Source organism: Anolis carolinensis, chromosome 3, assembly GCF_035594765.1.
Source record: "Anolis carolinensis isolate JA03-04 chromosome 3, rAnoCar3.1.pri, whole genome shotgun sequence".
Lineage (NCBI taxonomy): Eukaryota > Metazoa > Chordata > Lepidosauria > Squamata > Dactyloidae > Anolis > Anolis carolinensis.
Genome location: NC_085843.1, coordinates 12,309,848 through 12,381,936, shown reverse-complemented (window position 1 = coordinate 12,381,936; position 72,089 = coordinate 12,309,848).

The following is a 72,089-nucleotide window of genomic DNA, read 5'->3' as shown; positions in this document are numbered from 1 at the left end:
GAACAGCTTTGAAAGTCCCTGATGACCTGGCTCATCCCACAAATAGAACTGAAGATATGAATGTCTTTGGGGTTCACAAATGAAAAGAAATACCTCTCTTCTCAATAATAACGTGTGCAGATTCTACGTTAAGTAAGTACCTAGAGGCGTAAAAAGTTGAAATGGCCTAAATTGATTTGGTGGTAATAACATAGTCAGTGAAATAGCCGTCGGGTGGATTAACCCGTCATCCTTGGAAGTGAATGAAATAAAACAGCTCAGCACAAGGCAATTTCCTTGTGAGAGAAGGTCAGTGTCTTCTGTTCTGTAGGCAGTACATCCGGAAATCAGGTTTCACCGAAATAGAAAGCGGTCTGTCAATTCAGTGATGTGTTTCAACGCGCATTGGAAGGGCTCTTGATTCTGTTAACCAGCTCCCTCTTTCTATTCATGGTACTTTAGGCAGATGGTTCTCAGGCATGTTTTTCTTTCCTATTATGTATTCTATTGAATTTTTCTCTTGCCACAAATACAGCTGTCATTCACAAACTGCTTGCAATACATTGCGCTCCCCCACACCCCAGATTCCTCTTCACGAGACAGAAAATGCATTTTTAATACTATGTGTACATTCAATGTGAAACAATAGCGATTCTTAAGCCATAATAGAATGACATGGATCTTGCCATATATGCAGGTAGAAGTCACACAATGTTTTTTTTGCCACATGGAATTCATGTGTATTCCCCCTAGGGATGGGAAAAAGAAATATTTGCTGTTATTTATTTTCAGATAAGAAAGTTTCCCAGCACACCAGAACCTCAATTCGAAAGAATAATGATTCATGTTTTCTGTGCTAAAAATTCACATCTTGTAGATCAAAACCCACATGTATTTCTGTGCTGCACAGTACCCCAACACTCTGTATATAGGGAGCGAAAACTGTGGTAAAAATATATAATTGAATACTAGTTGGGATCTTCCATGTTACTTTGTTCCTGGAGAGTGAAAGAAATTGATAGGAAGTAAATCAGTTCAAATGAAAAAGTGATATTGAGGTTGTAAAATACCACAGATTGCCCAAATGACTAATTATTGTGTCTTAGAGAAAATCAAGCCTGAATACTCCCTTTAGAAGCTGAAATAACTAACCTGGGGCTATCATACTTTGGCCATGTCATAAGACAGCATGACTGCATGGAACTCCGTTACCTTCCCATCAGAGCGGTACCTATTGATCTACTCACATTTGCATGTTTTCGAACTGCTAGGTTGGCAGGAGTTGGGGCTAACAGCAGGCGCTCATTCCACTCCCGGGATTTGTACCTGGCACCTTTCGGTCCGCAAGTTCAGCAGCTCAGAGCTTTAACACACTGTGCCACCAGGGGGCCCTAAGTAGAGAAATTAGGTACTGCTAATTTAGCAGGGGAGGTATTTTACGACACCATAAAGAACAAGACCAGAGATGCGATGACCAAAAGGAAGGCGGAAGAATGATGGCTCTTCATCATAGAGAATGAAGCAACAGCACCCGCTTGGACTGAATTTCAACTCAACCTCCAAGGCATCAAAACTGGACGTTGAGACAACATACCTCCTTTTTGTCTGTTCTGTTCTGTCCTGTCTGTCCAAATGGCATTGAATGTTTGCCTTGCATGTGTATTGTGACCCACCCTGAGTCTCCTTGGGGAGACAGAGCAGAATATAAATAAAGTGTTTTTGTTGTTGAGGAAAGGAAGAGGCAGCATTTTGTTCTTCCCAGTCAGCTTATGCAAAAGCAGAGTGCTGCACCCTCACCCAGCTTGTGTGTTCCCCATTAATAACTTCTGCCATTCTAAGCATACACTGATTTTACTTGCCCACATGTGTCCTAGTTTTCATCTCTGAAATGTTGAAAGCTGTGTCCAGCCTACGTCCATGATCCTGCAAGCAAACCCTCCCTCCTGATTCTTCACTGAATGTACAAAGTGTGGTTCATCTCCTTTAGTTTAGTTTCACAAAATTCCCGTCTCCAAGGCATGTTCTGACATTGCCGCAAGTTGATGTGAAGTCTTATTTGTTATGGCAGGTGTCACCATCTGGGGTAGGTGGGAGACCAGCATTAGAGCTATTTGTCTCCTTTCTCATGCCTTATTACGGTTTGGTGAATTTACACTGGATTGATTCAAGGGTGATAAGCATGCAGAACAGCTGGGGAGGGAGCTGAGAGGTGAAAGATGTCAATGTAGGGCAACCGGAAAGAGTGAATCAGAAAGGCATAGGTGCCTCCAATTTTCCTATCAAGACTGGCTTTCCACAAAAATTAAACCCACAAATATGGAGGGCTGACTGCACTGTAAGAAAATGGAGAGTGGAAATGTAATTGTACGAGTCCCTGTTTCCCTGGAATTAACAATCCAACTTTAACTTCAGTTAAAAACAGTTGCCAAGTTTTTTTTCTCTTTTTCTTTAATGGTGAAATTTATTCATGGGAAATAAACATTTATCATCAGTGCTTTTGTGTTCCCCGATCAGCCTGTTTATGAATCGCTTCTACCAGGATTAGATGTTGATTAGATATAATGGCCACTAATGATCCTATCTACTAAATTAAAGCAGATGTTAGGGGATTTTGTATTTAAAAATACTTCATGTGGCAAATCTCTGGAGGGATTTCTGATGGGAAGGCATTGCCATCTGTATTTCTGGTGGTAATAAATTAACCATGACCTGAAAAGGTTAGGGCAACCTGGACAATCTTTAATTTCAAACAGGAGGGAGCCGAACCTTCTTAGTCAAAGACCTGTGACTCCAAATGGGTTGGGGAAAGGTAAAACAATCCCCTTTTTCTTTGTGGGTTTATTTTATCATAGTCAGCATCACAGGAGTCATGGCAAGGTGAGCTTTTTCCCAAAATGGGTAGGCAACCATGGGAACTTAGAAGGACACATTAACCCATTGAAAGACATTGAAGAGCTGCATTCCTGACTCCTGACAAAAAATTGCCATGAATGGCCCCAAAAACTTTATGTGACTTTGGGACATTTTCACCATATTAATGTGCCCCCAGTCCTTTTTGGTCCAGGAGAGGCCTTTTTAGCAAAAGGAAGTGACCATTACAAATGTGTGATGTTACGAGTCAGACGCCAGCCAATATAAACAACTCAGTTTATTGCAAAAACAACACAAAGGAGCCTAAGAAGCAACCAAAAGAGGCTCAAAACACTTTCTCTTCAGTGTGAGATAATAATGTCCAAAAAGAACTCAAAAGACCCAAACCCGGGATATAATCTGTATTATCCTGGGAAATAATCCGGATTAAAAACAAACTAAGCCGAAACGGCTGGAAACTCGCTCCACCTACTCGATGGAGCTAAACAAACACAAGAAAGCTACCAGCAACCACCCACAGTGACCAGCGGCCACGCTATGCCCCAAAATGTTGTTAAAGCAAAACCACGTTGTAAAGGAGAAGTCACAGCTGCCACGTCCAGTCCGCGTCGTTAGGAAGAAGTCACAGGCATCGAGTTCCAGTCCACGTCATTAGGGGAAAATCACAGACATCGAGTTCCAATTCAAGCTGTTAAGGTGAAGTCATAGGTACCGAGTTCCAGTCCAAGTTGTCAGGGAGAAGTAACGAATGTCGAGTTCCAGTTCACGGTCAACCCAAAGAGCCAAAGCGACGGAGACAAGCTGGCAGCTAATGCATAAAACCAACACAGGACAATCCAGCGCAAACCCACACAATGCCAGCCCCCGTTGCCACTTAAAAACCCGGGTTGACACTTACGTTGCAAAGCAGTCTTCCAAACACATCTTCTGAAACAGAGATCCTGAAAAGCGCCCAACAAAACACCTTGCCGATTGCAAAGTTACATTAGCAACAAACTTACTTTTATCTACAAGTCCTCCTCCGAACTTGAGCCAGCCAACAGCTGCTGCCCTTCTATGATCTCTCCAGCCAGTCCACCTTCTATCCAAACCCATAACTCCCCAGGATACATCTGTATCTTCTCTGTGCCATCCCTCAAATGTACCACTGCTTGTGGGTTCCTCAAGAATCTCCCGGATCTCCTGAACCCTAGTCCAATCCATCTCCTCACTCCTAGAGTCTGACATCCCATCCTCCTGACTCCCAGCCACACAATCCCCTTCAAAACCCTCAAAGGTATCATCATCAGTGGGTTCCATAAGAATTTCCCGGATTCTCTTCCTTTGTTGCTCCTCATTGGAGTCTTGCTCACAAGTAGTTTTCCTGCCTCTTCTAATACAACTAGTAGTATCTCTACTTGAAGACTCCATCACAACATGTGAAAGCAGAGCAGACTTCTCTTGGTTCCTCAGAACCGTGAAAGATGGTCCCAAGTGGCCAACATTAGGGAGGAAACAACATATTTTGGAACAACACAGAAAATATAGCACTAGTCTAATCTCTACATCTGGAAGATGCACTTTTTAGGCAGTCCTCAGCTAACAGACACATCCTTACAAGTTCTGGAGGAAAAGATGGCCCTCTATAAAGTAGGTTTTGCAGGAAAGGATGATCTGTCTTGGGTCATTGGGACTGTCCCTCTTTCAAAGTATTCATCACTCTTTAGTGTCACCTCTTGTTTTATTGTAATACAAGCAGTCAGGATGATTGAAGTAAAATCTGTATGGCCTTGTAATATAATGCTTTGTAAACTCTGATATTTCCCTGTGCCATTCAATATCTATTGGGCAAGTCAATATCAAGCCAAGGCACGTCAGTCATGCATGTTATTCTTCAACTATAAACACCGTAAAATAGCGCATAAAAGCAATTTACTAAGGGTAAATGTGAATATTATCAATTTTCATTTCTGAAAGACTATTCGCAGCTCAACTATTCGTTCACATTGGCGATCATAAAGGTCATTTAGTCCCATAGCCAATGCTCTATGATTTTTTTTTCTTGCCATACATGGGAGATTTTAAGATGTTCTTGTATTTCCACCCATCACAAGATACAGATGTATAAAACTGGAATTCACCCTTCCGTGAAGATCAGTAATGTTGTGCAGGCTTCCTTGTAAAGTAAACTGCCCATCAATAGCTGATATCAACAATGCATATCTGGAATCTTGGCCTCAACACCACTGAAGTTGCCCAACCATCATTATTGCCACCTGTTTTCATACTGCACCGATTGTCATAATGGATAGCCAGTTTTATTGGACTATTTTGGGCCATTGCAGGTGTCTCCCATGCTACAGTTAACATCATCTTACATATTTCAGACGATGACTGCAATTCTGCATCGAGAGATGCAGTTATAAGGTACATCAATGACTGTCTCTCATCCAAGCCACCCAAACTCATTTCTTGGTCAGGGTATATTATTATGATATGTTTCTGTGATTGCCTGCAAGAGGCTGAAGTTCTCTGAAGGCTGATGTCATTGTTTAGCATCCAGCTTTGGAAAAACGTCTGCACAATTGCCTGTTGCTCTACAGTTCTTCACTAACCACAAATTGCTCTACAGTAGGAAGCATCAGCGCACTACAGTATCCATGGGGGATATGTTCCTGAACTTACCATGGAAATAGGAAAACATGGATAAGATTGAAAGCTATTGAGACCCACAATTTCCACCAAAAAGTCACTTTGTAGAAAATTTCTAGAGGGCATACTTTGTTCCATGTGGGTCGATGAAACTATTGGTATTGGTCTCACTAGTACAGGGCTTATACTGTACTTATTGCTCCTGTTTGTTTCAGAGATGAGATTGGAACTAGATGCCTGCTTTAGGAATTTTGGATAGCATCTTCTTTTTAATGGGTCAAAATAACTCACCGGCACACCCTGTTATCACTAGAAGAGGAAGAAAGCATTAATGCCCAAACCATAATCAATAAGAAGTCTGTTTGACAGGAAGGCTCTGTTCCCTTGGAAGCTCTATGATTTACACACCTTAAGCCCTGGTAAATATTTATGCCATTGATTTTTGTTCCCAATGAGCATCTTATAGATATGCTTATCAAGAGCTTTCATCAACAGCTTCTTTTTCAGTGCAGAGAGCTGGGCCTTGACCAAAATGCATAAAGGCTGCAGCATTATTGCTAATTAAATGCAGTGGGGGGGGGGGGGGGGAACAAAAAAACATTGACCAGGAACACCCAACATGCCATAAGAGGGCTGGGTATTTTTCAGTTCCGTCTGATGCAAAATCTATCAGAAGGAGATAGATAAGACAAGAAGACATATAGTATGCATGAAGGCATGCACAGCATAGGGACAGTGGAAGGGGATGCTCAATTTCCATCTGCATTGCAGTAGTGCACTGTGGGCAAATTGCAGCCAGAGGGTCATGGATAGATCTCAAGGCTGTTTCTTTAGCATCTGACATTCCAAAATTCCTCCAGGCTATCTGTCTTTTTGACAAAAGTAGCTACATGTGGAAGGAAAACAAGGCATTGCTCCCCCAAGAAAAACTCCACTTCTCCATGAAATTTCCCCCCAACCTACAAATTTTAAGTGCCAGAGGAGGTAAGATATTGAAAGCCATTCACACCTGGAACTCTTCGACTTGCTATATTCATATTCCCTTGATCACTATGCCTATTCCTGTTCACTGGGTTCCTCAACCAAACTGTGAAGTTATGGAAATGTTAGAAAGTTGGACACTGAAATATTTTTTTAAATTTATTTTATTTATTTACAACATTTATACCCCACCCTTCTCACCCGAGGGGACTCAGGGCGGCTTACAAAAATTGGCAAAATTAAATGCCCAAAATGCAATCATAAAAACAAAACAATATAAACAGATCTATTAATAACATTGTTAAAACACATTATAAAAACCTTAAGATGTTGACAAGCTGGAAAGCGTCCAGAGGAGGGCGACTAAAATGATCAAAGGTCTGGAGAACACGCCCTATGAGGAGCGGCTTAAAGAACTAGGCATGTTTAGCCTGCAAAAGAGAAGGCTGAGAGGAGACATGATCGCCATGTACAAATACGTGAAGGGAAGTCACAGGGAGGAGGGAGCAAGCTTGTTTTCTGCTGCCCTGCAGACAAGGATGCGGAACAATGGCTTCAAACTACAGGAAAGGAGATTCCACCTGAACATCAGGAAGAACTTCCTCACTGTGAGGGCTGTTCGGCAGTGGAACTCTCTCCCCCGGACTGTGGTGGAGGCTCCTCCTTTGGAGGCTTTTAAGCAGAGGCTGGATGGCCATCTGTCGGGGGTGCTTTGAATGCGATTTCCTGCTTCTTGGCAGGGGGTTGGACTGGATGGCCCATGAGGTCTCTTCCAACTCTACTATTCTATGATTCTATGATTCTATAAAAACGTATATTTTCCGGGGGAGTAGTAGTTAAACTGTTAAGATATGGAACTTGCTGACCGGAAGGTCAATGGTTCGAATTTGGGGGGTGGGGTGAGCTCCCCCTGTTAGTCCCAGCTTCTGCCAACCTAGCAATTCGAAAACATGCAAATGTGAGTAGATCAATAGATACTGCTCTGGCGGGAAGGTAACGGAGTTCCATGCCGGCCACATGAACTGGAGATGTCTATGGACAACGCCGGCTCTTCATCTTAGACATGTAGATGTGCATCAACCTGCAGAGTCGGACACGACTGGACTTCATGTCAGGGGAAAACCTTTACCTTTACTAGTAGTTTATTAATTTTAATACCATAGGCCATTTGCATATAGAATGAATTAGTACTATATAAAAGCACTACATGAAATATGGATCTTACATTTTTTTAAAAAAAATTCAATACAATTAAATATAAAACAACAATACTATAATTGGATTAGAAAAGATTTGATTAGATAAGAGCATCCCCAGAGCAATCAACTGTAAAATCAGCTATAAGTCTTGTCTGAATTATCATTGTTCCCAGGGCAAAAATAAAAAAAACCCTATAGCATCAGTATCCAACAGGAAATAGAATAGGGTTTTCAGTTCAGAATTTAATGTGTAGCAAAGCAAATAATGGAGCAAATAACTGGGAGTGCATTTTTTATTCCAGGGGGGCAATATTATCAGTTTGTGTGACCATTGCTGCTTCAAGAGTAGCAATTCACCCTTTAGATAGATCGTAGGGCACTTCTGCACCATTTAGCATTTAAAAGCTAACCCAGTTTTTCCAAACCTAGAAGTGAATTTCACCTATGTTTCTTGCAAAATAACATCTTTGATGATTCATGCAGCCCCTGAGTTGACCTCTGGACCCAAGGCAGTTCTCCATTGTTGATGAAGTGGGTGAAAATGCCCCATTCCCATTCATACTCTTTAGCTCGTTGACCTTGGAAAGTTACCTGTAAGAAACATTAATGTAATGGCATGGTAAGACCTCTGGAACTGAGAAGTGGGACTGGATAAAACTTCTAGGCCAAACTTTTCTATTGCAGTCTGCATTGTGTAACATTGCTCATTAGCTAACTAGCAGAGGCACTAAAGAATTATGAAGATAGAATCATAGAATAGTAGAGTTGGAAGAGACCTCATGGGCCATCCAGTCCAACCCCCTGCGAAGAAGCAGGAAATCACATTCAAAACACCCCCAAAAGATGGCCATCCAGCCTCTGCTTAAAAGCCTCCAAAGGGCACAGGAAGCAAAACAAACATCACAGGGGTTTTAACGCTTCCCTATATTATTCAAAGTGTGTATATATGAGTTACACTTAAAATGTGCCTGTTCTGATTTATATACAAATTCAACATAAGAACAAACCTACAGAACCTATCATGTTTGTAACTTGGGGACAGCCTGTATAACGTCCCCTAGTTCGATGTAAGGCTTCAATAGGATGGTGCCATGCTAGTTAAAGGGGTTTCTTTGCCTGGAAAGGAACTTTTAAACAATGCAGCAAATAACTTTGCTCCAATGGAGTCACTTTCAGACTCTTCTTCTGATTGTGTTCTGTGTATCCTCTTTGAGTGGGTCTCCTCTTTAATGCCAGTTCTTTTTGCTTCATTTAAATGCCTCCCGAGAACCACACTCCAGACTTGCCAATTTCATTTGAATATCTTGTGATTGATTAGGCATCACAAGGATAATGAGAAACTCCATCATATTATTAAATTAGTGAGAGGGCCACCAGATGGTGGGAATGTATATGGAAATATTGGGTGTAATGAAGGGTTATTACTGGATGGGTGAGTGCCTCTCACTCACAACATCTCTTCCAGATTGGTTTTCCTTTCCTATTTTCTTAAACTTTCCGCATTTTCCTTGCTCTTTCAGTTGCTTGGGACTCTGACTTATGTCCATTGTTTCTCAAGGGCCTTTATCATGGGGTTCTTCTTTCCTTCTATTTGATTCCCCAAATTGGAAGGGATTTCTTTCTCTCTCTTTTTGGGAGCAGGACGGAGGGATCTCTGTTTCCCCAGCTACAACCTATTGCTGATGCTGAAAATTGCTTTTATACAATGGATAGTAATTTGACCTCTGTTTTAACAGAGTAAATGAGTGCCCAGTGATTTCTGAGATAGCCTTTCTAAGATAGTCAGTTCCACTGTTGGACAGCCACGCCTCTTTTTCCCTAATATGTCTTCCTGTCATTTCAGTGGAAACTCCTGTCTTGAAATTTGTTCAAATCACAACTCTGTAACACCAAGCCTAAAGGTGGATCTACAAATCAAATCCACGAGATGGGGTGAGCTCTCGCTGTCAGCCCTAGCTCTTGCCAACCTAGCAGTTCAAAAACATATGAATATTAGTAGATAAATAGGCACATCTTTGTTGGGGAGGAGCCCCGGTGTCAGGACCCAGGCTGCAGAGCACCAATAACCATACGCAGAGACCAGAATCTATCTAATATCTTTATTAAAGGATTATATAAAGTCAATAAAAACAAGTGAAGAATATAGTTCAGAAGTAGACCTTTCAGGAAAGGTCAAATATAGTCCAGGAAAACAATGTCCAATATGTGATATTAGAGTCCAAAGTTGTAATCCAATAACCGAAACACACACTTTGCCAAGCAAAGTGTGGGGAAATGACAGGGTCCTTTAGTCCAATGGAGCTTGGCAAACAATGCTGGAAGCAACTAGATTCTTGGCAAACAAGGCTTGATACGTGGCAGCAAGAGGCAAGAAACAAGAACAAGGTCCGTGGCGAGGTCCGTGGAAACAAGGAAAGCTTGATGCTAGAACAAGGTCCGAGAAACAAGGCTTGGAACTTGGTCCTGGAGGCAAGGGACTGGAGTAGCGTAGTCCACACACGATCTCACTCCACAAGGTGACGAATTGACTCCGCAAGGATTTCTTTGCGGCCAAACACCTATATAGGATCTTGTTTTCCCGCCAAGGAACACTTTCCCTGGGGAACAAGAAACAAAACCCATACTGTGTCCAGATGCATGACTCCTTAAGATTTCCCAAGGGAAACAGGCTTAATCAGTTAATTGTCTGGCAGCAATCCTGGCGCTTCTGCGAGTCGCCTCCCTAGCGCCTCTATCTCGATTATAATAATCCCGGCGAGAAAATGGGGGAGATTTCTGCTCAAGGCTTGTTTGGCTGACTTCTTGTGGGCAAACATCTTGCAGGTGCAAGGGCTCCAATTCTGGCTGAAACGGTGGGAAACCCAAGTTTTCCTCTTCATCTGCCACAATAGTACTGGGAACGGGACTACATGGCCCATGAGTCATCACACCCGGTGGCGAAGTGTATGAAAGCATTGAGCTGCTGAACTTGCAGACTGAAAGGTCCCAGGTTCAAATCCCGGGAGCGGAGTGAGCGCCCACTGTTGCTCCAACTTCTGCCAACCTAGCAGTTCGAAAACATGCCAATGTGAGTAGATCAATAGGTACCGCTCTGGCGGGAAGGTAATGGCGCTCCATGCAGTCATGCTGGCCAAATGACCTTGGAGGTATCTATGGACAACGCCGGCTCTTCGGCCTAGAAATGGAAATGAGCACCAACCCCCAGAGTCAGACACGACTGGAATTAACATCAGGGGAAAACCTTTACCTTACCTTTTACCTTGTTGGGGAAGGCAACGCTCCAAGCAGTCATACCAGTACAATCAAGTACTCAATTTCTTCCTAATCTTCAGTTTGGATTGCTACAAAAATGCATGACAGCTTGTATGACAGATTGTGCACCAAGTACTAAGTAACAACACAGACTCCTCATCTTGAAAATGAAGAAGAACAACTCTTCAGAGATAAGCACCATCTCCAAAGCCAGAAATGAAAGGAGAAGCCTTTGCCTTGTCTGTGTTGTGTGTCTCATTGTATGTGATTATAACTAAGGCACTAAATTTTTGCCTCTGTCTGCTCCATATATACTGTAATCCACTCTGATTCCCTTCAGGGAGAAGGGTGGAATATAAATAAAGTGTTGTTGTTGTTGTTGTTGTTGTTGTTGTTGTTGTTGTTGTCGTCGAACTGCCTTAATTCTACAGTATAGATGTGCCCTAAGTTACACATTTTTCAAGACAAGGCACTTGGTCTAAGATTCCTCCACCTCATTTTGAAAATTGGAGATCTTTGTCCAGAGTCTAGATTTGGGAACCTAGTGGCAGTACACACAAAAATGTCATTTTTCTCCGACCTGGAAAGGAAGGACGCTCTGGGATTGAGCATTATGATGTGGAAAAGTGTTTCAGTACCATAGATAGCACCTGTAGTTGCTACCATAATGCAGTGAAAACTGTAGAGAAAATTTGAAGAATATCATCCAGTTTGGGCAGCATTGTATAATTGGTGGAAGCGGTAATCCATTAAAAGTTAATCCCAGGACCCTCCATGGATATTGGAATCCATGCATGATCACGTCTCATTATATACAGTGGTAAAATGGTGTCCCTTATATACAATCTAGCTTTGCTTTGACAAAATGAAGATTTGCTTTGAGTATTTTAAATATATATATTATCAAGTCATGGATGGTTTAATTGGTGGCTGAAGAATTCATGGATATCACAAACTGCCTGTATCTTAAACAATTCCTTGTAGCGTTCCAAGAAAAACAAGCAACCCAATGTCCTGTCAGTGGTAGGATTTATGTAAAAATAACATTTATCAGACACTTCCCTGACAAAATAAGCTCTTTGATCAATACCGTGAATGTCATATCTGCATTGCTTAAACTTCACCAGATTGCTTTGTGTACAAGTAGTCTTTCTTCCCTTAATAGAAATGTATTTTAATCAGTTTTTGTTAGTTGTATTCCCCACCCCTTATCCTTTGTGTTCACGTTTCTCTTTTATTTATGGTTTACTTTTCTCCTGTGGTGTTCATTTTGTTGTTGTTATTCTTTGCTATTTTTTTTGCTTTTGTTTGACAGTGGCCTAGAGAGATTAATCTATTGTTGATTTATTCATGGCTAAAGACATGTTACTCCGGGGAGCTACACATCAGAAAGAAAAAGTGACCTCAGATAAAATAAGCAAAATTCACTAGCAAAGTTTCCCTTTGAACATGAAAAAACATCACAGGTGAGTTAATGTTTTTGGGTAGATTCTGACTTGGCACTACTCCACATCTTCATGATCTTAAGGCATGATAACCAGCCAGATTGGAAATGCATGTAGTTTTCTTCTCCCTGAGTCTTCACTTTGTTCAGAACTTATTTTATTACAGCCAATATTATTAATGAGCCAGTCTGGTGTGACTGTTTGAGTCTTGGATTGATACAGTTTGACTTATCTACGGGTTCACTTATTCACTTAGCACTTATGTTACAAGTTACACTGTCCTCTCCATCATTTATCCCATTGAAAACAATACAGGTTGCTATTATCCACATAGTTACACAAAGTTTGGAAATATATTCCCACAGATAAGTGGGTTTTACTAAATTGATTCAATGGGATAGTCCTGTTGGGACTAAGCAGTGGGATTCCACCTGTCAGGTTGCACATTCTTGGATGGTGCTTAACTATTTATCAATGCCTTCAATATATCATTTTTTCCACTAGGATTCCAGAAACACACCCTATGCATTTCCCCATAACACCATGGGACAATCAAGAGGCACAGTCAATTGTTAGCAAGAGGATATGTAGCACAAATACTATATAACTCTGTCAGAGTAGATTTACGCTACACAGACAAGCAATATAGAATGCAAGCTGACAGCCTTGCTCATGCACCCACCAAAACTGACCCCCACCAATAATCAACAAAATCTTTAGCTGATGAATTATTCTTTAGCTATAAGCAAAGTTGATGTAATTATAATGAAACTGTAAACCACACTAATTACAGCTACCAAAGCTGGTGGTGACAGGATTATTTCAAACAGTTCTCAATCTGCTTCATCATGTTGCTATTATGTTGTTTGTTACCATAATCATAACATCTATTTTTGCATTGATTGTATTGGCTAAATGTAGCTGATTGGACATGGATCAGCAATGATAATTAATTTACTAAATTTATAATTCCAGAATAGACAAAAGGATCAATGGAATAAAGTGCTAGCATCCCAGGACACAATGATTCACAATGTCAACTTCTTACAGCAATTTAGCATATTCTGTTTTGTATGCTTATGTTTTGAGGATGAGACTGGAAGACAATTAGCAAAATGATAAAACTGGAAAATAAACAGCAGGCATTAAGAGAAGTTAAATTCTGAGAAGCCATAAGATTTCAACATTCATTTCCTTGTCTTCCCCACTTTCAACTCTTCTAAACATTTAAGTCAATGTGATGGGACCAATGCTCCTTCTCATGACAGCTGTCTGTGAGTATATCTATATTACTACTACTGCTACTATTACTATTATTGATATTGCTATAGTATGTTTAACTAAGCACAGTCCGTTGCCCACAATTGTAGTTTTAACTTTTTGCAGATTGATTAATACAGTCTCTCTAGGAAACTTGTATCTCAAGTTAATGACACTGTGGTAAATTTCTGCCAGACATTGACCATGGGGTTGTACTGCAAGACCTAGAAATTTCAAGAAAAAGGTCTTCTTGTAAGTAAAAAAAAAGTCAAGTTTTAAAATCCACTTTTCCCAGTGCCTCCAGCTCCAGGAAATGTGGAAGGCTGACTATAGTGTTGCTTGGTTGTTCCTCCATCCTATCTTAATGACTGCATCTGATGCAAGTGACAGAGATATGCTGTCCTGTCAATCAGGATGCAGAAGAATGATATTTACACCTGTCTCCTGTCACCAATCTCTGGTGTGGAATTGGGACAGCATCTGATTGCTGGAGGAGTGAAGACATCTGACTGCTGCATCCTGACCAACAGGAGAACAGACTTCAATCACTTGCAGCATCTACTGACTGCTAGGTTAGGACTGAAGGGGAAAGTTGATGAATCAGGCCCATGTCACTCTCCTATTGTCATGGTGGATGGTCCCTCTCTTTCTCTCTGGTTATGTGAGTACTTTTGCTGAGGGCTAAAAAGTCTCTTAGAGCCTTATGGTCATTTGCCATGGCAATGGGCCATCTGGCAGTGGCAATAGGGACAGCCAAGGTGACAGTCCAGCTGAACATGTAAATGCACCCTTAGTTACATATGTGTAACCTGACCCTATCAACCCATCTAAAAAGCCAGCAGGTGAAGGAGCTGCCTATTGGGGTGCAAGGAACATGACATTTCTAGCCCTCTACCACCAGCAGTGAGTGTGCAACAAGGAACTGAAATGAGATTCTGCTTCTTCTGCTTCTTCTGATTGTCACAGTCTCGATTGATGGAGGGCAGAGACATTATCCCCTTTGTGTCCCTATCAGCAGCTACAAAGAATTTTCTTCACTCTATATGGCTGCTGGGCCTGGCTATTAACATGGGCTTGGGGGATTTATGTAGTCATATAGGAAGACTGCTTAATCATGCTGAATATGGAGCATTTACACATGCACAAATTTAGATTATGAATCCAAGAAGATGGGCAGGGGATATAGCACAAACAAAAGACAGCCGATGGACATGTCGACTAACAAACTGGATACCAAGAGACCACAAGCGGCCTTTGGGCAGACCTCATACTCAATGGGACAAACCAATGGTTAAGCTATTTGGCCAGAAATGGAAAAGAAAAGCACAGGATTGTATATTTTGGCAAATGATAGATTTGCATGAAGCCGAAAGGAGTGGATCAATGACAAATCAGATAGGATAGTTGCAATAAAGAATGCCAGCCAATGATTTTTTTTTTTGCATTAAGCACTGCAGTAAGAGGTGATAACCTATTAAAAAGTAAAATGGTTTTTTGACATATTCCAGGGGATGTCCAAAAAGGGTGATCCAAAGGAATTGGGTGGGGGTCAGGACTTGACTGACAGCCCTTCAGCGCCACATGTCTTTCAAGAACTGCATTTACATATGGTTGTTTTCCTTCAAGGACTTTCTGACGTATAGCAACTGTAAGGTGAATTTATAATGGAATTTTCTTGGCAAAATCTGTTCAGTGAGGGTTTGCCCTGGTCTTCCTCTGAAGTTGAGAGAATGTGACTAGCCCAAGGTCACCAAATGGGTTCCCACATGGATTTGAATCCCATTTTCCAGAGTTGTAGTCCAACACTCACTTCGGTGTATCATACTGGCTTTCATATAAACACATAACACCCCAATTTAGGGCAATTTAATTTTGGGGGAATAAATTCTTTAGTGGGGGGACCTTTGATGTTTTCCCAGGCATTTGGATTGGTGAGAAGAGACACTGATGAATTGTCCTGAATGCTCTGAGTCTGGATCAATAGTCTTCTAGGTTAAATTCAAATGGCAGTAGAAGAGATATAAACCAAAAAGGGTCCCAAATGTCACCCTGAGAATAAAACTAAGCCCCCTGTGCAAGATTCAGTTCAAAATGTGGAATTAATTGGCTCATTCTGTTTGCCAAACCTCTGTAGCCTTAAGAAAACATTTTCAGTTTTGGACAGCAACTTTTTTTTAGTCAATACAGCAGTTCATCAGCATGGATGAGGAGAAAACTCTTTGTACATATGTTTTTAAAGTTTGTACAGCAGACTTGCTAGGAAAGGTATTTAATTTGTCAGTACACCTAATTAATGGGCAAAGCAGTTTCTGGACATCATGACAGTGCATTAATTTAACATGTCTCTGCCTTTGATGTATAATGCATATGCGCGAAGGCATTTGCACACAAAATCTGCAGAGATATTGGAGACTAAAATGCTACAGGGCCATGTTTCTAAACCTCTGCAAAGAACATTTAATCTTTTTCCTTTCTTAAAATAAGCACAGGGAGTCCAAATATATATGATGAGGGATGGACATGTCAGTCTATTTTTGATCTGGATTTTTTTTTTGCATGCATTTGCTTCTAAATGTCATTTTTATACTCAGCCAGGTATTTGACCATAGTCAGCTCTTCACATTCACTGGCCAGTAATTTTCTGTGGCCACGGACACAGTGACAAACAGTGGAAAAGGTAAGAGTGACCATTGAGTGGGCTCACCTGAGTTCAGCCTTACTGGATGGTCATGATTTGGAAGTGAAGAGGTGAAAACACCTCTACCGAATCTGATGCCAGCATAGGTGCCCATGTAGATGGTCCCTAGGATATGGAGTCATGAATTCAAGCTACAGAAAAAGAGATTCCACCTAAACATTAGAAAGCTGTTTGACAGTGGAATATGCTGCTCCAGAGTATGGTGGAGTCTTCTTCTTTGGAGGTTTTTAAACAAAGGTTGGATGGAGTGCTTGGATTGTGTATTCTTGCATGGCAGAGTAGGTTTGGACTGGTCTCTTCCATCTCTGGAATTCTGAACCTTCTGTGTAATGATTTCAACCATCCTGAAAGGAAGAACATAAGAGTTTCTGTTGAGAATCTGCGAGCTGTTAGGCTCAAAATGACCCTCTTTTGTGAGGTAGATTCCCAAGAATATAGCAGAGTGCAGAAGCACACATCCAAAACAGCAGGAAACTTACGTGAGGTGAGTTTAGGGAAAGCCTTTCTTCTTTAGGATGGCAAAGGATTGCAAAGTCAGCTTAAAAGTTCAAAAGGTATTTATTGAGGTAAAAAGAAATCCATTGTAGATAGGAAAAGAGTTTGGAGCTAACTAGTTCTCTAAGCTAGCTTCTAAGGCAGGTAAAAGGTAAAAATAACAAAGATTTCTAGATAGCTACATTTTGGCTAAGAGATGGACAAAATGCATCCTACTTGCTAGGAAGACAAAAGGAGGAAGAATATAGAAGGAATGGTGACCAACCACGTGGTCTGTGCCTTCTCTTTTGGGGCCATAAAAATTCCAATCTACATAGAGGATGCAACCTCATCCCTGCAGAGATCACATTGCTAAAACAACAAAGCAAGGGGGTAGATGTGACAGGATAGAAAAGAGAAAAAAAGCAAAGCCTGTTTGGACATGCATGGGATTATAGAGAGGTGCCCCTCAGTCTATCTATCCTCTACCTATCTAATAAATGATTCTTGTGTAGTCCAGGATGACTCCCAACAGTTTCAAATCAAAGTGTGAAAAAAGTATTTTCCTAAAAATAAAAGACCTGACTTTTCTTAATGATTCTAATAAAAATGCCTGGACACTGCAATAGATTATTCTCGAGGTACAACCCATTAAATATTTGAAAAATACTTTGCTCTATGTTCAAGTAAGCATTTTACACCTTCTTTTTTCCCTCCTTCTTAGACTACATTGGCTTCAAGCCAGCTTTGCTTATCGTTCCTCTATTTATTCATGGGAAGCAACCTTGAAATTGATCAAAGGCCAATCAGTTATTAAAAATGGTGCAAAAATTGCTTGATGTGAGAGGAGATATGATTTACATTCAAGGTACTTGAATTATACATGCATTCGATTGATTAGATCCAGTTCTCCAGGGATCATATCAAGAGCTAAACAGTGTTTGAGGGATCTTCAACATAGAAAGCTGTAAATCTACTTACGGTAATTTTTTTAAATAAATAAATAAATAGCTCTCCTTCTCCAATACAGTTTAGGCAATGTTCCAATTCTGTACTATTCTGGGCCTGCTTTGAAATATGGAATGTAGTTTTTTTTTTTTAAAAAAAGTATTATTTTTTGTTATGTCATACAGACAAGCTTGTGCTAACTGAAACAGAATCGGAGTCACAATCAGGAGAAAATGTCAAAGATGATTTAGGTCATTGTTTTCTTTTCTTTCCAGCACTGTTGGATAATTTAGCAAATATGTTAATTGGTGTTCTTCACCAATCACTCTAACGTTCCTTAGTCAATCAGAAGATGCAGCTACACTGTAGAATTAATTCAGTTTGACATCACTTTATCTGCCATGGCTCAATGCTATAGAATCAGAGGACCTGTAGTTTTCTATCCTTTTTAGCCTTCTCTGCCAAAGAATGCTGATGTCTCATCAAACTAAAACTCCCATGATTCCATATCATTGAGCCATGGCAGATAAAGTGGTGTCAGACTTCATTATTTCTATCACGGAGATGTACCCAGAGTTGACTTTAGCTTAGACTGAACATTGTGCTTGCACAATATAAATCTATACTTACAAAGTGAATATAGATTTATATTTATTTAGTGATTACACTGCACCACCCTTTTTGATACATTATGCAACCAATTTGTATTGACCACCACACTTACTTTTGTACACTCACTGCAATGAGAAATGTACAGTGACTGTTTCTGAAGTATCCAGGTTTCTTATAGTATTGTCATCTCCTATAAGGCATTAATTCTACAGTGTAGAACTGTATAACCCACCCCATACACTTAGGTCTGTTGAGGACCATTTAGATCGATCAGCCAGGACTAGACTGGAAACTGTTAACCAGAGGGATGTTTCTTCAGCTGCCCCTGAATCATTGAATAACCTGCCAGAAGATCCTTGACAGCTGGATATCTGTCTGAATTCCAAACAGCATTAAAGCCCAATCTTTTCTAGCAGACCTCTCCAGGTAGTTTTTAAATTATGAGTTTTAAATTATGAATGAATTGTTTTTATATACTAAAGGTAAAGGTTTCCCCTGATGTTAAGTCCAGTCGTAACCGACTCTGGGGGTTGGTGCTCATCTCCATTTCTAGGCCGAAGAGTCGGCGTTGTCCATAGACATCTCCAAGGTCATGTGGGCGGCGTGACTGCATGAAGTGCCATTACCTTCCTGTCTACACACATGTTTTTATATACATGCTTTTAAAAATTATGTTAATGCCTTTTAAATAACTGTTTTTAATTGGTGTTATCTATTCTGAGCCAGAGGTGGCTCAGAAGTCACCTCTGGTTGTGTTCATGGCATCCAGGGATGTCCAGTTCTTAGAGCAGTGGTTCTCAACCTGTGGGTCCCCAGATGTTTTGGCCTTCAACTCCTAGAATTCCTAACAGCTGGTAAACTGGCTGGGATTTCTGGGAGTTGTAGGCCAAAACACCTGGGGACCCACAGCTTGAGAACCACTGCCTTAGAGAAAGATTGAACTGATCTCTTTCTGCATTAAGGAAATTTGGGAAGTGATGCAGAGTTACAGAAAAACTTCAGAGCAGCTCCATACCTTGGTAGAGTGTGGTCAACAGAACAGCTCTGTTGGAAATAGGTCTGCTGTCCACATGGGCTGGTGTCCCTTTCCCCCTGCACTTATCGGCAAAATAAAGGTCTGGTTTGTCCTTATTGGCACTACAGATGGTCACAAAACTCTGGGACAGCTCCTAACCATCACCCAAAAATATCTTGTTGATGTAGACAAGCTTTTCCTGAGAGTGCGGTAGACTCTCCATACTGGAGAAATAGCGATTGGGTGGACATCTTCCAGGGATACTTTAGCTGTGCAATTCTGCAGGGCAGAGAGTACAACTAGATGGCCCTTGTGGTTCTTTCTATGATTCTAAAGCAACCTACAGCAGTTGCTGACCAGTGTTTTATGTATAAGGGTCTCATGCGGTGTCTTTTAGAAATGGTTGAGATGCAGTTCTTTTATTTCTCTTTGCTAGCCTGCCAGCATTGAAAATTTGCCAACAGATGGTTCTTTCAGAAACCAGGCAGCAGACGATGACTCTCAAGTAAGTAGCATTGGGAGATTTCCTTGCGATGTTTGGGGACAGCCAAGACAGATGTCCCAGAATATCTTAATTACAGCATTTTCAAACTTCTAATTAATGTAATGTTGTTTTTTGATTATATTAATGTTGCATCCATTAGTGCTGCTGATCCTCCTTTATAGGTTATGTTTGGAAATATTTTTTTTTTGGGAGGGAGATATCCATGGCTCTCAGCTTAAGAATGCAGGCATTATTTCTTTGCTTTTCCAAAATGAGATCGAATGGAGATCTTTGTAAGGACTTTATCACATGAGGCAGGCAAACTGGTATTCCCACTCCTGGTCAGCCTTCTCCCCATGATTTAAATATCCTTAATGTTTGACTGATAAAACTAATTTTAATAGCTGATAATCCTGCAATGTTCCATCATCTACTTTGGTGCAATGGGTGCCTTCTACATTTGTGGCGGCATGACACCCGGGGAGAGAGTGGATGAGCTCCCTCTATCAGCTCCAGCTCCATGCGGGGACACGAGAGAAGCCTTCCACAAGGATGGTAAAAACATCAAAACATCCGGGCGTCCCCTGGGCAACGTCCTTGCAGATGGCCAATTCTCTCACTCCAGAAGCGACTTGCAGTTTCTCAAGTCACTCCTGACATGAAAAAAGCAGTAAATTGATGACAGGGCTAAGCAAACAGTAGTGAACTCATATACAGTAGGTCTGAGTATAATAATATAACTCTATTTTTCTTACCTGATATCAGCAACATCTTGAAACATGCCACAGAATTGCTCTGGAAGACTTGGCAATGTCTAGTAAAGTGTTCTCTATATGACTACAGCATTACTTTATGATAATTTCTGACACAAATTGACTGTAGAATTGCATTGGAGGCCTAGGGAATATCCTTCTGTAGGCATTTTCTAGGTTCTTCAGGGTGGTTCTATGGCATTTGAAGTTCTTTGCATTTAAATGAAACCATATTCAATGAGCTCATGTAATGTGAGCCTACCTATATGAACAATTCATTTGCTGCTTCAATGCAGAACAGTGAGGTTTCACAACTTATACAAATATACTGGGAAAAGAGATGTGATTCCCCACCCATCTTAGTCAGGAGAGAAAGATAGAGAGAAAAGGAAGAAATGGAAGGAAAGATCTATGTCAACAGAAATAACTGGATTTTCCATTATTTTAATTTTAAATGATTTATATGATTTTATATACTTGCCAAAGTTTTTTTGGTTTTATTACCAGATAGATAGATAGATAGTTAGAGATATATATATATATATATAATATGATTGTCTTTTATCCTTTTTACATTATACAGATATGCATGTGCAATGGTAATCACACTGTGAGCAATCTCACTTTATTTGCCATGGCTGCTTTCTATGGGACTTTGGCATTTGGAGTTTGGTATGGCAGCAGAATACTCTGGCTGAGGAGTCTAAATACAATATGATCCCTGCATCCATGGGGGATACATGCCTGAACTTAGAGTGGAGACAAGAAACTATGTATAATAGCAAACCCTATGGAAATGAACAACTTCAGTTAGAACTATTTGTTGTTGATGGGCACTTCTTAGAAGTCTTCAAGTAGCAGTGAGACAGCCACACCTTGGAGGTGTTCTGATTTGTTGGATGGGTTAACCTAAAAGTTTATTTATTTTATTTATTTACAGTATTTATATTCCACCCTTCTCACCCCGAAGGGGACTCAGGGTGGATTACAATGAACACATATATGGCAAACATTCAATGCCAACAGACAAACAACATATATAGACAGACACAGAGGCATTTAACATTTTTTCCCCAGCTTCACGATTCCGGCCACAGGGGGAGCTGTTGCTTCACTGTCCATTAGTGGCTGTACTTCCGTATTCCTTTCCTCGTGTTTTGCTGGCAGTTTTATGAAGTTGTAAATTAGTTAAATTAGCCTCCCGCATAAAGCGTACCTAAATTTCCCTAATTGACAGATGCAACTGTCTTTCGGGGCTGCATAGGTCAACAGCAAGCCGGGCTATTTAATGGTTGGGGGCTTAACCCGACCCGGGCTTCGAACTCATGACCTCTCGGTCAGTAGTGATTTATTGCAGCTGGTTACTAGCCAGCTGCACCACAGCCCGGCCCCAAGTTGGATGGTAAAGCCTACAAGGTTGGATGGTGAAGTCTACAATAAATGTCTCCGCAAAGTTTATGAAATTGTGATTTTAAGCAGGACCACATACGCATGTAGCTGAAGACACTTTTGATGTTGGAGCCTTTGCTTCTTCTCATTGCAGCATATACGGAACACATATGTATCATGGCACACAAGACGGAACCCTTTGCCATGTGGGGTCCTAAGCCAAACTAGTTGCCGCCTCTTCTCCAGAGGGGAGTTCTGATTTAAAGTACTAATTGTGATTATTGTCAGCATGGTGTAGTAGTTTAAATGATAGACCAGCACTTCAGAAGACCAGCCAAGAAAACACATTGGATGACTTTGAGCAATTCACATTATCTCAGCCATTGAAGTAGGCAATGGCAAAGCTCCTCTGAATAAAACTTGGCAAGAAAATTCTATCATAGGGTCACCATAACTTGGAACTGACTTGAAGGCACATCAGAACAAGATTTTCTCAGTACCGTTTCCATGGATGTAAGCTAGAAACTGAGCCAAATATTCTCTGGCTTCACTGAGACCATTCCAAATAGGAACAGTCCCAATTATATGGAGGGGGAATGAAAAAATAAGGAAAAAGAAATGGTTAGAGAATTTGCTTTGGCCAGACTCATTTCAGAACTATTTTGACCAGGACTTCTCTACAGCTTTGATCCTGATTTGTTCTTCATATCTGTTGATCTCTGTTTCCTTTTGATAGGAAATGCAGTTTGAATGGGGCCATCCATGAAGCTTGGTGCCTTTAAAAAATTGCATGAGCTGTGAGACATGAGAGTAAGGAATAAAGAGGACCTGCCAGGAGCATAGATCTTTCTCGTAGGAGAAGAAATTACTCCCAAGGAGATTTGATGGTTAGATTTGATTAGTTCCACACATTCCTCATTGGTTACGTTGCAGGGGAGGAAACATTAAAAAGCCGTGCTCCCCAGCACAGGAGGTAATATTTAAAAATGTATGAGCATCGGTTGTCAAAGCCCTGTGGCTTTCTCCATTGCAAGACAATTGAAATGTAATGGAAATCCTATTGATTTTGTGTGGGGAAAGCTGCAGGTTGCCAATTTTCCAGGCTCCAGTGTTGTTGCTAGAGGTGAAATTACATGAAGGGATGGAGCCAATCACACTCGCTCTCTTCTCTGTCTATGCCGTTGCCAGAATGCTGGCTGATGACTGCTTTTCCCCGGCTCCTGATTTAAATTGCTCTGAAATGAGATCATTTGGCTGGCTTCATCATTCCTCAAGACCTGGAGGTTTCCTGCTCCAAAGAAACTCCTCGCCATGTTTTTAAAGGACAGAGGATGAATACAACCAATAATTTCATCCAGTAGAAAGAACCAGATCAAGTCCAATCTTGGAAGTTAAGTTAGGTTAGTACTTGACCACCAAGGAATACCATATGCTGTAGAATAGATTATATTTCAGAGGAAAAACCTGGTCTTGTCTAAGAAAACTTTATGAAATTCATGGGGTCTCCATGAGTTTATCAGTGACTCAAAGATACATACACATGCAACTTATGATGGCATGGTGGAAGCCCCTCCGTAGACTTCAGATCTGCATCATCTTGCTGTGGAAGTTACCATACAGTTGCCTCTTATTGAAAAACAGCTTTGGAAATGCCATACGTATCAGAAGGGGCCTTCCTCTTAGTCCCACCATCTATATAGGTCTTTTGCCTCCATTTGAGGCTGAGAGAGGGTAACCTGGGCATGTGGGTTTCCAACTCTAGTCTTCAGAGACCTCAAAACACTACAACACTGGGTTTCCCTTAACGGCATATCCTTATTCAATACAAACAGCACATCTGGTAAGTTGGTTTTGGATCCCAAAAGGATGTACTTAATAACTAATTAGGCATTTTTTAAGGCTGACTAACAAGCAGAACTTAATAAATGAATTATCAAAATGTTTCATCTTCTGTTTCATCTTCTGTTAAATATTGCACTGTCCATTTACTTGCAGGAGAACATTTACTTGCAATCAGAACTGAAATCCCTCATCTAGTTCACAATATCACCTCGGAACAAAAGCATTAGCAAGGTAATTTTACAAAACACAATAAATACCAAAAATGTCAACAACAACAACAACGTTGAAGTGTACAATACTGAGCAGCCTTGCTCTCTACATGCTTCCAGATGTCAGTCTGCAGACTTTATTCTTCTCTGTTCAGTGGCTTTCTCTGAGAATAACAGGTTAGGTTATGATTGAAAACAAATGACAGGTTAGAAGGGCAGAAGAGACTGCTGTGTGAAGTGGCCAAACGTTGTGCTAAGTGGAAGGGGGTGTGCATCTTGATTCTCTATCGATTACGAGATAAAGGCCTTCTTTCTGAAGACGTGATCCAAGGCTGTGATTGCATTTGACCCACATAAATGGAATGTGACTCAACTCTCCAGCTGTGTTAAACTCTGCTGGATGAAATCTGCAGGTACCAAACTTTTGATGAATGCCATGGTGGAAATCTAGAATGTGTCATGAGTCTGCAGGTATTCTGGACAATTTACTCACTGCCACTGATGCTGCTGCTGCTGCTTTATTTGGGCTCAATTCTACATTAATTTTTATGAGAATGTAGAGACAACTTAAAAATCCATCGTTACCTATTTTTGACCTTCATTGCAGAAAGCAGGGCTTTGTTTTGATGATACTTGGTGTCTTTCTACTAGTTGTTTTGGCTTCCCAGTTGTCATTTGTCTTTCCTATTATCACTTTCCCTCTCTGATGACTGGCATGGTTCTATCCATGTTATATTTGGTGTGTGGTGATGTCACAGCCATTTGAAGAAAAAATTGTGGGATGCCACCATCAATTGGGTGAAGTAGCAGCAATAATGAATAAGACCAAAAACAGTGAGGGAAGACAAGAATAAAATAGTGCTGTGAAGAAATTGTATTTTTGAGAGCACCAAAGAAAACTGAAGCCATGTAAGCGTTTTTCGTAGTGAATATCTGCTTGGTAATTAACTTCACTACTTCACATGTAGTAGGCCCTCCACTTTCATAGGGCTATGAGTGCAGGTGGCAAAAACATGAATTTTAAAAAGCCCCCTTTTCTTTCAAAAACATTAGTTTGGAATGTCTAGGTCCTCCAGCACAACTTCCACAGGACGGTGACATAAACATTCACTGGAGAACATAGGGCCCTTCTATTCATGCCTAAAAACCCAGAAGCAACAGGGATAAAAGGCAGAGAAGCTAAATGATGTTGGGAAAACTGTGGATGGAATCAGGTTACAGCTGAAAAGCCTGTATTTAAAAGATGCTCTTAAAACCTGTTTCTGCCAAAAAAAATGTGCATATTTGCATGACTGTATGTCCCAGCAGTCATGGAAAACACATGAATTTTTTTCCATCCCCCTGTGTGGACTACCCCAGCGCATGTGCACTTTTTAAAATCCCAAAACTGCTGATCAGGCTTTCAAAGAATGCAGCCACGGACATATAGGTGGCTAAAGTGAAGCACAATTGGAAAGCAATTAGAACTCTGTGCAACCATTCCTTTCTCTAGATCTTTACAATATTAAAAAAGAGCTTGAATTCAGAATTGGATGAAGAGTGAAAATAAGAAATCTGCTTGTGGGTACATGAGGATCTCTGCTTGAGTGCATATGAGGTCCAGCGCATCTCAGAGAGAATAATAATAATAAAAAACTTCTACCAATTGTCCCCCCTCCCCTCATCTTGATCTGCTTCAAAGGAAGGTGTGAGGATGACAGGTGGCAATTTCCCAGGACTGACAGATCTGTATGTGGACTTGCTGTCAAGTACTGGGAATTTTTGCCCCACTTTTTAAATTCATATTTTGACATTGTCTGGAAGTGCCCCTAGAAATTTCTACTGAAGTGCTCTCTTTTGGAATCTTGGTCTTTCAGTGCTATATGGCAGAAGTCAGTAACAGAGTTGCGCTGGAGTATCTAGAGATTCCTGGAAAGAAGATATAAATCAAATCCACAAATAATCAAATCCACAAATAATCAAATCCACAAAAGTCAAATAGGCAAATGTGAGAAATCAACAGTATATTGATTTCAAGACAAATGGAGGGAGAATATAACTTCTTTGATTAAATAGCTTCATTTGCTATCAATCTGTTTCATATCTGTAAAGGTTATTTTGGTTATTTTGTTTTATCTTATTTTAAAACACATTGGGTCCCAAATGCAGGATAAATAGATAGATATTAACACTTGAAAATACGTGATAACATGTTTTGGTTGGGAGAGCAGACATAGTGTAGTGATTTCAAAGTTGGACTAGGATACCTATGAAAACCCATTGGGTGACCTTGGGAAAGTTGTATTTTCTCAGCCACAGAGGAAGGCAAAGGCTAACCCCCTTTAAACAAATCTTGTCAAGAATACTCTGTGGTAGGTTTGGTTCATTAGCTACGTAACTTCATCAGTGAGTTCTCAGAGTGGACTAAGCCTGTGTGTGTTGGTGCATAAAAGAGGTAGGATTAATCTCCGCAATTAACATTCACATTGATTGTGCTTCTGCACAGTTTGACTTTGACAGCTAAATAATGTAGGTCATTGATTTTACAGAATGTTTTTGGTCTTCCTTCCCTCCCTTGAATTTGTGGTCCACACATCTCTACTTAAAATTCTTCCACTTATCGTAGGGTTGCCATGAGCCAGAAACAGCTTGAAGATACTAATGTAATTTTACTTCTAGAGATGGGTTAAATCTCTATTGAGTCTCGGATGTGGATGTATAAGCTAATTTTTTTGGTTAAAACTGATGTTTATGCCTAAAGGTTTGGCCCCATTGACCCTTGGTGATCTATTCCAATCAAGGTGGAAATAGTTGATGAGAAAATCTTAAATCTTGGATTCTCACCAAATACCATCCTAACTATGTGCTCCACAACTATGCGCCCGATAAAACAATCAAATATCAAAACACAGCAATGAAACAGTTATCCAATAAAAACATCAATTACAGTAAAAACAATAGTTAAAATCAACATAAAACATACAATATTAACACTGGAGACTAATTCATAGAACCCAGGCAACGTGCAACATGTGCCGAAATGGGCCGAAATGGGGAAGGTAATTTCACAGTTAAAATGGACAAAGTGCAATATAGCATTGGCAACACCTCAAGAATGGGGCTATTATAAAATGGGCAGATCGATCAGTCCAACACCCTAAATGCAGCCTCTATTTTTCCAGTCTTCACAGACAATGGGAGGGCGCTTCTTCCTGCAGAGTACTTAGTCAACCTAATTATCCCAAAACATAGGAAGGCGTTCTCTTTGGCTAAATTCTGCTGTACTTGAGGAAAGATATAACAAAGTACCATACGATGAGTGCCTACTTCCCTGTGAGGCTGAGGCAGTGGAAATTGTAGAACACTTATTGTTGGACTGCTCTTTTTACCAAGACCTTCGGAAACATTTTTTAAATCCAATTTTCAAAAGTTTACCAGGGAGATCTGTAAGGTTTTATTTTAATTATATTTGGGCTGACTAACATCCCAAAATTACTGCCAAAGCTGCTAACTTTTGTGCAGCAGCAATAGGTTGTCGGCAGAAGATCCTGTCACAATCTTAGAAGGCTTTAATATTTATTTGAGTATTTTTCATTGTCATCTTATCATATAAAAGTTTAATATCGTTTTAACGATCATATTCAATACTCGGTTTTAATTTTGCCTTTGACAGTGTTTCTTAATACTTAAATGTATATGTTCCTATTTTGACGCTTGTACATTTTTTGGTGCTGGTCATCAACCGTAATATATACGAGATTCCTTTTGGATTGAACATGTTTGGTTTGGTATATCATAGTTTGGACTTTGTTGCATCATAAAGCCATTAATCAGAAATTTTCATCAGTTCTTTAATGTTTTGCTACTTTATTTATTATTAGTGTGAAATCCTAAGCCAGAAATGGGCAAGGTGCTGTCGTTGAAGCTTCTAATGACCTTTCTGTCTGTCTGTCTGTCTTTCTGTCTATCTATCCAATCTTCTCTCTCTCTCTCTCTCTCTCTCTCTCTCTCTCTCTCTCTCTCTCTCTCTCTGACCCCCACTTTTGTGGGCTCTAGAAGCACAGAACCTCTGTGAAAATAAAAAAGTGAAATAAAAAAACCTTTTTTACTTGATAAAACAGTCAGGAAGTTGACTCTATGGTCAACTTCCAGCAAACCTTGACATAGAATTGTGCCAGAGGCATTACAAATGTCTAGAGAAGTGTTTGCTCTAAGAATCTTTACATCCTTCAGAGTAACGTCATCATCATCATCATCATCATCATCATCATCATCTCATTTTCTTTTCTCTCCACAAAAAAACTCTATGCTCAACATCTGGCAAAAATTGACTATTGATTTGCACTGGAAGACTAAGAGATATCTGGAGATAACCTATTAATCAAATTAATAAAGTAACTCACAAAACTTTAACTTCCAAGAGTGGAGAGCCAATTGTAACAACAATTTCCAAATTGCCCCATTGGCTTAATACTGGTCTCACTCCTTCTGCAATTGTCCACTTAAGAGCACAACACAATAGACCTACATGTTATGCAAAGGGATCTTTTCCAAAGGGATCTTTTGTGTTCTGTTATTTTTGCATAATCTGGAACCCTGCTTTTCCATCTGGAATGAACAATGTCACCTGGCCAAAGATTGCCAGAGAATCACTCAAGGGGACCTAAAAATGTCCAGAGAAGTGTTCTTTCTAGGCCTCCAATGTAATCCTATGGTCAACAGAACATCCATCAAAAGGAGACCATAGAATCAGGCAGGAAGCTTAGAAAAAAACCCTACTTCAGTAGGCATCCATAGGTCCTCCTGCACGATTTTATTTTATTCAAAACTGGTCATGTATCACTAAACCCACAGTCAACAATTTTGCCTAATAAGCAGGACTACTGTAATTAATTTGATTTGTATTCATTTGCATTTTAGAGACTTTTAATGTGTGAAATCTATTGTCCATTTATAATTATTTGCATTTGCTCATTATTTTGAAGTGTTTCTAATTATGTTGAAAAGAGCCATTTATCCTCACCCTGGGAAAAATAAATGGCATATATTTTAAGTCTGTCTATCTGCCTGCCTGTCTGCCTGTCTGTCTGTCTAACCATCTATTGGTTGTGCACAATGTGAATTAACTGCATGCAAACTGGGTTAAATTATATAACAAAGGTTGTGGACATTACAGGGAGCAATCAATCAAATTTATCTGCTGTTTTGCTTTAAATCCATGATTATAGCTTGAAAACAAAAGCTGGAATTCAGAAACAGTTTCCAGAAACTCTCATTCATTAGGAGATGTGGGTAAAGGTAAGAAACAACAATCACAACAACAATAACAGCAACAACAACACAACAGCTTTCATGAGATTAGGGGCACTGGACCCACACAAAAATGAGAAAAACCCACAAATATCAAACAAACCCTTTACACTTAAGAGATCCTCTCTCTAGGAATCTCTAGATCCTCCAGCATGATTAGGTGGTCAACATCTGCTGGAGGTTGACCATAGACATAGCAATTAAACACATAAATAATAAAATCTGCAAAAGTTAGACTTGCAAATGTGGAAGATCGTTGTATGTGGACAGATGACATTTCCACCCTCATCTTGCCAACCAGTGAAGCTTTGATAATCAGAAGTACACATCCTCTTGCATTTCCTTGACAAAACCTCATTAGCTGGAGGGAATGGGTGGAAGCATCATCACCTACAGCTAAATCACTAGCAAAACATCCTTCCTTATTTCCACATGGTTGATACTTGGTCAAGTAGGATTGTTGAGGTTGGGCTGAGAGATAGTAGATAGTTAAGCATCTAAGATAGTTTTGTCATTAGTACAAGGCTATATGTGTGTGGATGTGCCTTTCAAGCTGCCTGTTGACTTTTGGCAACTCCATGAATTTCATAGGGTTTTCTTAGACAAGGAATATTCAGAAGTGATTTTCTTTTTCCTTCCTCTGGAATATAATTTAGAACACAAAGTGTTTCTTTGCAGTCTCCCATCCAAGCACTAACTAGAGCTAATGCTGTTTGGCTTGCAAGGCTAGCATGCATCACGTTGAGACAAATGCTGGAGTTCAGGTGACCACTAGCAATGGCTGGTCCTATGTCCTGGTGATAGTGAATCCAGTTTACATTTTACTTTGAACTTGAAAGGTGCTATTCAAAATGCTGAATCTCTTTTAGTCAGATACGATTCAGCAGCTTTGATTGCTCCTTTGTTGTTCAATCAAAAACCTAGAGTAGATTCATCCCACCACTAACCTCAATGAACTCAACTATCAGTGGTTTCCAATGAGGGGTGGTGATCGAACCCATATATCTAAGCCTGATGCAATTATCAGGGTGTGTGAAAGATGGTTATTTTGAGATGGAAGACATCATTCAAATAATGTCCTTTTTTTGCATCTCACTTGTCATAATTGCATTCCATCTAATTTCTACATCGCTCTGTGATTGTAGCAATCAAAATGAAATCCACAATTACGGTATTTTCATATGCAATTTCTTCCTACTTATATTATTTTGTATATGACACTCTCTACTAGTCCAATATGATACTTTCTCTAATGCATTGTGAACAAGGAAAGATAATATCAAAAATAGATAATTCAATTTTACTATAAAAACTATGATTAATAATTAATATGTGCACTGTAGCATGCTTTATCAAAGTTTACAACATTTTGTTAGAACAACCCATTACATTAGTCTAAGCATGGAAAATCAACGCAATAGTACAATTTTGCCTATTATTACTTTTTTAAAGGTGCCTTTTTGTGCAGGTTTCTTTTTAGACAAGAGCTGCATTGCAAAATATGAGGAAGTATGTAGCGTACTAGAGCTGGAATGATGTAGTGTTTTGAGTGTTGAATTTGAATTCTGGAGATCAGGATGTTCACTTTAGGGTCACCATAAACCGAAAATGATTTGAAGACACTCAATAGCAAGTGTAGCCTAAATGACATGTGTGTTTTGGAAAGGATCTGTATCTGAATCACATATAAATTTTGCAAGTATAAATAAACAGTCAAATAGGAAAAAATGAAGATTTACCCATTTCTGTTAACATTTATTATGTAGAAAGCAAGAGCAAAATCAATAGGACCTGCTGGAGGAAAAGATAAGGTAGATAATATTGTTAATGGAAAAGAATGATACAGCATTAAAACAAAGACACACAAAACAGCTATACAAACTTAACAGGTGTGCAATGCTTAGCTGATGCTATGATACAAAAAGAAGAATGCTTGTAGTCATAGAGATGACAAGATTTCCTGATTATATCTTGATTCAATACTCCTTCAAAATTGCTTGGACACAAAGTACAAAACATTGTGCTTCTCATAAAAAAGTAATTGAAAACACTCACTAGCTTCTCAGAATAGTGGCTACCCGAATTGTGATGTTCCAGTTGATTCATATCAGGTAACAATTGCTTTTCTTTAAGAATGTGGACCACTTTATCTTTTCCACGTGTTCCATTGGTTTGATCTTGGATTCTTTCGTATTTTTTTAAAAGCATATTGAGAAGGCTAGGTGATCTTGACAAATTTAATATAATGCCATCTGCATTCATATAGTGAAAGCTATATCATTGGATGGATAGCAAATGATGGAACCATCACCATCATCCTTGTTTTAACTGTTGTAAGATATATAGAGTCCTGAAATGGGGGAAAGGAAACAACAACAACAACAACAACAACAACAGACAAGAAGCAACTGGAAAAGCTGACACAATATGATAATTTAAAGACCGAACTGGAAAGACTCTGGCACAAGCCAGTAAAGGTGGTCCCAGTGGTGACCGGCACATTAAGTGCAGTGCCTAAAGACCTTGGCCAGCCCTTGAAAACAATAGGCAGTGACAAAATTACCATGTGTCAGCTGCAAAAGGCCACCCTACTCGGAGCTGTCCGCATTATTTGCCAATCCACTGCATAGTCCTAGACACTTGGGAAGTGTCCAACATGTGATCCAATACAACAACCCGCATAGTGATCTTGTTTGCTGTGTACTAATCTTGTTGTATATAAAATAATAATTTCTATATAATATATTATAGTTATAGCAACAAACAACAACAACAACATCTTGCCTTTTCTCAGTTCAAGAGTAAGGCATCTTTCCACAGTTAAAAAACTGACAGCATACAGAAGTTAAAAAGCAATGTCACTATCAAAAAGAATTCCACTGTCCATTTAGTTTGAACTTTGAAGGAACTACTGTATATACGAATGTATAAGTCGACCTCATGTAAAAGTTGAGAGCAGATTAGGGGACCAAAATTATGGATTTTGATATGATCTATGGATAAGGTGAGGGCCTTTCCATGGAGAAGGGAAAGATCCTGCTCTGCTTCAGGGGTCAAGCAATCCCTTGCCACCACTACTACTACTTTCCTGCCCAGGAATTCAGAAGATCCTTCAGTCACATTTCTCAGCAAAGATGATGTTTCCTTTTTGGATAAGAGCTAGGTTACAGTATTAACTTTTATATTTTGCTTGATCACATTTTTGAAATGTATGCATTTCTAGTCACCCAGATTTTCATAATGCATATATTGGAGGGAGGTTTTTTTTTTTAAAAAGTTTACAAGTGGCATATCATAATGTATTGAATTCAGCACTTCATGTACACAACACAGTTCTGGGTGGACTCTAACCTGGAATCTCAAAGATCCACCCTCAAAAGGCATTGCAACCCAATGTAAAATGAAAAAGTGGAAACAGTTGAGTGACAAAAGACTGTGACATACATACAAACTCACAAATATGGAGCAAGTGCTGTTTCTAAGCTATATACATCACATTTGTTCTTTATATCTTATTTCAGCATTCTAGCTCTTATTTTTAGAGACCTAAAATTTCACTTCCTTCAACATAAACAGTGATTTCCCCCCCTCAACTTCTCACTGTCCAGAAAGCTAAGCAAACAGCTTGCAGATTTATAGTCTCATTACCTGCTGTAATAAACTCCGCCAAAAGTAATTTTCATAGCCCATGACTTCAAAATGAATGGGACTGTCTAGGCCAATAAAATATCACACCATCCAGAAAGGGGTTAGAGTCGTTCTCAGTGTCATTCATTACGGCTGTAGAATTTCATTCCTCTACCAATTCCTCCTTTAGACAGATATTATTTCTAAGAGGGTCATCATGGTTTACCTCCTGGTCTTCCAAAGGTTCCCAACGTGTCATTTAAGTCTGGAATTCAGGCAGAATTTAAGATAAGTTTCTAAACCCATGAAATACTTACAGACAAGGTTAATGCAGCTGGTAGCTTGTTTGGTTTGACTTAGAGGTTTGTCTGGATCATAGTTTCCTCCTGGGAATGGACTACATTTTCTCTTTCCTCCTGTTCATTTAGCTTAGAGTTTACATCATCTTTATGTTGTGTAATTCTACATTCACATAGTAATACAGTGGTTGTGCTATTCCAACTTTCTGTTGAATACTGAAATTATAACACTGTTTGTGTATCTGTCAGTGTGCCTTTAATGGGAAAAGTATGGTAGCTGCTTCTGCAGTCCCAGAGAATCAAGTAGTAAACAAAGGCACTGGCAAAAGTTATTCACCATATTAGAATGTGTAACTGCATAGCTGGAATCCTGATGGTTCAACTAAACAAAAGAAGACCCATTGAATTAATAGCTGAAAAGTGAGGGCACTTCTACAATGCTAATAAAATCTGGCTTGAAGCCCGTTCAAAGTGAGTGTCTATAAACTGTACAACTTTAACGCAAGCTCCAAGAGGAATCCAGCCAAAAACTGTTTTTAAAAACTCATTGGAAATTCCAGATGAAGCCATAAAATCTGCTGAAACTGATCTATATATACCCCATATAGAACAGGAAATCAGAATCAACATGTGGAGTGCTTATGTAGACAGGTCTAATGCTATAGCAGTTGGAGGAAGAAGTCAGATACAGAGTTCATCCAGAAGGTAAATAAGCACCTCCCCCTGGAAAGGAAATCAAAGTGTTTCTAAGAGAATGCTCTATTGCCAGCTCCTGCTTTGCCTTGATTCAGTCAAATGCTGGGACATTTTTTTTTACCAGTGAACCTCACCGCAGGAGAGAAGGGCAGGGGGAACGCTTGGATCTGATTTATCTGCTTCCAGCTGGTTCTTACGGTGCCTGTGTAGGTACGCCAAAGCAAGCTCTTTAATCCATGTTCTGATCTGAATTACATGGCTGTGTTGAAGCAGTCTGGGTCACTATGTAGGTAAATCAAACTGATTTATGAACAACAGTGAGATTTGGGCCAATGTGAAAGTACTTGGTGACTTAAGTGACCATGAATCGAACATATCCATTAAATAACAGACATCCAAAAAAGCCCCCCAAAACAAGTTGAAGATATAACAAAATAATGTTAACTCCACCCATCTCCTTTAAACTCCAATCGCACAGTATCATGATGTTGGAAGAGACCATCCAACTGCTCTGGGTTCAGGGAATGTTGGAAAGCTCCAGTTACCATGCCAATCCATACTGCACTTACTTTTTATGGCACATTTCCAGGGTGCCTTTCGTACTGCATACTGTTATTGGCCAGGTGGAAGGAGACCCCAGCATGGATTGCCTCCATAGCTGGAGGTTTTCAATATTCCCCAAGCCTGCAACAGCTGGATGCATTTGGAATCCTCTATTTGATGTATGATTTTTATAGGACTTTGTGTAAATTGAGCCACAAGAATTGAAGTCCCCCTCATTTATCCTTTCTCCATTCAATTTTCTGGACAAACAAGAATAGAGTGGCACTATTACTTCTCTTCATCTGGACAATGTGTGATTTTAATTGATGTTTTAGTGTTTAATGCTTCTGTTTATTTACTGATGTATTTTATATATGGCATCAAATTGTTGCCTTTGTAAGGCTGCCTTGAGTTCCCTTTGGGGTTAAGAACGGCAGGATATAAGTGCGGTAAATGAATAAATAAATAAATGAATATGCATGCACGCATACGTTGCATTGGCTTTTTAGGCAGTTGTGTCATACTCACTATTCTTTTTTAACCTGGTAAGAGTTTAGCTTGCTGTAAAAGTCTGATATATACAAATACACCACTCAGTTCACTGTTGCACGGTTCCATCCCATCCTGAAAATCCGGGAAGATTGTGGGCCTCCAATTAGAGCTATTCAGAAATCACCCAGTGAGCTTCAGAGCTGCAAAGAAATACAGGGCAAGCTCCTTGTATTTCCAGAACACCAAGCAATTTTGAAAGCTACATGGCTGAGATGAAAATATGATCTCTGATCACCATGGGAACTTACTTAATACCACAGAGAGCCAATTGAACATTGTTCCATGGCAGCGCCTTTCTTTTTTCTCCATTTCTGACTTTTTAAAGCTCCTAAGAATGAAATATATCTTTTCTTGAATAGTATACAACTAATAAACATTTGAGAAATGATGGGGACCAGAGAATGGTGAAAAATGAATTATCTTTTAGAGATGGAGAAGTGACAGGGATAATGCTAGATAAAGCCTGTTGCTGAACCAAATTTTCAGGGAAAAGGGCTCTGGAGAGGGTTTTGGAATGATGCTTTTAAACAAAATCCAGTTTTCCTTGCTGTGGCTATTTTTCTTGAGGCTATTCACAGACACTTTGTGCATACTTATTTGCCATTGTTTACATTAACTGTCTCACCGACTTGATCCTCACAACAACTTGTGAAGTAGGTCGAGTTTGGAATGACTGACTAGTTGAAGGATACTCTGTGAGTTTCATGGCATGATGGAGACTGGAATTGGGATCTCCAAATCCTAGTGCAATGTCATAACCACTGCAGCATACTCTCTCTATCATGTGTCTCCAGCAGGATCTCTTGATATTCCAGCTACAGCAGTGGTTTGAATAATGTGCAATGAAGAAGGGCTGCTTCTTGTAATCTCAGTGTATCTAGGTGGTACATTGAAGTTACCGACAATTAGCTGAACCTATCATGGGGTTTTCTGGGACTAAGGCTGTATGACCTGCCCAAAGTTACATAGTAGTTGAGTAGGGGATCAAACCCTGGGCTCCAGAACTGTAGCCTAATGTTCTAACCACTGCATCATACTGGATCTCAAGGGCTCAATCCAAAAAAATAAATAAATCACCAAACGAATTGCCTTCATTTACTGCAACAGGATAAGAAATGGGGAGAATTCTACATCAGCTCATTCTCTCTGACAAATTTTCTCACATTATTAAAGAAATAAAATACATTGGAAAAAGAAGAGTAAAAAAATCAGAATAAGGAAACATGTTGGATTCTCAAGCCTTGCATTTCCGTTTTGCATTCTCATTTATGAAAGGCTGCAGTACTGAGTTGTATTTATTTTAACACTTCCGTTAACTGTAAGCTTGTTTTCTTTGCAACAGCGAATTAATGTAAGAATGTGCCAAAATCAACATTTTTTCACCTCCCTCCCCTCTAAAAGCCTAAATTAAATAGCATCCATAATTGGAAATCTCCTAGACAATTTTTGGATTGAGAGAATGTAAATGTTAATATTGGCAAGCAGATTGACAGGGCAACGCATGCAAGTCTTCTCTGACTGTTTTGGCAGATATCATTCTTTCTTTCTTTTTTTCCTTAAACAGGAAATGCAAATTGAAGGGTGAGAAAAAAATCAGCTCTGTTTCAACAAAGCACATTTCCAGTGATCCAACAGAAAACAAGTATAGGTTGTGGCTGCTTAACTCTACAATCCTATACCAAGTCATCATTGGGTTTCTTAATTTTGGAGAAATGATTTTCTCTCTCCTTTTCAGAGCCAGGAAAGGTGTTCTTTTGGGCATTGAGGTGTTGTCCACACTATCAAAAAAGCCCAGATTCACCATGAAGGCTGATTGCCTTCATGATGGATTGCTGCTTCTGTTGAGTATCACTGTTTATTTTTGGTTTAAGTTTTAGGGCAGTCTGGACAGCTAGAATGAATTCAATTTGGCCCAATCCACTGTCCAGAATGGACCCTGGTGTCCACACTCAGTCCCTGCATTGATTTGCACAAGGAAAAAGTATGGATCATGGCCGCATCATCACCACTGCTTCTAGCCAGCCACAGAACTCCATAGTTCTGCCCATTACATGTGCCTTTCCTGGCATTACAATGGGATGCTTGTATGACTAACACAGAGGCGGGGTGTCGGGAGTAATCTTCTGTCCTTCTTGGTTGCATAGACAGCTTTGAAAATGTCAGAATGGGATACTCACATGTTCAGGATGGAGGGCAATTGCAATGGTCAGGAGCTTGCATGGAGCTTCATGGTTGGCTAGGCATAAAAGCAGCAGTAGCAACTGTGTGTGAACAATGTGTGTGTTCTGCTATGATTCAGGGCTGCTCCAGGGCATGTTTACATAAGGCTAAACTGACCAGTGAAATCTATTAAAACATATTTCTACAAAATACAGTCTCACTGTATCCAACATAAACGGGCCAGCAGAACGTTGGATAAGTGAAAATGTTGGATAATAATGAGGGACTAAGGAAACGCTTATTAAATGTCAAATTAAGTAATATTTGACATAAGTTTGACATAAAATCTGATGAAAGTTTCATGATGATTTCCCCAATTGCTTGCATTTCCAGGCTGGACAACCTAGCCTTTAAACGGGAATGATGAATTATCATGATTCATGTTATATCTTGCATCTCTTCTTTAGGAAAAACATCTGTCCATTAGCATACTAATAGTGGCTCTGCTGGCACTTAATGAAACAAATTGACATCTTTATTACTCCATCTGGTCCTTAGGAACTATTGGAAAGACAGTTAGCAGTATATAGGCAATAATATAGGTACTCTTTTTGAAATGAATAACTAAAATATGTCAAGAACGTTGAGATGTTAACTGTTTTCAAGCTGACTTCAACCTATGGTGATGATTGAGAAATCTTCAAGTCAGCTTATCTTCAATAGTCCTGCCCAGGTTTTGAAGACTCATGGCCATTGCTTTCTTCATTTTGTCTATTCATTTGGAATGTTATCTACTAGAGATGTGCGTGGTATTTCTCCCATTTGTTTCATTCATGTTTCAATTTCATACTGTCCATTCAGATGGCACAAAACAGAAAGGCCCCCAATGAAACAAAAGCTAACTCAAAATGAAAGGCTGGTGGGAGCCGGTATCTGTTCCAAGCCTGCCTTTTGGATCAATCAGCTGTAGGCCCTGTGAGGCCCGGGTGTGTAGGCCCAAAGCTTGCACCTGTAGGCCCAAAGCTCCTGGGCCAATGGGTGCAGGATTTGGGTCTACACACCCTGCCAAGCCCGGGTGCAGGCTACCCGGCCTACACACCCAATTTTGGGAGGTCAGACGAAAATGGATCAGGGCCTCACCAAAAACTGGGACATGAAATGGAACAAGGTAAGTCCCAAATGCACACAACTATTATCTACTACTTTTCCTATTGTCTTCTGCTTTGTCAAGCATTATGGTATTTTCTAGTGAGTCATCTCTTCTCATGATAAAGTCAAAGTATGACAGTCTCAGTTTTGTCATCTTGACTTCTAGGGAGCGTTCAGACCTGATTTGTTCTAGGTCCTATTGATTTGTCTTTTTTGCAGTCCACAGTATCTGCAGAAATCTTTCCCAGTTTCTAATTTCAAATTAGTTGATTTTCTTTCTGTCAGCTTTATTCATCGTCCAACTTTCCCACTCATGCATAGTAATGGATAATACGATGGCATGGGCCATTGTAAAGTGTTGCACAGTGAAATATTTTGCCTAGGAGTGTAGTAGAGTCTCATTCTCTGGATGTTTTTAAACAGAGGCTAGCCATCTAACAAGAGTTTCATATTGGATGGCCCTTCTGGGCTTTTCCAACTATTTGATCCTATTTTCTGTGTAAGTGTGATGACTCATGGGCCATGTAGTCCCGTTCCTAGTATTATTGTGACAGATGAAGAGGAAAACTTGGGTTTCCCACCGTTTCAGCCAGAATTGGAGCCCTTGCACCTGCAGGATATCTGCCCTCCAGAAGTTGGTCAAACAAGCCTTGAGCAGAAATCTCCCCCATTTTCTCGCCGAGATTATTATAATCAACAAAGAGGCGCCCGCGAGGCGACTCGCAGGAGTGCTAGGACAGCTGCCAGACAATTAGATGATTAAGTCTGTTTCTCTTGGGAAACTTTAGGGAGTCATGCATCTGGACACAGAATGGCTTTCGGTTCTTGTTCCCCAGAGAAAGTGCTCTTTGGCGGGAAAACGAGACCCTATTTAGGTGTTTGCCCTCGTAGGAACCCTTGCGGAGTCAATTCGTCAGCTCGTGAAGTGAGATCGTGTGTAGACTTCTACTCCAGTTCCCAGCTCCTGAATCAAGTTCCCAGCCCTGCCTTGTTCCACGGATTTCTATGGACTCAGTTCTCGTTCCACGATTGCCTTGTTTCAAGTTGGACCTTGTTAAGTCTCAAGTCTTGTTTTGCCTCGCATTTAAAACCACGGACCTTGCGTCTCGGATTCAAGCCTTGTTTTCTATTTCCTTCGGATTTACTTTAAGCCTCTAAGACTATGGACAGTTCCCCACACTATTGTTTGCCAAATAGTGTGTGTTTCGGTGAAGTGGATTATAACTTTGGGCTTTAATATCATATATTGGACATTGTTTCCCTGGACTATATTTGACCTTTCCTGAAAGGTCTATTTCTGAACTATATTCTACACTTGTTTTTATTGACTATATATATTCCCTTAATAAAGATATTAGATAGAATCTGGCCTCTGCGCATGGTTATTGGTGCTCTGCCGCCTGGGTCCTGACAGTAAGCCAGCATTCTATTTCCCATAGTGGTCACAAGCAAGACATACACAATGAGTCATACTCTTTCTGACCTATATGAACTATTTAGCTATTGTGATTATTATCATGACGGAAATTCAAGTTTTGAATAGCAGAAGTTATTTCTATTTTCTGCTATGAGCCATAATTATATTTATTGCTTGGTTATTCATGTTTGGATTTCTTTGAAAACCACCGTAAACTGCATTGCAGCTTGTTTTACTAAAGAACATGAAGGATACCTGTCACATGAATAACTTAAATTAAAAATTTAGAAATGAGTAGATTATACATAATAGGGAGTCATTAGTCTTCTGCCATCTCATCTTCAGGGGAACTTGATTTTGTATAGCCAACTTTGAACTTCACTGGTAAAAAGTGAAAGGATGGATTAAATTAAACTGCACTTCAGAATAAAGATGTAATTCTTCACAGTTTCTTCTTGTAGAAAGGAATGAGTAAATTAACATTCTTTTTCTTACTGTGAAAAATCCAGGAAGTTTCTGAAACCTATTTGGAATTTAGGACTCATTCCATACAAAATTCATATGTGAATGTTTAGTATACAAAACAGTTCTTTTCTGCATTATAAACAATATGTTCTGTGCTAAGAATAATATTCTTGTGTATAATATTCAGCAAATGCTGTTTCCTTTGTAGGAAATGCTGATTTTTATTTAAGTAATATTCATGAGAGTTTTGTATAGGCACGTTACTCCAGTGTATATCTGGAGAAGAAAGTACAAACGCTGGGTTGCAGTTAGACATCAAAAAAACCAAGATTATAGCAACCATACTGATTGATAACTGGCAAATAGAGGGAGAAAACATGGAGGTAGTGATAGCCTTTGTATTTCTAGGCATGGAGATTACTGCAGATGGAGACTGCAGTCAGGAAATCAGAAGATGTTTACTTCTTAGGAGGAGAGCAATGACCAATCTCGATAAAATAGTGAAGAATAGAGACATCACATTGGCAGCGAAGGTCCACATAGTTAAAGCAATGGCATTCCCCATAGTAACCTATGGATGCGAGAGCTGGACCATAAGGAAGGCTGAGCAAAGGAAGATAGATGCTTTTGTGGTGTTGGAGGAAAATTCTGAGAGTGCCTTCGACCACAAGAAAATCAAACCAGTCCATCCTCCAGGAAATAATGCTCGACTGCTCACTGGAGGGAAGGATATTAGAGGCAAAGATGAAGTATTTTGGCCACGAGAAGACAGGACAAGCTTGGAGAAGAGAACGATGCTGGGGAAAATGGAAGGAAAAAGGAAGAGAGGCCGACCAAGGGCAAGATGGATGAATGGTATCCTTGAAGTGACCAGCTTGACCTTGAAGGAGCTGTGGGTGGCAACAGCCAACAGGGAGCTCTGGCATGGGCTGGTCCATGAGGTCATGAAGAGTCAGAAGTGACTGAATGAATAAACAACAACAAATATCAGTCCCAGAGTAATAATAATAATTATTATTATTTTATTCTTATATCCCGCCCCATCTCCCCGGAGGGACTCGGGGCGGCTTACATGGGGCCATACCCAGACACGACAGCACAAATCAGATAAAACATTAAACCGAGCAGTAAAACTTCAACATGATTAAAAACAGTCATAAAAGTCAATATACACAATAATATTAAAATCCCGATTTGGGTCAAAAGATCCAGGCCAAGGTGCAAAGCAATATCAAGTTATCAGGGAGGGATAATTATACAGCAGGTGTAATACTTAAAGTGCTGAATGAATCCTAAAAACAATCCAGAGGGTCTACTGCTTAATAGGTAAATAACATGATCCCACAAGGATCAGTCAACGAAGGCCTTCTGGAATAGCCAAGTTTTCAGGCTCTTCCTGAAAGAAAGTAGGGTAGGGGCCTGCCTAATCTCCCTGGGGAGCGAGTTCCACAGCCGGGGGGCCATGGCGGAGAAGGCCCTCTCCCTCGTCCCCACCAACCGCAACTGCGAAGTTGGTGGAAGCGAGAGGAGGGCCTCCCCCGACGAGCGAAGAGGTCGTGCGGGTTCATAGGGGAAAATGCGGTCTCAAAGGTAGGTGGGTCCCAAACCGTTTAGGGCTTTGTAGGTGATAACCTGCACCTTGAATTGGGCTCGGAAAATAAATGGCAGCCAGTGGAGCTCTTTAAACAGCGGCGTTGAGCGCGCCCTGTAATCTGCCCCAGTTAGAAACCTGGCTGCCGATCGTTATACTAGTTGTAGTTTCCGAGCCGTCTTCAAAGGCAGCCCCACGTAGAGCGCATTGCAGTAATCCAGTCTAGAGGTAACTAAGGCATGGACCACCATGGTCAGATCTGACTTCTCGAGGTATGGTCGCAGCTGGCGCACAAGTTTTAGTTGTGCAAAGGCCCTCCCAGCCACGGCCGACACCTGGGCCTCAAGTGTCAGCGCAGAGTCCAGGAGGACCCCCAAGCTGCGGACCTGCGCCTTCAGGGGGAGTGCAACCCCGTCAAGCGCAGGTTGCCACCCAATACCCCGATCAGACGTACGACTGACCTGGAGGACCTCTGTCTTGTCAGGATTGAGCTTCAGCTTGTTCGCCCTCATCCAGGCCAATACAGCGGCCAGACACTGGTCCAGTATCCGAGGGGCTTCCTTGGAATTAGGTGGAAAGGAGTAGTAGAGTTGGGTGTCATCCGCGTAGAGATGGCACCTCACTCCAAAACTCCGGATGACCTCACCCAGCGGTTTCATGTAGATATTAAAAAGCATGGGGGACAAAATGGAACCTTGCGGGACCCCACAGGTCAATGGCCAGGGGTCCGAGCAGGTGTCCCCCAGCTTCACCAACTGGGAACGGCCCTCTAGGAAGGACTGGAGCCACTGCAGAACAGTACCCCCAAGGCCCATCCCGGAGAGACGTCCCAGAAGGATACCATGGTTGATGGTATCGAAAGCCGCTGAGATGTCCAAGAGAACCAGCAGGGTCACACCCCCCCTGTCCAGCTCTCTGCGGAGGTCATCCACCAAGGCGACCAAAGCCGTCTCGGTACTGTAGCCAGGTCTGAAACCAGACTGCGATTGGTCCAGAAAATCCGTATCTTCCAAGAATCCCTGGAGCTGGGAAGCAACCACCCGCTCCAAGACCTTGCCCAAGAATGGAAGGTTAGAGATTGGTCTGTAGTTACTGAGGTTAGCCAGATCCAAGGAGGCTTTCTTCAAAACAGGCCTCACCACAGCTTGTTTTAGGCCAGATGGAAATATGCCCTGCTCCAAAGAGGCATTGATTATTCTCACAAACCAATCAACTAGCCCTCCACTGGCTTGTTTTAATAGCCAAGATGGGCAAGGGTCAAGGGCACAGGCGGTCGCCCTCACCGCTCCAAGAATCTTGTCCACATCATCAGGCTACACAAGCCGAAACGAATCCCACAAGATCGAACAGACAGATGCCTCGGTTACCTCACCTGGCAATGCATCAAGGCCGGCGTCTAAGTCGGAACGAATCTGAGCGACTTTGTCTGCAAAATGGTGAGCGAACTCGCTACACCGAGTTGACGAGATGTCGGGTGCTCCCCCGACCTGAGGAGGGTGGAGGAGCTCCCCAACAACTTGAAACAACTCTGAAGATCTATTTGTTGCAGACGCGATGCGGGCAGAAGAGAAAACTTTCCTGGCTGCCCGCAATGCAGGCCCTAATAGCGGCTCTAGACCGTGCTCGGTCAGATACGTCACGAGTTGTCCGCCAGCGGCACTCTAGTCTCCTTCTTGCACGTTTCATCTCCACCAGCTCCCCAGTAAACCAGGGACCTGGGTCAACTCCACGCAGCGAGAGGGGACGCTCAGGAGCGATCGTGTCTATTGCCCTGGACAACTCGCCATTATAACGAGTGACCAGGGCATCGACAGGATCGTCAGCTTCCATGGTAGACAGATCCCCAAGAGACCTCAGGAATCTCTCAGGATCCATAAGTCTCCTGGGGCGGACCATCTTAATTGGTCCACCACCCCTGCGGAGGTTGGAAGAGACGGTTAGTCTTAAACTGATCAGATAGTGGTCGGACCATGACAATGGAAGAATAATTTGCTCTTCCACTCCGACCAAACCGTCGCCCGCAACAAAAACCAGGTTGAGTGTATGTCCAGCTTGATGAGTGGGACCCGATATTATTTGGGACAGACCCATGGTCGTCATGGCGGCCATGAATTCCTGAGCTGCACCTGTCAAGGTGGTCTCAGCGTGAATGTTGAAGTCGCCCAGCACCAACAGGCGCTGGGAACCCAACACCACGCTAGAAACCACCTCTGCTAGCTCAGGCAGGGAGACTGCTGTGTCGCGGGGTGGACGGTACACCAGCAGAATCCCCAAACTGTCCCGGGTACCCACCTTCAAGTGGAGACACTCAAACCCGACCGATTGCAAAGCGACGCATCTGACCAGGGCGATGGACTGCCTAAAGACCACCGCAACCCCACCTCCCCGCCCTCCTGGCCTGGCCTGCTGATGCACCCCGAAACCCGGAGGACAAAGCTGGGTAAGACTAACCCCACTCAGATCATCCAACCAGGTTTCGGTGATGCAGGCCAGATCCGCATGTTCATCCATGATTAGATCCTGGATAATAGATGATTTACCTTTGACGGATCTGGCATTAAACAGCAGGACCTTCAGCCGGGAGGGGCTACCATGGAGGCTACCACACCTATCCTTCTCCAGGGTCGCAAGAACCCTGTTGCGCTTCTCCCTGGAAATTCGTTGACGGCAATTCCTCCTCCTCCCCCACACGACCTCGATGGAGCCACCCCCCGCCTGTTCCCCACCCTCCAAGGAGTCTGGCTCAATTGGAGCATCCTTAAGAGAATCTAGTCAGCTCCCTGGATCCAAAAGGTTACTAGACACACCATCTAATTTTACTTCAAAAGAAGGGGATAAATGGGGCCTACTGGAAAAACGTAGTGAGGTTGAAGAGGGTGAAAGTTGCTGGTCTGGTACGGAAAATGATTGGGCCAGAGTCTCTAATTGAGACTTTTCTAAAGGGGGGAGCCTATGCTGAGGACTACACATCCTATTATCTCTGGGCCTAACAGAAGGTTGAGTGTGTAAAGATAGGTTGGCCACCAAAGGGCGAATCACGGGATCCACAAATACTCTTCTAATGGTAATGCCCCATGAGAGCAGCCGGAACCTAAGGGCCCATAATTCCTCTGTTATAGACTTATCCTCAAAAGTGAAGATAAGGTGTAAAGAGCGATCATGTGATTGATAGCCCTTATGGAGCCAAGTGATCATCTTTATCTTGACTGTCGTCAGGCTCCTTGAAAGAATTTGACCCAAGGACCTCTGGATCACTCTTTCCGAGGTCCATCTACCCCTGTTCAATATAGAGTCTTCAATTTGAAAAGCCAGCTGTTTCGTCTGTACAAGATGTTCATAGTAATCCTCTACGCATGGAGGAGAGAAATCCCCCTCCAACGGAGAATTAGTTATCAGCTTCACCGCTGCCAAATCTAGATCCATACCTTCCCTCCTTTGAACAGTTTGATCAACAAACAAATCATTCCCTCCCTCAACCTCGTCATTTTCTAATCTTAGCTCCTTACTACCCTTTTGGAGCCCAAGTTCTACCTCTCCCACCAAATCTGAAGGACAACTGGCCTCCTTTAGATCATAACCAGTATTATTATTATCCTCCCCAGGAACATCCTGTAGTCTAGTGGTGTTTACCAGTAACAAAATTCCTTTGAGGAGATGATCTAATTTCTCATTCACTGTTACGAGCTGAGAGAGGACGAGGCTAAACGATCTACCCATGAGGTGGCATAACTGGGATAGATCGTGGTTCCCATGTGCATCTGTCTGACTCATTCTCTACTACAACTCTACTACTCTACTCTTCTAGCCAGACCCTCCTTCTTCTACACAACCCAGTCCTATATAAAGGCACCAAGGCACTAATTACTCAGAGCAATTATAACAATGTGAGTTAAGTATACTCAATTGACTCACACTGCTAAAAACATAGGTTTAAAAGGGATAGGTAAGAAACAAAAATGGGGAGAAAGCCAAGTGGCGACGACACATTAAATCTAATAAGGGACACTCTTTAGACAAGTACAGCAATATCCATATGCGAATCTAAAAAACTCCAATGGGGAGCATTCAGTCCGACGAAAGCTGTCCAAGCGGACCCTCTGAGGTGGCAAGGCGATGACTCCAGTGAAGGCAGCCTCCCGGTCCGATGGCTTCCTCCACTCTCTTTCTTTCCTCCTTACCCCAGAGTAGCAGGGCCAGAAGTGGGCCAGCAGGACTCCCTTCTCCTGTGCTGGCAGGCAGCAGATGGAAACAACAAGAAGTGTCCAGACGCAGATGTTTTTAAGGGCTTCTTCCACTCTCTTCCTTTCCTGCTTACCCCGGAGTAGCAGGGCCAGAGTAGCAGGGCCAGAGGTGGGCCAGCAGGACTCCCTTCTCCTGTGCTGGCAGGCAGCAGATGGAAACAGCAAGAAGAGTCCAGAAGCAGGAGTTTTTAAGGGCTTCCTCCACTCTCTTCCTTTCCTCCTTACCCCAGAGTAGCAGGGCCAGAGTAGCAGGGCCAGAGGTGGGTCAGCAGGACTCCCTTCTCCTGTGCTGGCAGGCAGCAGATGGAAACAGCAAGAAGAGCCCAGAAGCAGGAGTTTTTAAGGGCTTCCTCCACTCTCTTCCTTTCCTCCTTACCCCAGAGTAGCAGGGCCAGAGTAGCAGGGTCAGAGGTGGGCCAGCAGGACTCCCTTCTCCTGTGCTGGCAGGCAGCAGATGGAAACAGCAAGAAGAGCCCAGAAGCAGGAGTTTTTAAGGGCTTCCTCCACTCTCTTCCTTCCTCCTTACCCCAGAGTAGCAGGGCCAGAAGTGGGCCAGCAGGACTCCCTTCTCCTGTGCTGGCAGGCAGCAGATGGAAACAACAAGAAGTGTCCAGACGCAGATGTTTTTAAGGGCTTCTTCCACTCTCTTCCTTTCCTGCTTACCCCAGAGTAGCAGGGCCAGAGTAGCAGGGCCAGAGGTGGGCCAGCAGGACTCCCTTCTCCTGTGCTGGCAGGCAGCAGATGGAAACAGCCAACAGAGTAACATTTACATAATGAGCTATTTTGAGAATGGTACTCAAGTCTAAATAGGTAAAGGTTTCCCCTGACGTTAAGTCCAGTCGTGACCGAATCTGGGGGTTGGTGCTCATCTCCATTTCTAAGTCGAAGAGCCGGCGTTGTCCGTAGACACCTCCAAGGTCATGTGGCTGGCAGGACTGCATGGAGCGCTGTTACCTTCCCACCGGAACGGTACCTATTGATCTATTTACATTGGCATGTTTTCAAACTGCTAGATTGGCAGGAGCTGGAGCTAAGAGCGGCTGCTCACGCCGCTCCCGGGGTTTGAACCTGGGACCTTTCAGTCTCCAGCTCAGTGCTTTAATGCACTTCACCACCAGGGCTCCCAAGTCTAAATACAAAAGTCATTTATGTTCCATATATACCTTATCGTCTGAAAGCAATTTGAGACACAATATTTCTAATCATTTTGATCATGAAATAAAGTTTGTGTACATTGAAGCCATTGGCCATCTATGTGAACAATTTAGGACTGTGGAGTATTACAGTTTTTGGAATTCCAGGTAAAGAAGGTTTAACCTGTAGTATTTTCTTTTTAACTTTTAGTGCGAAGGCAATGGACAAGACTTAGTATGCTTAATTCAGTATCCAATGCAGAATTCTTTGTTTTTTTCAATGCAGCTTTCTGAAAGACATCCATTATTATTTCTTTGGGGGAAAAAAACCTGATGTGGACAATGAACTTTGCTAAACTTATATCATGGTTTATTTGATACTGAAAATGTAAAATTGCATTTCAGCAACCCAAATTTCCATTATGGCCACTGCTGAGCAGAGACAAGCTCTCCAGCAAAAGCACTCTTCCAATTAAAGAAAGGACAGTTTGACATGAAATGAAACTAAGTGGGACACTTTTTAAAAAATAGATCATTATCTGAAATTAGGAAAGTAGAGCATGCCATACCAAATTAGAACAGTGTTCCAGTTAGAACTGTGGCTACTTTTGGCACAATATATTTTATCTGCATCTTTGCAAAATGCTGTAGCAAAACTAGAAAGAGAGCAAACCCACGAGCTGTGTAAGAATATCTATGTGTGTATGGATGCTTTTAAGTTACCTGTTGACTTATGGTGACCCCAGGAATTTCATAGAGTTTTCTTAGATAAGGAATACTTTTGCCAGTTTCTTCTTCTGACATGGAGGCTCCGGCACCTGGTAGTCATCAGCAATTTCCTATATATAATGGCTGGCATTTTCTATTGCAATTAAGGATTTGTAACAAGGCTTTGGATCTGTAACTGCTCTGTAATCACTAATCATATGTAGAGCATCCTCTTAGCAGGCAGCTGCAGCAACAAGCAATGGGATCTGTTTAGTTGTGGATTAGGCTGCAAAGAGAAGGATGTTCTCATCCCTCTCTCATCAGTAGATGAGGCTGTGACAATCAGAAGTAGGATCCCTGTCACAACTTCTTGTCATATTGAGATCACTGGTGAGAGGGGGCTGGAAATGTCTACTTGCTGCATCCTGATCTCCTGGCATAAAAGACTTCCATCTCTCATAGTGGCCTAACTCCCCACCATTCACCTTAACAGCTTCCAGCCAAATTGGGTAAACTGATGATTGAGGCAAAAAGATGGTGTTTGTGACAGAGAGGTCCTGCTTCTGATTGCTGCAGTCTTGCTCGCCGACAAAAGAGAATTGAGAACTTCTTCTCAATAGTGATTAAGGCTGCAACAAAGAATTATGGGCACTGTTAAAAAAACCAAGTTAATAAAGGTGCAAGAAAACCAATATGGGAAAAATAGATAACATTTGTTGCAACCTAGATTACTGACAGAGGGCCCTTCCACACAGTCATATAACCCAGCATATCAAGGCAGAAAATCCCACAATATCTGCTTTGAACTGGTTTATCTGAGTCCACACTGCCATATATTCCAGTTAAAAGCCGATAATGTGGGATTTTATTCAGCTGTGTGGAAGGGACTGTAGATTATAGAATGAATACAGTTTGATATCATTGTAACTGCAATAGTTTAGTGCTACTAATTCATGGGAATTGCAGTTTTGCAAGATCTTTAGCCTTTTCTTGCAGAGTGCTGGTGCCTATTCAAACTACAACTCTCAGGATTCCATAGCATTGAGCCATGAGAGTCAAAATGGTGGTAAACCACATTAATTCTACACTATAGACCCACCCTTACTTATATATGCACAATTACACATCGTATTTAGGATGCAACTCCCCCAAACCAAATTTAAGAGCCAGCAGCCACTCTGACACATATAAATCTACTCTGCTGAAGACCAAGGTACAGAAGGATGACATTTTAAACTGCTTTCCATTGCTGATCTATGGATATGACAATGAATTGTGACTGTGATCCTGCTTCTGATTGTTGTAGCTTTGCTCACTGGTAGGTGGGAAATGGAAATCTCATCCTGTTACATTTTGATCACCAGCAAATCCAGGAGTTTAAGGTGGGATTTGGGTGCAGTTGTAATTGTGGCAATAATGCCATGACTGTGAATACAGAGTATAGTCAAACAGGAGCTGTGTTGTCGAAGGCTTTCATTGCTGGATCACAGGGTTGTTGTCTGTTTTCCGGGCTGTATGGCCATGTTCCAGAAGTATTCCCTCCTGACGTTTCACCCATATCTATGGCAGGCATCCACAGAAAACAGCCCGGAAAACAGACAACAAAACAGGGAGCTGTTATGGATACCCAGCCCAGGTTAGGAACTAAACTTGGAATATAAATGCTGTCCAATAATAGTAAAAGATGTGAATACATTACATCACTTACTACTTAAAAATAGACAATGTATACAAATTCAAGCAATTTGATAACAGTTCAACAACATTTGCATATGTGTGGGACCCACAATTTTCTTTACTTCTAACACAGGACAAGTGTAACCCATAGAGAAGTGGGTTCAATAGTTAAAGGAAAAGATAATCGGACCACAATCTTAGGTGTTAGTGAGAAAAAGAAGGGGATTAAATATGCCCATGTTGTATGAGTAAAAATGCAAGGGTTTATATTAGATACATTTGTATGCTGCAGCAAATTTGTGAGTGCCTGAGTGAGCCTTGATAAAGTTAGAGTGTACATTGAGTGTCTCCTGGCAGGCCATGATTAAGTCAATCCCCTCCTAGAGCATGTTGAAATAAATAGTTTCCTCTTTGAGTGAGTGGCAACATGAATTTATTTCCAAGATTATATGCAGAGATGATGGGGGAACAATATCAATAAATCGTGAGAGTATTCCAGGGTTGCTCCTTGCCTTTTCTTTCTGGCGGCTGTCCTGGCAGGAACATATTCAATGTATGATTTGTGTCATTTAGAAGTCAGATGACTAGCTATTGAGAATCAAGAACTAAGGTATATGCAGTGAATTCAGCTTATGAGCTCAAGATGTCACAGAATCAGCATCAAGATGTAATTTTCCACAATTTTTATTTTGTCAAAAGAAGCAACAAGCAATTTCAGCATATATTTTCTTTTAGCAGGATTTTTTTCAAAAACCACACAGTTTGGGTCTTATTCAGTGGGAAACTTGTGTGTGTCTATAATGCAACTTTTTTGTATGCTCTAAACAATATTTTAGGCAGAAATATTATTTTGTGCACAGAAAAACTCATCCACCTATGGGTCTTTGTATAATAAATCACCTATTAGAGCATTCCCTGCAAAAGGAACAGCTTCTATTGAACACAAAACATTGGTTTTTGCACAAAAAATTCTGTTTAATGAGCAAAAGCACCATATGCAAACATTGTAAACAATAAATATCAAACTACTGTGTTTCTTGACAGTCCAGGATTTTGTGGGATATCCCCCACTATTGCTGGTGAATTTGCAAAAACTTCAATATTTTTTGTTATTTTACTTATGCTATAAAATAGAAGAAGCAGCATCACAACAACTCCAGAGAAGAGAGCTCTGTAGCTGTTCCCATCACACACTTGTGTTGGCCTTTCTTTTTTTGGGAATTGCTGCCTGCCTGTGCTTGTGGAAAAGACTGGACAACAACAACAACAACAACAACAACACAACAACAACAACAACAACAACAACAACAACAACAACAACACATAAACCTAATATAGAGGTGACCTGGGCGGGAAGTCCAGTTAAACTGTGGCTGTACAACTTCACTCTTTTGCAGAATACTGGCATTTCATAGCCAATTGTGGGACATGAGAGAAGTCTCCCACAAGAATGGTAAAACATCAAACATCCAGGTGCCCTCTGGATATCCTTGTAGATGGCCAATTCTCTCACACCAGAAGCGACTTGTAGTTTCTCAAGTCACTCCTGACATGGAAAATAACCCCAACCAATTATGTATGTGTTGTGTCCCTATCATTATGCCAATGTTCAATGTTTGGGAGTGCTCTGTGGTTCTTTCTGTAATCCCAGTGAAGAAACTGGTATACAGAAGGTTTCGGTGAATGGTCAGGCACCATTGAAGAACATGCAGCCTTGAGCCTGGAATAGTGAGTTAACACAGGGATAAATCCAGTTGATTCAATGGCTGAACTTTAATCAAGACCAAGTGAAATGTTAGATTTGTGGAACTCTTGTTTATGCAGCCATAAACTGGATATGTGATGCAACAAGACCAAAGTGATTCTAGGTGATATCAATAGAAATATAGTGTCTGGAATGAGGGAAGTAATATTACCACTTCATTGCACTTTGGTCAGACCTCGCCTAGAATACCATGTCCTGTTCTGGACAGCACAGTTCAAGAATGATATTGACCAATTGAAACATGTCCAGAGGAGGGTGATCAAAATGCTAAAAGGTCTGGAAACCAAGGTCCACAAGGAGCGCCATAGGGAGCTGGGAGCATTTAGGGTGGAGAAGAGAAGATTAAGAGGTGACATGATAGCCATTTTTAAATATTTGAAAATATGTGACATGGAAGATAGAGACATGATAGAGACAGGGAGGAATGGACTCAAACTCCAGGAAAAGAGATTTGGTAGTGCAATATATTGCTTTTTGGTGTGGTGGAGTCTTCTTCTCTGGAAGTTATTACATTGAGATCGGATGGCCATCTGACAGGAATGCTTTGTTTATTCCTGCATGACATGGAATGGGACTGAGTGGGCCTTGTGGTCACTTCCAACTGTATGATTCTATGATTTTATTCTGTCTACTCTTCTCTCTCTCAGAGGCCAGAACATGTAGGGCAGATATAGGCAAGTGTGGTGGTTATGGGACCCAAATTTCTCCCACTCTGCCTGCCATAGTTTTACTATATATTTGTCGTCTTCTTCTTTGAAAAAAAAATCTATCTCTAATGCACATTGTAAAAAAAAATATTAACAAAAATGCCACCAAGAACACAGGGCTCTTTTGACAGCAGTCATTAAAAAGATTTAATGAAATTACTAAGACTTCTTCTAAAGCCAGTCTGGGAATCTTTTTATATTCAGTCTGCTCATTGATGCTTAGATTTAAAAAAAAATGAAATTAAAACACATGCAGATGGAAGTTTTATTGATACCTATTGAAAGAACGAACTAAGATCACTGAAAAGACTAGATGCAAGTAGGGGTCCTATGAAGGCGAGACTTCATGCTGAGTTAAGAAAGGAGATTAAAAGCAAAGCAAAGCAAAAGAAATTAAGATGGTGAAATGGACAGAGATACATTTGCTGCCATGCCTATGTAAATCAAGTCAAAACCTCCCATCTCAAATGCTATTTTTGAGAGAATGAACTATTTCGCTCTAGTTGAAAAGGTGCTGAAGTCCTTTGGAAGTCTATAGTGGACCAATGACATGATTTGCACCAATCTAATGTGGCAGACCATGATGGTCCCATGATGCAGCATTGGTGTTTTCCCCTCTCCATGGAATGACCTTCAACTTATCCTCAGTTCATATCACAACCCAAAACCTGCCCTTGATTTATATCTGAGGTCAACCTATACATGAGAATATACGGTATATAAAAAGAACTATACTGAAGACAGCTGTGCCATACTGTTGTGTTTTATTCTTCCAGTCATCTCATCTTTTGTGGGTCATCCTAGGGCTAAGCATTTTCCTTCCCTTCCTTTCATTGACAAAACCTCTGCTCCAGGCACTCAGAAGTGCCATTGTAGAGAAATTTAATCACAACCCTTACAATGTATTCTGTTTGCTTACTTATACTTTTTAGTGTTTGCAAAGATGCTATCGACACTCTGTGAAAGTAGTGTCAACTAAGGAAAGGAAAGGTCAGTGTTCATTTTGCTGCCAGTATCTGGGGACAGGCAAATAATACCAATACATAAAACATTCTAAGATTTATTTAGGAAAATAATCTGGTCATCCCAAAGTTGTTCCATTGGAGTCCTTGGGATCCAAAATATAGTCACGCCTACTGATTTTATGCAGATATTTGTTTTTTCTCTGATGTTATCACTGAAGTGAGAATGCCCTGTATCAGGATCTTTGAATCAGGAAAAGAAGATATCATTAGAGAAGGCTGTGAGAGAGTCATGACATCCTAAAAGCAAACAAAGTGCACTTCTGGAATTTGCTCTCCACCTTTATGGACATTAGGGACACAGGGCTTACAGATAAAGTAAAAAAAAATGCATCTAAAAAGTGATTTGTATTACCCAAGAGGACACCTCTCTAGGAATCTCTAAGTCCTTTAGGGCGACTCTACAATACTGTAAAGAAAGGGTGTAATACTGTTAAACAAACCCTTGAAATCCCAAATTATTGAGTAATGTAGCAGATAGTACTCGATCTCTCAAATGGAGGAGTCAATTAGCAAAGCAGGAGATGAAAAACAATCAGTTCCTCACCCATGTATTCACACACTGGCAGTGAGACTACAGAGAGAAGAAAGCCTGTATTCAGCCCAAATTGGCTGCTCCCTTTGTCCCTATGATCTTAATCTACTTCTGGTGAGTTTTGTAGGTTTTACAAGTTTAAAACAGTTTTGTTCACTTCAGTCAGGGTCAATGGATACTTTGGAGTCTGCTGGAAACTCCAGAGTATCCTCTGGCTTTGAGGCAGCCTGGACAGTTGGGTTGGGTCCAATTCAGACCAGTTCACTGCTTAGATGAGACAACCATGTGCTCATCATTGCAGGGAAAAGGGAAATGGATCATACCTGTGTAACCGATATTCATAGTCAGACACAAAATTGCTTGAGGGCTCCGGGCTGTTGAGGGCACCTATTTGCAATATGATCAGAGGTGCCTGCATGATTAAAAAAAGGCGAGGAGATCACCCACCACATTCCTTATGGTCATGGCGGATGCTTGTGCTGAGGTCAAAATGGGGTGCAAGTGATGGCCATGAGCTTGCATAGAATTATGTGTCAGCTGGGAGCAGTGTCACTGACACAGAAGATAAAATGATAATCCAGTGGGGTTTATGCAGTTTTGTTCCAGTAGGACAATCCTGTTTCCCTGAAAATAAGACAGTGTTTTATATTAATTTTTGCTCCCAAAGATGCACTAGGTCTTATTTTCAGGGGATGTCTTATTTTTCCATGAAGAACAATTCACATATATTGTTGAACAAAAAAAATGAACATTTATTATATAATGTACAGTGGTTGTCATCACAAACCAGCATAACTAGACAAACTGTGAATCCTGTCAGGAATTTCTTGTTGCTACCATTATTTCCAAGTACAACAATCTACTGTGTTTCCCCGAAAATAAGACAGTGTCTTATATTAATTTTTGACCCCAAAGATGTTCTAGGTCTTATTTTCAGGGGATGTCTTATTTTTTCATGAAGAAGAATTCACATATATTGTTGAACAAAAAAAATGAACATTTATTATATAATCTACAGTGGTTGTCATCACAAATCAGCATAACTAGACAAACTGTGAATCCTATCAAGAATTTCTTGTTACTACCATTATTTCCATGTACAACACTCTATGGTACGGATATTTACTGATCATGCATGCTCTGGTGTTGTATTTGGTGGGCATGCTTCCAAACAAAAACTTTGCTAGGTCTTACTTTTGGGGATGCCTTATATTTAGCAATTCAGCAAAACTTCTACTAGGTCTTATTTTCTGGGGATGTCTTATTTTAGGGGAAACAGGGTATGGTACATACATTTACCAATCCTGCATACTCTGGTGATCTGTTTGGAGGGGATGCTTCCAAACACAAACTTTGCTAGGTATTACTTTTGGGGGAGGCCTTATATTTAGCAAATCAGCAAAACCTCTACTAGGTCTTATTTTCAGGGGATGTCTTATTTTCAGGGAAACAGGGTATATGGACTCTAATGTGGAGTTGCAGCAGATTTTGTTGGGTGCATATGACCACCTCCAAGTTATCTGGATCATTTTTGGTCCTGCAGAGAAAAAAAAACAGCCTAGTCTTTTTAGTAAAACATATAAAATTATTTTACTTGCAATACTTGTCAATAACCAAATATGTGATCTAATCGAGGAGATGGAGGGAAGAAAAAAAAAGACTGCAGGTTGGAATGATGCAGGAAGGGAATAAAAACCAGTAAAAGGAAGTGATCAGTACTATAGGCATAAAAATGCTGTTACCTCTAAATACTATGTACCCAAGAGGTTCTTTCTTCTACATTAAGATGGGAAATGAATTGCCCATATGTGCCAATGGGTTCTGGGGAGGAAAAGAAAGGGTTTGCATCTCCCCCCCAGAGTACATGACAATGTATTAGACTAAATCACCACTGTTTAAAACCAAACATTGATTAAATCAATTGAGGCGATGTTTCCAAACCTCATGAATCTGTCAAATTGAAAGAAAAGTCCTGAAAGGAAAGTCCTGATTCATTACACGAAATGTCATCCTAGTTCACTGTATCACATAAATTATGAGTTCTTGAACTGCTTCTTTTCAAAGTCTATAGATTAACTGCTTCAGGTTCTTTTTATCAGCTGTCCTAAGAGACTTTTACAATGCAAACTTGAAAAAAGAGATGAAAAAAAATCAAGAAAACCATCTATTCTTTCTTCTTTGGGATAAGAAGACAGATATGGCTGAGAATTTTGTTGGTTCTACATTTCAAAACAAAGCTATGTAATCTGATGTTCTAAAAGTTTCACCTATCCCGAGGCTGACTTTTAAGAGTGCATCGACACCAGAGGTTCCCAAACTAAGACCTATGGGCCGGATGTGGCCCTCTAAGGTCATTTACCTGAAATGACTTGAAAGCACACAACAACAACAACCCTAATTAATGCACCTATCTCATCAGCCAAAGGCAGGTCTGCACTGAAAAACTGGTAAGTTTATGTTGATTAAAATTGTTCATCATTTAAAATATGTTATTGTTCTTTCATTTTTTTTTGCATTACAAATAGGATATGTCCAGTATGCATAGGAATGAGTTCATTTTTTTCAAAATATAGTTTGCCCCCTGAACGGTCTGAGGGACCGTGAACCAGCCCTTGGCTTAAAAAGTTTGAGGACTCCTGATCTACTGTTGTGACTGCACCTTCGGGGACTGTGGATGATGGTGGTGGGATCAGGAGAGGAAGGAAAAACCCTTGCGAGGAGGGCTCCTTGGAGGATTTGTACAGGAAGAGAATTAGGGAACTCAATGGGGAGTCTTCTGAGGAAGATTCAGATGGGGAGTTTGTGGAAGAAATGGATGCTGGTGAACAGGTGGTGGCTGAGGAAGTGAGCACTGACTGGGCATGGGCACCGGAGATGCCTGGGGAATTGGGGCCCATGGATACTGCTGAACCTTGGGTATCTTCAGAAGCAGATCCCACTTGGTCTGCTTGGAGAAGGGAGGATGGATCCTCAGGTGTGCATGGTGTTGGGTGTGGGCAGGATGATTGGAATTCTGATTAATTAGGCACGCCCGATCCACGAGCCTTAGCTGTGTGGAGTTCTGACTCTGATTAAGGATTTGGGACACCTGCTCTTTGAGTGTTGGTGTTTGGACACCCAGGGAGAATTGGGATAAATTGGGAGTGTTTGGTCACTTCACTTTGCGTGTGGCAAGGTGTTGCTGGGCGCCATTGGGATTCCTGTACGTGTTAAGACTGGACTGGGACTTTGCTTCAGATGTAAGTTTACCTGGGTTGCTCTGCAATGGAGGGATGGAACTGTGTGGGTTTTCCTGGACTGCACTGTTATTACTATTTTTAGCTGCGGTTACCTTCGTTGTCTTGACTCTTTGTGCCAATTTGTGGACCTTGGATTGATGACTATAGCCTCTGACCCTGGACTGGAATTCAACCCTGTTTCTGCCTTCGCCCTCTGATTAGTCTACCCATGGCTCTTGACTTCTGGCTTGCTTCTGGACCCTGCTGCTGTCTCCTGCCCTGACCCTGGATCAATCTGACAACGTCTCTTCGCCTTGTCCCTTGAGCTTCTGGCATTACCTGCACTTGTGATGACCCATGGGCCTTGTAGTCCTGCTCAGGACATTGTAATCCCTGATGAAGAAGAAAACTTGGGTTTTTTACCTTCCCAGTCAGAACTGGAATCTTCTCAGCCAGATCTTTCCCAGGCAGATCTGGGAACCTTGCACCTGCAAGAAAGTTGTGTCCCAGAAGTATGTCAAACAAACCCAGAGCCCACATCTCCCGTGTTCTTGCGCCGTGAGTTTTGTAAACAACAGAGGGGTTTGGAAGCAGCTTCGCGCAGGAGTGCTAGAATTGCAGCTAAGAATGTAGCCAATTAAGACTGCTTTCCGTGAGAATCTTTAGGGAGTCAAACATCTGGTCCCAGAGTTTAGCTTTCGTTTCTGGTTCCCAGAGAACTGCTTCGGTGAGAAAGTTAGACTCTATATAGGTGTTTTACCCGCGTAGTAACTTCGCGGAGTCAATTCGTCAGCCTCCGGAGCGAGTTGTGTCTGGACAGCGCGCTCCGTTTCAAGCCTCGTTCCTGCTCAAGCCTTGCCCTGCTTTCCAGCCTTCGCTCCAGTTTCCAGCCTTTGTTTACCTACGGACCTTGCTGGTTTTCCAGGACTATACCTTGCCTTGTATCACGGATTTTACCAAGTTATTCCACGGACCATGTTCTTGTTCCTTGTTACCTTGTTCCACGTTTTAAGCCTTGCTTCAAGTATCAAGTTATTTCCTAGCCTTGCTCAAGTTTATGGACTAAAGGACCTTGTCATCTCCCCTCACTTTGCCTGGCAAAGTGAGTGTTTCGGTTATTGGATTACAACTTTGGATCATAATATTTCATATTGGACATTGCTTTTTTGGACTAATTTTGACCTTTCCTGAAAGGTCTGCTTCTGAACTAACTTTTACATTTATTTTTATTAATCTTATATATTTCCTTAATAAAGATATTAGATAGAATCTGGCCTCTGCGTATGGTTATTGGTGCTCTGTAGCCTGGGTCGTGACAGTTTGACTCCGCCACCCTAAGCACCAATTAACCTCGGCCAGAATGTCTACCGGAACCGTACCTGGGCCGAGCGGCCAGCCGATTACCTACACCATCGACAAGGATGAGGTGGATCGAATCCGTGATAAGCTCAATGCCCAGGATGGAGAAATAAAAGGTTTGAAGGAACGCGGAATCCGTCTACCGGCCATGGCGTTGCCAACCAAGTTTACTGGAGAAGCTTCTAAGGTTCATGTTTTCCGTCGCCAATGCCAAGCTTATCTAGAGGCCCGTGCTGCCGAATTTCCCCAAGAAGACATCAAGGTGGCATGGGTTTACAGTCTTCTAGACGGGCCAGCGGCCAACTGGGCGACGGCACTGTTCGACCAAGCCTCTCCACACCTAAGATCCGCGCAACGCTTCTTGGACCACCTTAAAGAGACTTGGGGAATCGAGGACAATTTGGAGGCAGCCGGTCACAAACTCCGTCGCCTCTTCCAAGGAGACAGACCTATGTCTCAGTACATAGCCGAGTTCCGAGTGCTGGCCCACAACACCGGCTGGAATGATGTAGCCCTCAGAGGACAATTCCGGGAGGGTCTCAACATCGAAATGCTGGAGGAAATCTCCAAGGTGGATCCTCCCCAGACCCTCGAAGCACTCATTGATCAATGTTTACGGGCTGAAGTCATGATTGCCAACAGGAAACAGTGGGTTCGAGGCCAGAGCGGTAGAGCTGGGGCAAAACCCCCCGCTCCCGCCAGCGTTCAGCCACGTCCAGTGTGGAGACCCCCACCACCAACCCCATACCCCAGAGGAAGCGAGGAGGTGCCGATGCAGTTGGGCAACGTGCGTCCCAGATTAGATGCCGCCGAAAAGGCCCGTCGTCAACGCTTAAACCTCTGTTGGTACTGCGGGAACGGGGGCCACTTCGCCAGAGAGTGCCCAGCCAAAGGGAAGCCCGCCGCCCGTCTTGCGGCGGCGTCCTCCACGGAGACGAAGGCGTCTGAGCCGGCTGGCACACAGCCGGCGGGGGAAGCCAACGACCGGGCGTAGAGAGGCTCGCCAACCCGGTCAAAAAACCCGTTCAAGAGCCGCCAACCGGGGTCCTGTTCCTTCTCGTGGTCACCTTATGGTCAGCAAAAAGGGGACCCGTCATGATCCACGCCATGATAGACTCCGGAGCCACCAACAATTTCATTGATAGAGAGTATGCCGACTCTCTGGGATTACAATATCATGATTTCAAGAATGCCCGTGTGGTGCAAGCCATAGACGGCCGCCCCCTCAAGACGGGCCCCGTAAGTCAGTGGTCGGAACCCACCAGGATGTGGATAAGGGAACATATGGAAGAGATTTCCTTCTTTGTTACCGAGGTTCCCCATTTCCCTGTGATTTTGGGAATTCCATGGCTGACTCTCCACGACCCAAGCATCTCCTGGTCCAACAGAGAACTGCAGTTTGCTTCACAGTACTGCCAAAACCATTGCCTTGTAGCCAAGGTCTGCCATGCCACAGACACCGAGCCCATCATCACCCTGCCCAAGAAGTACTCCGAGTATTGGGATGTATTCAATGAAAAAGAAGCCGAGAAATTACCCCCACATAGACCTTATGACTGTGCCATTGACCTGGTGGAGGGGGCCCCGATCCCGCGAGGGCACCTATACTCCCTGACTGAACCAGAGCAAGAAGCTCTCAGGGAATTCATAGAGACAAACCTTCGTAAGGGATTCATTAGACCCTCTCAATCCCCAGCCGCCTCCCCAGTGATGTTTGTGAAGAAGAAGTCAGGGGAACTACGCTTGGTGGTGGACTACAGAGCATTGAACAATATCACCAAGCGGAACAGCTATCCCCTGCCCTTAATCTCGGATCTACTGGATCGGCTTCGAGGAGCCAAGGTTTACACCAAGCTGGATCTTCGGGGGGCTTACAACTTAGTTCGCATCAGAGAAGGGGACGAGTGGAAGACCGCCTTCCAGACCAAATTCGGATTATTCGAGTCCCGAGTTATGAATTATGGATTATGCGGAGCTCCCGCAACGTTCCAGCATTTTGTCAATGACATTTTTCAGGACTATCTAGATAGGTTCTTGATCATCTACCTGGACGATTTTTTGGTGTTTTCTAGATCACAATCAGAACATGAGAACCACGTCAAAATGGTGTTACAACGATTGCGGGATCATGGACTTTATGCCAAGTTGGAAAAATGCGCTTTTGATCTACAAGAGGTAGATTTCCTTGGTTACCGTATCTCGCCTCTAGGGCTCTCCATGGATCCAGCCAAGGTTTCAGCAGTATTGGAATGGCGGGCGCCAACTAACAAGAAAGAGGTGCAGCGTTTCTTGGGGTTCGCGAACTATTACCGCAAGTTCATTCCAGATTTTGCCCGCTGGTCTGACCCAATCACTAGCTGCATCCGTGGAAAACAGCCCTTCCGCTGGACTGATCAAGCAGAGAAAGGGTTCCAGCAACTAAAGAAATTATTCACGTCCCAGCCAATTCTACAGCACCCAGATCCTGGAACCCCTTTTGTTGTGCAAGCGGACGCCTCTGATGTGGCAATTGGGGCTGTACTCTTACAACCGGTGGGAGACCACCTTCATCCCTGTGCCTTTTACTCCCGTCAACTAACCACACCAGAGAGAAATTACACCATTTGGGAAAAGGAACTACTGGCCATAAAGGCAGCCTTTGAAACTTGGAGACATTGGCTAGAAGGGGCCAAATTTCCCATTGAAGTCCACACTGATCATCGAAATCTAGAACATCTAAGAACTGCCCGCAAACTAAATCAGAGGCAGCAACGTTGGGCTTTGTTCTTTGAACGTTTTAACTTCCAGATTCATTATGTGACCCCAGCCCAAACCAAGCAAGCAGACGCCCTGTCACGTAAACCGGAATACGCTGCAGGACGCAAGGAGACCTTTGAATCCCAATTACTACAACCCGAGAACTTTGCCACGCTCACAGTGGGGAACACCAAATCCACTCCCATTGGTTCAACTTCCTCTACTCCAGGACCCATCTGTGCTCAAGAAATCAGGGCTAGTCAGCAAACAGATGCCTGGGCGCAGGACCAACTTCGTCAAGGTCTGCATTTTCCCTTTTCGCTTAAAGATGGACTGCTATGCTATAGAAATCATGTTTATATCCCACCCGGACCGGGCAGGGAGAAAGCGCTTCGTCTGTGTCATGACTGCAAACCAGCAGGGCATTTCGGACTATTTAAAACCATGCATCTGATCCTAAGGGATTTTTGGTGGCCCAAGATCCGCAAAGATGTGGAAAAATATGTCAACACCTGCCCAGTATGCCAGCGCTCCAAGATAAGAAGGGAGAAGCCCTCAGGGCTTCTGCATCCCCTTCCTACCCCATCTCGGCCATGGGAAATAATTTCTGCGGATTTCATCACTGACCTACCACCTTCCTGTGGATTCACCACGATCCTAGTGGTGGTGGACCTTTTCACCAAGTTAGCCCATTTCATTCCCTGTGAAGGTCTTCCCACGGCCAAAGAGACTGCAGATCTATTCCTTCAACATGTTTTCAGACTACATGGATTGCCCAAGAGTTTAGTCACAGACCGTGGATCTCAATTCACCTCTCGTTTTTGGAAGGCACTACAAAAACTATTGGGCATAGACTCTCGCTTATCTTCAGCTCATCATCCCCAAACAGATGGGCAAACGGAGCGCACCAATGCCACTTTGGAGCAGTATCTTCGCTGTTATGTAAACTACCAACAAGACAATTGGGCTTCTCTGTTACCACTGTCAGAGTTTGCCTATAACAATGGAGTTCAAGCTTCTACAAAAGAAACGCCGTTCTTTGCAAACTACGGCTTCCATCCACGTTTCTTTCCCCCTGTCATTGAAACTTCAGAAGTTCCCGCAGCAGAGGATTGGCTGCAGGAACTCACAGCGGTACAACAACTTTTGCTCCAGCAACTAGACCAAGCCAAGGAGGACTATAAACGCCACGCTGACAAACATCGCCAGCCGGGCCCCGAAATCAAGGTAGGAGATCGGGTTTTTCTGTCCACTCGCTTTCTGCCCTCCCACCGCCCTTGCCGGAAGTTAGATGCCCGTTTCATTGGCCCCTATCCAGTGGTGGCGCAATTAAACCCCGTGACTTTCAAACTCCAACTTCCGCGTTCAATGCGCATCCACCCAGTGTTTCACCGTTCCCTGCTCCTTCCGGCGGATGGTGTGCGTCCTGATACAGACCAACCGGCCCCCCCTCCTGTTTTGATGAATGGGGAGGAGGAGTTCGAGGTTGAGGACATTTTGGATTCTCGCTTTCACCGCCGCCGCCTACAATATCTCATTGACTGGGTGGGTTTTGGCCCTGAGGAACGCTCTTGGGAAGACGCCTCTACAGTCCATGCTCCTGATCTAACCCGTCGCTTTCATCAGACCTATCCCGCCAAGCCGCGACCTCGCGCCTCGGGGAGAGGGCCCCAGTTTGGGAGGGGCCTTGAGGAGGGGGATAGTGTGATGACCCATGGGCCTTGTAGTCCTGCTCAGGACATTGTAATCCCTGATGAAGAAGAAAACTTGGGTTTTTTACCTTCCCAGTCAGAACTGGAATCTTCTCAGCCAGATCTTTCCCAGGCAGATCTGGGAACCTTGCACCTGCAAGAAAGTTGTGTCCCAGAAGTATGTCAAACAAACCCAGAGCCCACATCTCCCGTGTTCTTGCGCCGTGAGTTTTGTAAACAACAGAGGGGTTTGGAAGCAGCTTCGCGCAGGAGTGCTAGAATTGCAGCTAAGAATGTAGCCAATTAAGACTGCTTTCCGTGAGAATCTTTAGGGAGTCAAACATCTGGTCCCAGAGTTTAGCTTTCGTTTCTGGTTCCCAGAGAACTGCTTCGGTGAGAAAGTTAGACTCTATATAGGTGTTTTACCCGCGTAGTAACTTCGCGGAGTCAATTCGTCAGCCTCCGGAGCGAGTTGTGTCTGGACAGCGCGCTCCGTTTCAAGCCTCGTTCCTGCTCAAGCCTTGCCCTGCTTTCCAGCCTTCGCTCCAGTTTCCAGCCTTTGTTTACCTACGGACCTTGCTGGTTTTCCAGGACTATACCTTGCCTTGTATCACGGATTTTACCAAGTTATTCCACGGACCTTGTTCTTGTTCCTTGTTACCTTGTTCCACGTTTTAAGCCTTGCTTCAAGTATCAAGTTATTTCCTAGCCTTGCTCAAGTTTATGGACTAAAGGACCTTGTCATCTCCCCTCACTTTGCCTGGCAAAGTGAGTGTTTCGGTTATTGGATTACAACTTTGGATCATAATATTTCATATTGGACATTGCTTTTTTGGACTAATTTTGACCTTTCCTGAAAGGTCTGCTTCTGAACTAACTTTTACATTTATTTTTATTAATCTTATATATTTCCTTAATAAAGATATTAGATAGAATCTGGCCTCTGCGTATGGTTATTGGTGCTCTGTAGCCTGGGTCGTGACAGCACTCTTGAAGCAGTTTGCTGCTGTTCCTGCTATTTTGACTCCGGACCGGTTGACGACGTCTTTTGTGCACTGCCCCTTTAAATCTCCAAAGCCTGCTTGCTTGCAACAGAAAGGGTTTGGAACCATCCCTTCCCTTTTGCACTGGCTCTGACTCTGTTTGCAAGCCCGGTTTTAGTTTCTGTTTAGAGCCTTGTGCTTATGACTTTTGGGAGTTTTTTGGGAAGTTTTCAAGTCTTTGTTTTGTTTTGGCTGCTTTTCCAAGCCAATTTAGTTTGTTTAGAGCTGAATTGAAGCACCTTTTGTTTTATCTAAACTATTTGCTTGGATAAATCCAGTTTGGTTGCTAAAGCATACTTTTTGATACATTTTTGTTTTGACTGCCTTTAAACACTGAAAGTTGAGTGTTTAAAGCCATCTTTTGTGTTTGTGCCTATTTTTTGGGCTGTATCTTGAATAAACTCTGTTTTGCTCTCAAATTGGCGTCTGACTCTTGACATCTACACTGTAGAATGGCTTAATGTTATGGAATCATCGAATTGTAATTTGGTGAGGCACCAGCACTATTTGGCAAAGAAGGCTAAAGATTTGGTAAAACTATAACTTCCATTATTCCATAACATTAAGCCATGAGAGTAAAAGTGGTGTCAGATTGCATTAATTCTATATTGCAGTGAGAATCTCCATATTACCCTTACAAGCCTGGTTCAGCAAAGGTTTATGGGAAACCCTTGCAAACCACAGTGTCATGATTGAAAGGATAAGAACACAGGATTGAGCTTGGACTGAGCACAGACCCACCATTCCATGAAAGTTGCATTTTATAGTGGAGATACATACGGTGTTGAGTACCTCTCTTCATTAGCAGAATTGTGCCAATTCACAAATCTGGGGTCTCAGAATTGTACTGCCTCATACACTTATTATGAGGCTGTATTATGACTGTTCCCAATTATTTTTTTAAAAAAATGTTTAGTGAACATTTTCATTCCAGAAAAGAGAAAACTGGGAATTTTGAGGAGAAGAGGAAGTGAATCCCATATCATGTTGTCACTTTACTGCTGGTATGTCAACACAGAAGTCCAAGACACCCATTGCACCAAGGTAGGTGTGTTGTGGAAATGAGAAACATTGATGGCTTTTACCCATTCATAGATAGACATGGGAGAATCGTGGAGAAAGCAGACAGATGCATCCAGTGCATCTTGTGTGATAAAAGTCCCGACACCATTGGTCTATCTTATTTAATATTGCTAACTCAGGCTGTCATTGGCTTTACAGCAGTGGTTCCAAATGTTTGATCCTCCAGATGTTTTGGACTTCAACTCCCAGAAATCCTAGTCATCTTAACAACTGTTAGGAATTGTGGGAGTTGAAATCCAAAAAACCTGGGAAACTAAAGGTTGGGAACCACTGCTATAGGGGGATTCAAGAAGGATCTTTTGTCACCCTAAGTGAGAATCCCAGGTATATTCCACTGTTCTTCCATCAAAGTACTAACCAGGCCTGATTCTGATTTCCTGTTCTCTCCTTCCACTAATCTGATTCAGTGCAAACTGCTTTTGTTTTTGGAACTGTTTGCAGTCACTGAACAAAGTTGGAGATAAAGGAAAAAGGATGGATCTACTCCAAGGGTGTAGAGCGGGAGAGAGAAACTAGGACATTTTAAATGTGGTTGGAAAGGTGAGATAATAAAGGGTTAGTTAAGACTGCTCCTGCCAAACTGGGACAGTTGGAGAGTATGAGTACAAGGATATAAGTTGACCACAAGCAGAACATGAGTCAACAATGTAAGGCAGTAAGTAAAAAATACATTTCTGGACTTCTCTGTGGTGGCCCCTTGGCTGTGGAACTCCTTCCTTAACCATGTTAGATCAATCCCCTCGCTTCTAGCCTTCCGAAGAAAAATAAAATTTTGGCTCTGGGATCAGGCTTTTATTGACTAGTACATTGCAATAAATGACTTGGAATATCTATAATGATGACAGAATGGCTTTGAACTATGATTTTTAGGTGGCGTGATTTTAATATTGAATGTAATGTTTTTAAATGTTAATATGTACTAATTTTAAATCAATTATTTTAAGTTTAGTGTTTGTATGTGTTTTAAGGCATTTAATAGTTGCCAGATGTAAGCTGCCTTGAGTCACCTATGGGGTAGAGAAAGGCGGGTTAGAAATGAGGTAAATAAATAAATAAACACATCAATAGGAGTACAATGTCTAAGATTAAGAGAAGTAATAGTACCACAATTCAAGAAAGACAACAAGCAGTAATATGGTCAGAGAAGAGTGACTGACCAAAGGTCTGGAAACTATGCCCTGTGAAGAGAGGGTTAGGAAGTTGGTATGTTTAGCCTGGAGAAGAGAAGGTTAAGAAAGGATATCGTAACCAGGTTTACATATTTGAAAGCTTGTCTTTTTGAAGTTGGAGGCAGCTAGTTTTCTGCTGCTCCAGAATATAAGGCAGAACAGTGGAGTCAAACTATAGGAAAATAGATTTCATCTAATTAGAAGAAACTTCCTTATGGTAAGAGGTGATCAACAGTGGAATATGCTGCCTTGAAGTGTGGCAGAGTCTCCTTTGTTGGAGCTTTTTAAACACAGAGTGGATGTCCATTTGTCAAGAGGTTTTTGACTGTTCATGGTAGAATCAGGTGGGAATGGATGGTCTCATACTGCACTATGATCCTATGGTCCTCAACAGATATTTGTATAAGCTAATTCTATTTTTTAATCTGGGCATTAACTTTTAGCATTACCTTCCCGCCACTCCAGGTGTTTTGACTTTAAGCCCCCCAGCATTTAATATGTACTGCTTTCAAATATGAGCAACTGACCTTTAATTCCCCATGCAACCAAAAATCCAAAATAATGCCAGAGGCAGAATGCTGAAAACAGAACCTTTCCCTCTCTCCCAGATTAACCTCAAATATATTGTTCAACAAAAAAGGTGGAATATAACCTTCATCAGCATTCAAATGGCAGGGATGCTGCATCAAAAGATCATGGTGTGAATAATTTGAAAAATAAATGTTCTGCTCTTTTATATCTGTCCAGTTCCAGCAATGTAGTGGAGAAATTGAGGGCATTGTATATTCTAGAGAAGCTTAAAACATTTAGTAAACATTTTCAGCTCTTTATTTCAATAGACTAGAAAACCCATGCCAGGGATAGAATTGAAAATTACAAGATGTGTGCACTTCTTTATAATATCCCACCTTTAAACTATTTTCATCTCTTAGGGATTTTAACTTCGTTATCCTGCTCCTCCTCTTGCAATTCTTCACTAAATTTCTTCTCAAAGGACGCAAAGAGTAACTTTAATAATTTTCTTCCTATTGTACAATAAATTCAAAATATCAGAATTTTCCAATTAAAGAAGTTCTGTGCAGGGATCAGAATTTTCTGCACAGGAAACAATATTTTTGCTTATGTTGTTTTCTGCACAGAAATTGCATTTTTTCTGCACACATAAAAAAACTCTGCAAGAACAATACCACAACATGCACATTTTTCACAGAGAAAGTCCCAAGCCACAGAAATTTGCATCTGTTCAGGATTCTTCTCATTATGGTTTCTCAACATTCATAAACCAAATAATTATTAATATTGTTTACATCTCCCTCTGCCACTCTTCTTTTGTATGTGGCCTTTCAAGAGAAGTAGCATACAAAGTTGATTAGCTAAATGAGATACAAAAGAAGATTTATTTGATAGTACATAGAAACCATTTGTATTTTTTATGTGTCAAAAGAATACTGGATCTAAATTTCGTAAAGTACAAGTGAACTTTTGTATTAATAACAGATGAACTTCATATTAATAATAAGGTACATTGGTACAGAACTAAAATAGCAATGGGAAGAAGATTCACAGGATAGAAGTTGCTTTCTGTATTATAATTTGGGGGCTCTGGAGCTTCATTTCTAAAGTGTTTCTAAAGTTTAATTAGTAAAAAACTTGTTACTATAATGAGACTAATGAAATTTCATTATTATTTAATTACAGTAATTGCGCATGTGCATTAATGCAATAATATTGGGGAAACATCAGAAGCTCCTATCTCCCTCATTTTTAAAGGTATTGAGATGAAACTTGCTACAATGGTAGAACAATTTTACTACTCTTGGCTCATCAAGTTTCATAATGTTTATCTTACCCATGGATTTTGGCAAATTTTCAAAGTTTTTATAAACAACATTTTTTTTAAAAAAACAAAAAACTACAGGAGCTAGCTACATGAATTTTGTATAGAATGCACAAGATAACCAGGGGCATCAATCTCCAGAAATTTCAGAAAGATTCACCCATCTACAGATTTTGGGGGAGTTCATCCCCAAAAAAATGACACACAAGCACATAACTTCTACTTAGCACAGATTTATATTATTACTTACTTTAGTCCTCTTTTCAGATTCAATCATTTTATTTCTTATTAGACTGACTCTAAATGGCTTTCTGGTGGCTGGCCTTCACAGTGCCACAGGCCAAAGTAAAAGGAATTATTTTTAAAGTGCTTTATGTTCTCTTGGCTTTGCTTGCTTGCTAAATGCTTATTTACTTTAGTCCTCTATGTAGATTCAATATTTTTTAATTATCAAACTAACGCTAAATGATAACTGCTGCAGATAGCTATTGTTTAGGTCCTTCAGCCATCATTTGGGTCCTGAGCAGCATTGTGTTCTAGGAAATGTAGTTTACAGCAGGGTCTTTCGAATTCTCTGCCACTGGGGCCTTGCTTTCCAAAACTACATTAGTCAATCTCCATTAAGTTAAACCCCACCCACAGCACCCTGCTTATGGTGACGATGGGGTAAAACTCTAAATAGAAGAATTGGTTTCTAAGCACTGTATGTTTTCTTGGTTTTACCAAAGTTGCTTAATGGTTATACTGAAAATTATATTTACCTTGGGAGACATCCGAACGCTGCAGAACATTAATGTAAATTATTGGTGAGTGATTAAATTTCTAAATCCCCCCACCTTTCCTGCATGTCTTGGAAATCGTTTCGTATGCACAGATTTTAAAAATTAATCTGATATATGATTCTGAACCGAAATTATGCACAAGTCTACTATCTACAGTACAGTATACAATTACATCCATTTGACAGGGCAGATCACAGTGCACATACATAGCAAACATTCAATGCTGTTTGGACACACAGGATGGAACAGAACAGAAAGACAGGAGCAGGTATGTTGTCTTGAAGTCCAGTTTTTTGGTGCCTTGGAGGTTGAGCTCAGATTCAGTCACAGGGGGGCACTGTTGCTCCATTCTCTATAACAAAGAGCTATCAGGACTTCCTCCTTCCACCTTCCTCTTGTTCACTGCATTTCTGGTCTTGTTCTTAACGGTGTTGTAAAATACCTCCCCCACTTCTCAGCGGTACCTAATTTCTCTACATACAGCTCTAAGCTGTTTTTGAACTGCTTAGGTAAACAAAGCTGGGCTTGACAGTCGGGTGCTCACCCCGACCAGGCTTTGGATTGGCAACTTTTTAGTTGGTAGATCTTATTAATGCTGGTGATTTACCAGCTGCGCTACAGCCCAGCCCAACATGGGCTCCATGGTCAACCTTTGCCAGATAGTGATCAGAGAATCACAATAGAGGACTTAGAGATTCCGAGAGAAATGTTGTTAAGGAACCCTGTCTAGCTCATCCAGGGGAATCTTTAGGTTCACCTTCACCAGAGGTGGATTATACAGTTTGCACAGGAAGACATTGAGATTCTGAAAGAGAACATAGGAATCAACTCCACAAATCACATTTGCAAAAGTTAAACCCGCAAATGTAAGAACAGACTGTACTTGGAATTTGTACTCTGGCAAGGCACTTTAAATTCCCTACTAGAAAGTTATTCAGCTTCTCTGAACTACAGCTCTCCAGTAGGGAATTCTAATCAACGTATCACCTTGCAGCTTTCATCATAGTATGGAGCCATGACTGTTAAAGTGATATCAAGCTGCTATACCTGTGTAGCATAGATACATTCAAAGATAGTTGAAAACCATTATTTTGAACTATAACGCTTCTTGAGTGTTTGGGTAGATGACTACTATTAAGGGGCTATGTTACTCCCATTTACCTAGGCATAAGGGCCATTAAACTCTTTGCTTAAATATTTATAGGGTTTTACTGAAAATAAAGAACTGAAGGGTTGCATAATATCTTCTGCTCTCTGAAAAGCAATCCTTGCACTCTGTAATTTACCGCTTATGGATGCGGCTCATTCTGATGTCATGTGGTGCCATTTCTCTTCTTCTAACCCCAGATCCAAATCCCCTTCTTTCCTATAGTCTTTGGTTTAAGCACTTAATCTTTATTCCTAGCGGAAAGACTCCTGATACTGTAACTGCAGTTTTATGCCTCTCTGCTTTCAATAAAACTTAGATTGTGAATTTATTGTGAAAAAGAACTTTATTTGTGTGCTGATGGGATTGCATGAATGTATACAGTAAATGCATGTATTGTATATCTCTTTCTATGCTTTTTATCAGACGTTGTGCATAGGTGTTTCTGCGTGTGTATGCGTATTCAAGTTGCCTATCAACTTACGATGTTCCCGTAGATTTCATAGAGTTTTCTTAGGCAAAGGATATTAAAGGTGGTTTTGCCAGTTCCTTCCTATGAAATGTTATTATTTATTTATTTTTATTCTGCCTGTCTCGCCAGAGGGACTCAAAGTAGTGAACAATGACATGAATAGAATGTAAAAACAAAGTTCATAAATATGAACACAATAATTTTTTAAAAAAAACAATTAAATATTTGTGGGTTGCTGTGAGTTTTCCAGGCTGAATGGCCAGGTTCCAGAAGCCTTCTCTCCTGATGTTTTGCCCACATCTATGGCAGGCATCCTCAGAAGTTGTGAGATATGTTGGAAACTAGACAAGTGAGGTTTATATATCTGTGAAATAATGTCCAGAGTAGAAGAAAGAACTCTTGGAAGCAAGTATCAATGTTGCAATTGGCCAACTTGAAGCCTTGCAGTTTCAAAGCCTGACTGCTTCCTGCCTGAGGGAATCCTTTGTTGGGAGGTGTTTGCTGGCCCTGATTGTTTCCTGTCTGGAATTACCATTTTCTGAGTGTTGTACAAAAACAAATTCAGAGCGTCAGCACATGGTCACAGTGCAATCATTTTCAGCAAGGCCTAAACTTTGTTTGTGTTTTTAAATACATTACAACTGTACCCTCGGCTTACTTCTGACATGATAAATAAATAAATTCCAGAGGTTCGGGTTATTACAATTTTGTGGATAGAATTTTGATCCTATTTTTCCAAGGTCTTTACACTACAAGGTGACAGCAACAGGACAGTGTTAGAGAAAATTCTTGAATTTGTAGGGATCAGCAGGTGGCAGCACCATCTTGAATTTTACATCATTGCCCCTTGGTGTATGAGCGAACATCATCCAAATGATGAATTTTAAACACTGAAATGATATATATATATATATATGTGTGTGTGTGTGTGTGTGTGTGTGTGCATGTATTTATCTACCCAGGAAAGTAACACTGAATCTGAAGTTTATTTTTTTACATACATACAAAAGATGGTAATGTCTTTCCTCTCCTTTCAAAATGGCTAGGGTTATTCCAAAATGAAACTTGAATTCCCCACACAAACAACTATGTGCTTTCCAATTGATTTCAATCAATTCTTTAATTAAGTGCCTGTGCAAAGTTTTTTCTGTGGATACAGAGAGGTCAATGTTTATTTTCTTGTTTGTTTTGCAGCTACCCCCATCACTTCCCAAGAGGAAAAGCAATCCATAGCATAAAACTTAACCCCCCCCCCCCCCATGACCATACACAATGGTAATGAAGTGTGGAAAAGTAGAGACTGACTTTGCATTGAGGTAATTGGAGACTTGGGCCCCTGGTGGCACAGTGTGTTAAAGCGCTGAGCTGCTAAACTTGCGGACCAAAAGGTCCCAGGTTCAAATCCCAGGAGCGGAATGAGCACCCGCTGTTAGCCCCAGCTCCTGCCAACCTAGCAGTTCAAAAACATGCAAATGTGAGTAGATCAATAGGTAACGTTCCAGCAGGAAGCTCCATGCAGTCATGCCGGCCATGTGAACTGGAGATGTCTATGGACAATGCTGGCTCTTCGGCTTAGAAATGGAGATGAGCACCAACCCCCAGAGTCGGTCACGACTAGACTTAACAACAGGGGTAACCTTTACCTTTACCTAATTGGAGACTTAATTTCAGACAACTGTATTCAATGTCCATACTTTCTGTTCCGTGATGCTTCCCCTTCACATGATTAATGATCATAAGTATTCATTTGTGTCTTGTTAGATATAATCTGGAATGCTATATCTTAGGCACAATTCTTAAAGGATTATGGCCAACTAAAATGTATCCAGAGGAGGGCCACCAAGATGAACAATGATCTGGAAAGTGAGTCCTGTAAGGAATGACCTAGCAGTTGGGTATGGTTAGCTTAGAGACTAAAGCCACATCTGCACCAGT